This window comes from Pavona decussata, unplaced genomic scaffold (genome assembly GCF_977016875.1).
Source record: "Pavona decussata unplaced genomic scaffold, jaPavDecu1.1 SCAFFOLD_9, whole genome shotgun sequence".
NCBI lineage: Eukaryota > Metazoa > Cnidaria > Anthozoa > Scleractinia > Agariciidae > Pavona > Pavona decussata.
In genome coordinates, this window is record NW_028145432.1 from 1,866,350 (window position 1) to 1,938,438 (window position 72,089).

Sequence of the window (72,089 nt, forward strand, 5' to 3'; positions counted from 1 at the left end):
TAAAACAGTTCTCTTATTGTATGAACCTTTGTCTAAGCAACATCAAAGATTTTTGAATGATGGAATTGGTGGATTATTTCTTCTGGGAGCTGGGATTTTAGTTTCTCGGTCCACAAGATCTGGTTGCTGTCCCTGGGGTGTGCTACTTTTGGTGGAGATTTGTGTTTCATGGCAGGTGTTCTACGCAACACGTTTTACGAAGCTGCAGTGTTCTGGATGTGAGCAACTCTGGAAAATTGTACCAAAAAGTCCCGCTCTAGCTCTTCAGACAACTAAAAAAGCTAAGTCTAAATGGAATACCTATCACTTCAAAGAACTTCAGCATTGGAGATCGCGAACTGGGAGAACATTTCGGAGGAGGCAATTTTCAGAGCTAAATACAATCTACAAAGATTACGAAGTGTAAACATCTCATACAACCTTCAGTTCAGTATCCTGGCCATAGCATGTCTTTGTTGATATCAGGGCCTAATCGCACTAGAGGACAAGCTGTTTTTTGAGGTGTCAAAAAAAATAGAAATCTATCATTGTGACCAAAAACCAGGTGTGATTGCATTTTTTTTCGAGACCAAAATTTGTTTAGCGTCGAACAAAGTTCAAAGGGACTGTCGACTATCTCTGAAGCAGGCCTAGCTGATTCAAATCTTGAAAAACAAAAGACGGATGTCTGTTACCTGACAGGTGACAAACAGCGGTCTCCATGCACGAGGTTTTTCCCTGAAGGGTGACCAGAGGGTTATTTTGCCATGATGACTCCAGGAAAACCTGACGAATATTTGATGCCAAAGTATTCACAATATTACGCACTGCAAGGCTTTTTTGGAATGAGCTATATGTGGGCGCAAGATGGAAGGGCAGCAAGTCCAGCTCCGTCAACCGCAAGCTTTGACTTAAGTCAAATGTATCCCTGTTCATTTGCATCAGCCGTCAAAAATAGTCCCCTGGAATTCTTCTATCGCTATAATGGATTTCAAACCAGGATTCAGCTTGTCGAGGAAGAGTCCAATAATAAGGTGCTCGCTGTCTCCTACGCCGGTTTTGTCGGTGGCAAATTCGCAGCTGAATTTGCAAAGTTTTGGCTCGAACATGCCTCAGCAACATCAGACAGCATACCATCAAGTTTACAATAGCCTGCTGCTGATAAAAAAAAAAAAACAGAAAGAAAGAAATTGCCACTAGAATTCTTCATGGCAACATAATTACGGACACGACTGATCACAAGCAGCGTGGTCTTGTTTACACTTTTTCCCGCGCAATTATGCAAATCCCGCATTTGATATCACACTGATTGGCATATTTTAGTTCATGGTGTGAGTACGTTTTGAGGCAAAGGTTTTGTCTCTGCCTGATTTCACACACAATTTGTCTTGAAAAATCTGTGGAACAAAACTGGAAGATAAAGATACACATGCGCGATCTATTTTTTCTTTTGGCGGACACTTTCTTACCTTTGGCGCGACTCTTTTCCTCGGCGCAACTTTTCTCTCTGGCACTCATTTTGAAGACCGCTACTATCTTTATTGCGGGCTCAGAGTACATACACGTGTGGTGGAGCAGGATGGCCGACCTGGTAGACAACTATTTAGAAGATTTCAAAGAGATCAAAATGCTGCTGCGAGACTTGTCACTAACACTCCTTGCATCTGTCATATCACTCCCATTTTGGAAGATCTTCACTGGTTGCCCATCAAATACAGAATTGAATTCAAAATTGTGCTGCCTACATTCAAGTGCCTCCATGGACTTGCACCACAATATCTGGTCGATCTTATTGCTATCGCTCCCCAGTCAAGATATAATCTTAGGTCCAGGAATGCAACTCTGTTGGCACCAGCCAAAGCGCGGTGCCTACCTACGCTTGGTGACCGAGCCTTTCAGTTGGCTGCTCCGAAACTATGGAACAGTCTTCCAGCGGAGATCAGAAACATTCAGATCCTCACATCTTTTAAACAAGCTCTTAAAACATACTTTTTTAAGATAGCTTTTACTTGATTTACTTATACATTTTTATAATAGCTTTTTAACCGATTTATTAATTCGATCTTATTGCTGTTATGCATATATGAAAATATTTCTATTGTATATGCGCAATATAAGTTTCATATTTATTATTATTAGAAAAGGTTAGTGCTGAATCAAGCCGTATTCATGATTGAATAGAGGGAACGGAATGCAGCTAGGTTTAAGGTTTTAGCCTTTTTTCGGAGTGGCGATGGGCTCTCCCTTAGGCCCCCTTATGGCTAATACTTTTCTTTGTTCCATCGAAGAAAAACTACAAGACGAGAACAAATTGCCAGACTTCTACAAGCGCTATGTGGATGACACACTACCTGCAGTCAAAGATGTACCGACAGCTGAAGCCTTTCTGGTGACTTTGAACAACTGTCACCCCTCCATTTCCTTCACCATGGAGATCGTGACTAATGGTAAGCTGCCATTTGTCGGCATTGAAATTCTTAAGAAATGCTGTAAGCTAGTAACCAGTGTTTACCGGAAACCAACAAACACCGGTCTTCTCCTTCACCATCAGAGTCATGTTGATAACGGCTACAAAAGGTCCCTAGTCAAGACAATGTTAAACCGTGCCTTTCGCTTGTCGTCGACCTGGGATCTATTTACAACAGAATGTGAACGCCTCAAACTGATGTTCTCTAAACTCAAGTACCCAGATTCTCTTATCAACTCTGCCATCGCTCACTTCGTTACTTCTGTGACGTCGCGAGAGATGCTACCGACGCCTCAAGCTGAAAACATTCATCGGATAGTCTTACCATTGAAAGACCAGTGGTCAGCTGACATGGTAAAGAAACATCTTTTTGACTTAAGCAACAAAATTGACCACATTCTTCAGCCAGTTTTCAGTAGCCGTAAACTTAGTGACGATCTTAAAGTGCAGGAGCCTAAGCCACCCTTGATCAATCAACAGTGTGTTGTGTATCACTTTGTATGTGATCTGTGTGATGCAGATTACGTTGGCTATACCAGCCGTCACCTTCACCAACGCATTGATGAACATCGGTTCTCAGCCATTGGGAAACACCTAAAGAATAATCACCAAGTCAACACAATTGGCGACCTGACAAGTAACTTCACAATCTTAAAGAAATGTCAGGGAAAGCTTGATTGTTTAATATTCGAAATGCTTTGGATCAGAAAGAAGAGACCGAGTCTAAACACCCAGTCAGACTCCATTCGTGCAAAACTATTTGTCTAACGGACAAAACTCCCACTTTATGACACCTTCTGAATGAACACCGGACAGTTACTTTTAGTTTTAAATTTAATTTATTCTATTTCACACCTTTACTTTACGTATAAACTATCTTTTCTGTTCCACTCTTTACTTGAAAATGGTGCCAGGATGACACCGAAACATCGTTCCGTTTTTTCGCTCATTTTTATAGTTAATTGTATTTCTAAATTTAATTTTCTGTGTTTACAGTGCAAATTACCCAAAACTATGCTATGCAATTCGATAGCTCGAAAACCACACCAGGCAGGACAAGCGTGACTCTTACTTTATTCCCTGTTTTATTTTATGGCGATGACAAATTTCAATTATAGCAATACTCTGTTATCTAGTCTTCTATTAAGTTAAAAATTAAATAAAAAATCGTTTCAAGTTATAAATGTTATATATGCTAAAACAGGATGAAGATCTTACAAGATCCTTAGCTAAATCTTGTAATGCATCATAAGATCTTAGTAAGATGTTCAACCTTGAGCCAGTTGATTTCTGGTTGCCACACGAATAACAATTGTATAAAAATAGCATTACGAATAGCAGTCTGTTTTACACATTAACAACCTGTATTTGGGTGGCCTATGGTAGGGAATCCTGAATTCTGTTGAAGGCCGACCTCAGATGCATTAGATTCTTTTAGTATAATGTAATATGTAATGTATTTGAAATTCTTGATTCAAGAAGTGTTGTTGATGCATTTACAGGTTTGTAACTTTCTACGAGAGAGGAGTTGAAGAAACTGTAGTTAAGAAGTTTGAGGAGGAAAAGGTTAGCGTTTGGTTGTTTTATACCTGGCACACCTCCAGGTTCTGTGATGTTCGAGGATGCATTGAAACTCTTCCAAAAAAGATGCCACTGTGTTGTCAAAGCTGGACAAAACAAACAACCAGCTAGAGCAGTCCTAAATGCAAATGCTGATGTCCTTAAAGACATGGGGCTTTCAACAGCAGGGGACAGATTAAGCCTTCGCAGTTTTTGTAGCACAGCTCAAGAGACACAACACAACAAAGAAAAGGAATCCAAAAAGCGACGACGGCATTCTTGTCTTCAGAGAAAGATAGGTCCAAGAAGCTTGTGACCTCTTCAGGCAACCAACAGCAAAAGAAAAAGCTTGAAAACGAAAAAAAGAAGTCCAAATGAGTACAATTTGGATGGAAACATTTCCGAGAGGAGGTTGAGGGCTATGTTCTTGTACCACTGTATAAGGGAGATGGCAGTAGGCATGCAAGCATGCCATTATCGAGCAACAGAATAGACGTTATGAAACTTTGTAAATCAATCTTTTTCCCTAATAGAGAGTCATATTATGGGAAAGTAGAAGACATGTTATTTGCTATTGGAAATTTAATAATGACCAGAAGTGAATGGTAGAGAGGTCCCTTTCAATATTGAAAATTGCATGGAGGCTTTTAAACTGAAAGATGTTAGGTTATACTTGTTGTCCAAGAAGGTGACAAGTAGCAGGGATGAAAGTGATGACAGTTTACCACCTATGCTAACGAGTCATGACTCCACTACTTCTGAAAGGGCAAGTACAGTAGTTGGTACATCCACTGAGGACAGACAAGATGACAGTAAAGGCCTGACTGGTACAGCGGAACAAAGGGAACCACTTAAAAGAGAACAAGATATTGAGTATGAACTTTCACTAAAGCAGACAGGCAAAAAGAATTTGGTACTGCAAATTAAGTAACAGTCATCAAAAATTTTCGGACAGAACTTACTAAAATTTCAGACGAATTTTTCAATATGTTTGGAGATGATGCCTGGGCACTTGAGGGACTCAGCTTTTATCGTGAACTAATACATTACTGGCTGACCAATTTTGTGATATGTCCATTAAAAAGTGAGGAACATTTGCCCTTTTAAATAAAAAAAAACTTATTTACAGCACTGAACTTACTTGTACATGTTGTATAAGACTAGTGTGAGAATTCATTGATATTCAGGACTAGCAATCAGCTTTGTATTTAGCATTGTGGGACAACTCCCGAGACAAGGTTAAATACATGTACCTTGCAACTGTTTCATAAAGTCAATATTGTTTAACAATTTCGACTGCTTCGCATGTTTTCATCCAAAACTTGTCCTTGAATGCTGTATGATGCTATGATATTTAAATTCAATTTTCAATTGTCATGTTTGAAGCTCTTCTCAGTGACAAACCTTTGACTGTGCCATTGCAATATGTCTATGATAATGAGCTTAAGTCTTCTCTTGAATCTCTGCATGACTTGGACACCGTAGAGAAGGCAAAGAGATGCACAGTGGAAGGCAACTTATCAACTGTACTTGACTCTGTGACCATTTAGGCACACCACTGCCACCAAGTGGAGAACTAGAGGATAGATGTACCATAGTTATGGCTACTGCTCCACATGCATCATCATTGTCTGAGTCAGATGAGGAAATTCAATCTATGGGATTTGGAGATGCACGCAATAGAAGTAACACGACACTGCCAGACTGTGAGCCAATTGAAGAGGGAACGGAAATGGATACTGACATGTAAGTGACCTAATGTTTCACTTTAGTACTGCAAATTAAGTAACAGTCATCAAAAATTTTCGGACAGAACTTACTAAAATTTCAGACGAATTTTTCAATATGTTTGGAGGTGATGCCCGGGCACTTGAGGGACTCAGCTTTTATCGTGAACTAATACATTACTGGCGACCAATTTTCTGATATGTCCATTAAAAAGTGAGGAACATTTGCCCTTTTAAATAAAAATCTTATTCGTGGCACTGAACTTACTTGTACATGTTGTATAAGACTAGTGTAAGAATTCATTGATGTTCAGGACTAGCAATCAGCTTTGTATTTAGCATTGTGGGACAACTCCTGAGAGAAGGAAATATACATGTACCTTGCAACTGTTTCACAGGGTTCGTACCCTTTTTTGGACTTAAAATTCAAGGACTTTTGAAGGACTTTCAAGGACTCCATGCAGTGTAAAATCAAGCCAATATAATACCAAATCAGCTGCTCATAGTAGGGAATGTCTTCGCTACTTTCAGATGTAGCAGATTTCGAAACTACTGTGGCATCATCACTTGTAGTTGCTGGTTGCTGAGGAGAAATGCCAAAAAAATCTGCTAATGACCTTTTCTGTGATGTCAGTGTTTGATGTTTTTTTCCTTTCAATTAACTTATGAGCGCCGACTCTCCCATGCTCGAAATGTCAACCTCCGTCATGCACACAATGCATCGTGCCTTCTGCTTGTCACCCTTGATTTTTCGTAGCCACTCTTTATGCAGCAGTTTCTGAAGCCATAAATCGCTAAAAACACACTTTCCCATTGTTGTAAATCTATTACTATGAAACAATCCGACCAGGGACACCCACCCAAACAACGAAGCACTCCAAGGTGAAGCACGTGCTCTCCCCAGAAAGAGGGAATAGTACAAAACATTTAATTGGCTCTTAGCAGTGCAGGTATTGAACCAGTCAGAGCAGTGATCATAGCCAAGAAGAGGAATAATCAATAGTTGTGCGCGGGGCACTTGATGGATGTTCGGAGTAGTGCAATGATCATTTTTATTTGGTTTTTACTATTAGGTGTTGCTACTGTTCTGCCAGTAGCATATATTTTCATATCAGGTACTCAAGAATAAAGGTCACATGAAATTAGCTACATAGTTTAAGGACTTTCCAGTACTGACTGCAATTTCAAAGGACTTTTAAGGCCTTGAATTTTTGTTTTCAAATTCCAGGACTTTCAAGGCGCATGCGAACCCTGGTTTCATAAAGTCAATGTTGTTTAACAATTTCAACTGCTTCCCATGTTTTCATCCTAAACTTATCATTGAATGCTGTATGATGCTATGATGTTTAAATTCAATTTTTAATTGACCTATTTGCCACAATCATTACAAAAAAATTGCCTGTACACTAATTAGTGATGTTAGGACCTAATATATAATATATAATAATTATTTCTCGTGTTCTAGCACATACCCCTCATTTCATAACAATTTCTTGTAATGGTATTTGTACTAGGTCAATGACTCCAATACAGTTAGACAACTACTACGCCTCCATTCTAGTAGAGCTGCCTGGAACTAGCAGGGAGAATTATTTGTCTGTCTCTTTTGCCAAGAGAGCAGTTTCTCATTAAACATTCTCACCAGCTAACAAGGTATCCGTTAAATTCACTGATGATAAAGGAACCAGTGAAGGCACCATCGACTGGGGTGGCCCCATGAGAGAGTTCTTTACACCGATACTACAATACATCCATGATTCCCAACTTCTGTGTGGTCCAGAGAACAGCAGATTCCTGCCATACCATGTAAAGTGTTTAGAAGATAATGACTACTTTGTTGCAGGACTCATCATTGCAATGCCCCTCGTGCACGGAGGAGTAGCACCACATTTCCTATCCCCTGTAATGTTTGAAGCTCTTCTCAGTGACAAACCTTTGACTGTGCCATTGCAATATGTCTATGATCATGAGCTAAAGTCATCTCTTGAATCTCTGCATGACTCGGACACTGTATCGAAGGCAAAGAGATGCACAGTGGAAGGCAACTTATCAACTGTACTTGGCCTGGCTGGGACTTTGGCAATGGCAATAGAAACACTAGATGATGTCAATAAAATGGTCGCCACAACTTTACAGTGGTTTGTTCTTGGGCGATGTAAACCAGCCCTTGAAAGCTTCCGAGATGGCCTCTCAGCCCTGGGGGTGTTAGAAGCAGTCCAGACATATTCTGAAAGTTTCAGGCCATTTTCTTGTCATCTACCTGAGAAGCTGACAGCAGAAATAATAGAGAAATTATTCAGGCCTATGACAAGCCCCATTGGCTCTTCAAAAGGGTTGACCGAGACTCTTGTTTTGTCCAGATGGAGTGATTATCTGCAGGACAGAGAAGATGCGGAAGATTCTGACATCACTTTGAGTGATATTTTGTCCTTTACCACTGGCTGCAAAGTGCAACCACAAAGTGCGATACCTGTCACAGTCGAGTTTTTGCACGAACCAGGAAGAGAGCGGATGTCAAGGTTTCCCACAGTAAATACATCTTCAAACATCCTTCGCCTTCTAGTAATACATGGTGATTATGAAAGCTTCAAAGCTGATGTCACCTTTGGATTTCTTAATGCACGGGATTTTGGTACTGCTTGAAATGTAATGCACTCTTGTGGCATTTTGGAACAATTGGATTTGGAAGTTGCTGGGCTGTAGAATGCATATATATTAGGTCATTCGTTTTTTCTTAAAGTAGAATTGGACCTGAAAATTGAAAAATGAAAATGGGCATTCAATTTTCATTTTGCAATTTTTAAGCCAAAAAAATGATAAGTGAGCATAGCTTTTATTAATTTATTTATAAATTTTCATAAAAAGTAAAAATTGAACACAAAGATTTTCATTTTTCAATTTTGAAAAAAGAATTGAACCTTAATTTTCAGTTCACAGAAAAAAGTGCAGACATGTCCAATATAGACAAACTGATACGGTCTGAAAACAATCCGTACGGTCTGTACAGATCGTAAAGGCACTTTTCGGTCCGTATACGGTCCGTAAATTGCATCTCATTAAGGACACTTAGAATATTTTCGCTTCTTATCTGAGAGAGGGGCTTGTACAGTTTGACGATCCGTACGGTCTGTACAGATCGTAAAGGCACTTTTCGGTCCGTATACGGTCCGTAAATTGCATCTCATTAAGGACACTTAGAATATTTTCGCTTCTTATCTCAGAGGGGGGCTTGTACGGTTTGACGATCCGTACGATCTGTACAGATCGTAAAGGCACTTTTCGGTCCGTATACGGTCTGTAAACTGAATGTAAGTTGAAAAGTAAACAAAATATAACCTAGGGGCTGATGCTGTGAAATACAACAAACATATGTTTCTTCGTTCTTTAGTGTGAGAAACTAAATGATGCGTTTCTTACAAAACATTACAATCGGCTGGATCCCGCGTTCTTTAAGAACGCTGTTAAGCGTCAGTAAGTGGGACAAAATGAAAATTGAGTCCATGCAAACCTGCATGTTTACCTCGTTCTATCAACGTGAGCGACCAAATGCATGATGCGTTTCTCGTTGAAACAGAAAAGAAACTAGAAGTAAACAAAAATATCAACTAGGGGCTGACGCTGTAAAATACAACAAATATATGTTTTCTTCGTTCTTTAGTGTGAGAAACTAAATGATGCGTTTCTTACAAAACATTACAATCGGCTGGATCCTGCGTTCTTTATGAACGCCGTTAAGCGTCAGTAAGTGGGACAAAATGAACTTTGGGTCCATGGAAACCTGCATGTTTACCTCGTTCTATCAGCGTGAGCGACCAAATGATGCGTTTCTCGTTGAAACAGAAAATACACTAGAAGTAAACAAAATATAAACTTGGGGCTGATGCTGTAAAATACATCAAATATGTGTTTTCTTTGTTCTTTAGTGTGAGAAACCAAAGATGCGTTTCTTACAAAACAAAACCTTACAATCGGCTGGAATTAGGAAACGTGTTTCCTGACGACTAATGCAGAATACTATATATTACTATTAGTATTTTATGAAACAAGTAGACTGTACGGTAGTATTGATCAATAACTTTAGTGAGATTTGGTGGCTCCTAAAGGAGCCGTTGTGAGAGATCATTTTGCAATGACCCTCTTTTACTTCGGTAACCCATTGAGGTATAGAAGTTTGTTGTAGTCTACGTCAAAGTAGAACCATAGATGGCTTTTCTGCTCGGCATTGTTGAGGACAAAATCGACTTGTCTTGCCCTCTTTTCTGCTTTGACAGGAGTTTCCGCCCAGTGCTGCGCCAGCATTATCCATCTCGTAATAAGCCTTGGTTCACAACCGTTACCGATAAGAAAGAGAACCAACTTGAAGGTATCGGTGTCACCCATTGGTTTTTTCCAGAATATGAGCCGCATTTCCTTTGGCCACGATTTTAATGGAAAGAATGCGTCCCCGTCAATCACTCGGGTCAACTGCCTTCTTTCCTCCACTACTTCTGCTCGTGACAGTAAACGAGTTTCTTCTCGATACAGACGTAACGTTGCCATCATGCGTCCTTTTGAAAAGTGCGTTATGAAAGCTGCAATTCTGCATCATGGTTTAAATACCCTCAATTACAATTTTGTCACCTTCCCTCGACAGAGAGGTTGATTGTTTGGATCAACAATTATTCAATGTAATCGCACTAACTATTGTTGGTAAATTTGCCGCAAACAATCGGCTCAGTTGATTGTTTGGATCAACAATTATTCAATGTAATCGCACTAGCTATTGTTGGTAAATTTGCCGCAAACAATCGGCTCGAGTATGTTCAGCCGGTTTCCATCAACAATATCGTATGTACCAGTCGTTCGGTTTGCTGTTAGGTTGGCATAAGACGGAGTTGTTTTAATCCGTTTTATCAGCGCGCTGGCCGATTTTAAATTCCCATTTCCAAACGAGTTTGATAAAAGATGCCTTATTAAAAAAGAAAACCTCTGAATTTCGATCATTTCTTTTCATTGTTCTTTCCTTTTATTTAATAAACAATGGACTCGCGTTGTCAATAAAAAGTTGTTATAGTTGACATCAAACACCTCCTATGTCTTAAAATGCTTCCTAATGTCATCTCACCTTTCTATTGGTCAAGTTCGATCTCTCCCTGCGTCGGAAACAGGGAGGGCTTCAGTTTTCACTTGTGACCAAACGCGGAACAACAGAAGACAACTTCAATCTTCCAAAATGGCAAATCGACTAAACCGGCTTGATATGGACCTACAGACTTGTTACAAGTACGATTTGGACTGGTCCCTGTTACCAGAAAAGCTCCGCGAGGTATGTTCTGAACTTTAATTTTTTTTTTGGACGTTGGAAAGCTGTGTTGTTGAAGCAATATCTTTAGTTGTTTCTGAGGTAAACAATAAATCGGTGATAGCGGGCATTATGTTATAACTTTAGCTTGGCTTGTGCTTGGTTGTCATTGCCTGGCTTTTGAATTTTTGTAACATGACATGGGTGTTATTTCGACAGATATGTAAGCTCTTTGGAAAAGTCATGAAGCAGCGGGAAACGACTGTCCTACTTGGTTTTCTCATGCTGATATCCTTTTCCTTGGGACACGCCAGTCTTTCTTTGAATGACTTCTGGACTGAGCCAATCATCACGTGGATGGCCATTGTGCTCCCCACAGGTATGGCTTCTTTAACTACTTTGTCGCGGGCCCTGGTCGCCATTTAAGAAACTAGTTTCCTTTAAAGATCGCACCTGGTTCTCGGTCAGTTGGCACGAATCCAAAGATGGGCCAGCCACTGAGATAAACAGGGAAAGTTACCTTCACTCAATTTCGTGCAAAATTAGTTCCTCCAGTTCCCAGGCTCAAGTTAGAAATTACATTTTTTTTCTTTAGTACCGATAACGATTTTTAAAAGTGCCCAAAATAGCGCGCGCTTTACAGATTTAGTTTATGACGCACGGGCTAGGCAACTGACTGAAAAATGGGCAAGCAACTAAAACAAACAGGGGGGATCCACAGGGGGAGGTTACTTTCACTCTATTTCGTACAAAATTCAGTTTCTCAAGTTCCCAGGCTCAAGTCAGAAGTTATTTTATTCTTCTTTACTACAGAACACGATTTTAAAAAGTGCCAAACGTTTTACAGATTTAGTATTTTCACTGACTGACCCAAAACACAAGCCGCATGTATCAATGACTGGGGCGCATTACCGTAGATCGTTTCCCAACAGGCGGCCATAGCAAGCCTGGGGTTAATCGTAATAAGATCCCATGCCGCTTTGTTAGATTTCGTTCGTGTATTAAAATCAACAAAATCGGTTTGCGCCCGTGAATTTAGCCGTTCATTTACAACAAATTTGACTCCTCTGCGCCCTGTGTTTAACGGACTTCATTTATACAGTATTTTCCCATTCATATCAAGTTATGTAGTAATTACATTTAAGTCGTTTAGGCAGATTGAGTCAATTTAGAATAAGTAAATAATATCAGAACTTTTAACAGGTAGTGACCACAAAAAGTCTTCTGTCTTAAACAAAAGAACTTCTACAGAGGTCAGCATGTCTTATTTATTGCTAATTTCGCTACAAACTAAAGGTGCACTATAGCCACAATTTGAGACTAACTTGTTGAATTAATCCCCTTTGCATCTTGTTTGGAGGAAACACTGTCTTGGTCAAAAACTATCTATGACTTTACTAAACTACCAAGTCGAATTACCCTTAAAATGAAAGAAAAATAAAATAAATAACAGAATAATTAGAGCAAGTTATTGTGGGTTCTAAATGAACAACAGGAAAATCACTTTATTAGGACAAAGCCTTACAGCTTTTACCAAAATTACCTATTTCTGTAACTGAATAATCAATTTATATAAGAAAGTACAAGGGCTAAATTACATTCCAAGCGACAACTATACAACAACACAAAAGTGACTTGCACCACAACAAAGAATATCAAAGGCTTTCACAAAAATTACCACACTTGGAGAGCAAGGCACCAAAACTGCAATTCTCTTACGTCAGTTCCAGAAAAAAATGAATAGCACCCCAAGGAAAGTCATGGGAAATTCCTTAGGAGGGGGGTGGGGTTAGGGTGTGTGTACCAGCACTCCAGTTAGTGATTTATAAGGGCCTTATTAGCACTCCTCCCTGGAGTGATACTACCCCAAAAACCACACATTGGCCATAAGTCACATGCCCCATTTAGGCTACTGTCAATCACCAACTCAACCAAAGCGATGTAAACATTTTTTGGGCAGTGTAATGTAACAACAAAGAAATTGCACATCAACATCACTAAATCACAAGGGGTGCGTTGCTGCCTTACTTTCACCTAGCAGCAATTCTTCCTAAGAAAATGAATCAAGAGCATGCAACGTTATTGTACTTCTATTATAACCACTGTATTTTGGACTATAGGACGTTGCAAGAGCACTTTCCATCAGTTCATCCAGGATGTAATGGAAAGGGTTCAGCTAAAAGTGGCCAGTAGTGGCACAGAAACGAAGCCAGTGTTCCTACCACACTGTACATGGGACAAATTTGGTGACATTCTGGCAAATTCAGGTGGACGGACATTCGGCCTGTTTGATGAATTGGTGCCATTCTTCACGACAATGAACAAGTACTTGACCACAAGAATGCAGGTGTCTGACACCAAAGAATACCAGGATCTGTTACAAATGTTTACAGGAAAAACAAAGACAAGAGAGACAAGTAAATATGCATTATAACCCTATATTTACAATAACCTACTACAATAATATCAATAATATTTAATATCATTTTTTAAAATAACTGTTGCTAATTAAGATATTCAAAATACAAGAGTGTCAAAATTAAACAAAAGATAGATCAATTTTGTGTAAAGACATACTGTAACAATAATGTGCAGGTTAAAAATAATTATGGTTGATCAATGTTAAAATAAATGGCTGTGAATATATGTTGTATGCTTAAAAATGATTTCAGTTGTTTCTGTTAGAGTCACGTGCAGATAGGATTTGGCCAAAACTTCCTGATGTCGCCATGACAATCAAAGCCAGATTTAATCCACCGAGCGTGGTTTTCAACCAACCTCTTCAATTCACAATAACTCCTAGGTTAACTTGAAATATGTACTCAACATATCAGTTTTTGGGTTTATTAAGGACAGAGCCTTAAGACACTTAAATACCGAAGTATTTTTGTGCAGTTTATGGCTATGTGGGAACAGCCCATCTTAGCAAGGGCTATTGAACTCTAAAAAGAAAACTGGGTGTAGTGTATGTGTAGTGTAGTTTCACACATAATTAAGCAATAATGTCACTAAAAAAGCACAAATATATAAAGCAATGTATGGGATATCTTTCGTAAATGAAGCTTAATTATCTCTGGAAAATGCATGGTTACCCCCAATTTCTTTTGTAGATACCAAAAGCATTTGCTAAGTTCTGCTTTCTTTGTATAGTTTTAAGCCACGTAATAATATTCCTGTATTAGCAGGCACCACCCATAGGACACCAGAGTATTTTGAGAAGGCAGAACAATAATGTCATACTTTTCAAATTAATATTTATCTTATCACTGCCATTTGTAGTTACAGGGAATGCCAATTACAGGATGAATCAAACCTCTTTTACTTTGATGGGCTTCACTCAACCACAGTCGGCATTACCAATCATACAGGATGATCAGAATAACTCGAAAGGGTTTACGTCACGGCTGCTTTGGTACTTCCCTCAACCTGTCTTCTGCAGACTAAAGGATACAGAATTGACAGCAGATGAAAGCAGACAACTAAAGCAATTTCAAATCAAACTCAGTAAGCAGTCTTCTATTTGCAAAATAAACTCTGTGTATAAATCAGTACCACTCACATTATTAGTTCTACATCTCTTTAAATTTCATGTCAAATTTGCATGTAATGGAGGGTATTTTCTACCATTCATTACACTTATAAATAAGGTTTCTTCATATATTTTTTTAACTTAAAGTTTAATTTTGCCTTGTAAAATTGTATTTTAAATCTTAAGCAGTATTATGGTCAAATTAATCTAGTATAAATGTGGCATTTCATGAAGCTTATGAATAATTCCTCATTAAGTGGCATAGTGTCTTTAGCTTATCAAACCAATACCTTGTGTTACACATTTCTTAATAGTTACCAAAACGCTAGGGAGTTTCCTTGACATTTAAATGCTAACCTTACATTTTTTTTTTGGTTATTCATAAGATACAAGGATGTCAAATTAGAGAAAGTTCTGAATATAAATAAATTAAGCCACACAACCAGACCTCAACCACTATTTATATGGGCTTTTCAAATGTTAAGGTGGCAAATAAAATATATGCAACTTATTGTGGTGGCTTTACTATTTCAGTTGAATTTCTGGCTGTGCTTTATACTGAGGGAGAGACCACATATACAATTGAAGAGGGTGAACGTGTTACCAAGGTCATTGTGGATAGAATCCAGTTTACCTTGTCAGAAGAAGCAAGATCCCAATTTGAAGGGGTCCATGATGAATGGGAACTCTCCATATGTGAGAAATATCCCCATGATGCATTTGTTGGAGGTAGCTTAAAATAATTTACTCTATGTTTATCTTACTTAGGATAGCCTGATGTTTAACAACCCAGTGCAGTATCAACCCAACTGTTACATACCACTTAAAACTAATATAATTACTACATATTTAAGAAAAAAGCCTTTGCTGAAAAAGGTACACACTTTGGCATCCTTTATATAAGGAGTAACAGGGCAATTAAAATAGTATATTATTAAGGTCATTGTTTTACCTGTTTCACATAAAATAATTGCTCTTATGCAATTTAGGCAATTTAGAGAAGGTTAAAGAGCATAATTATTAAATGGTGGATTATTACATGTAAGCAACCCTCTGAAAGCACACAAAAATGTGCCAGGTGTCCTTTCCTTAGCCTGTATATTACATAATTTCTATAACTCAAAAGACATTGAATGTTCTGAAAATTAACTTAGGTTACCACATCTGGGCTGAGCCTTTGAATGCTAAAATGAAACAAACAATAATGGCACCTGACTTCATCAGGTGAATTAAGAATTCAATTCTTCTTACTAATAAAAAGGTTTTTTCTAATTAAAAATAGGACTGTACTCTAGAGGGAAGTCTCAAATGCTGCGTCTTGCAGTACCAGTGCAACTTCTTCTGTCTTTCTGGGAGACTGCAGAAAATGAAGAAGAAACACCAAGTAACAGCAGTGACATTGAAGATGACGTACCATCTACATCCACATCAATTGAAGACGCTGACGAAAATGCTACTCATGAACATGGTTATGTTGAGGAAGATGATTACCAGGGACAAGATGAACACAGACATGTCATAGGAGCACAGGCTATTCAAGTTGCATCCTCCTTAGTTAGCACATGCCTAACACAGTTATGTATGTCAATATTATTTCTTTAAATGATGCTTTAAGATTCTCATGCCCCGATATATTAGGAAGCATTGCCACAAAATTAACAGAAGCACAAATAGAATTACAAATAATAACTGAAGATACTCTTCCTGTCCCTTCATTACCAACCACAAAAGCAAGGTAATGTAATTTAGGTAGTATAATGTCCACTAATGCACCACAACAATACCGATTTTTTACTGCAATGTTCCAGTCATTTTGGAATACCCAACCAGATTCCTGGTAAAATGAAGCTATTCCAAAAAATTAAGGCCAAATTATGTTACCGAGAAAAGCGCTTGGCATTATACATAAATAAACCAAATCTAGCCCCCACACTGTTAAATGATTTACCTTGCAATTACCAATACTTAAAACCAATGATTAATTCAAAGAAATAAATATTTACTTATCTAGGTGCTTTAAATGACAAGATGCATGTTACAAGATGTTTGGAAGGAGGAGATGAAAGTGATACCAATTCCAGCTCACAAGAGGAACATTCAATTAGCATTGCTGATTTTGGAAAGATATACAGTGCTATCCTGTTAATTCATGGAGAAGTTGTGAGCATGTCATTGCTAAACAACAAGGGTGTTTTCCGGAAAAGCTGTGGCGGCCTAACAGGAAAACAACTCATGTCAAAGGTCAGTTTAATTATTATTTAATACAACAGCTTCTCATAATACGATAATTCTACTGGAAGAATATAGCTACAGACAGCCAAAAATCTTCAGTATTGCAAAATATGATGGAAGTACTTTCAAATGTTGTCAAACCCAGATTCCTTTTAAAGAGAGGGGTTCAGGGTTCTGTGCATGACCATGAATCAAAATACTTTTTCGCCTTTGCTCACTATGATCTAAGCCTGTTTAATTTATTTGTAGTTTATGAATCATTGGAAAGAGAATAGGTAACTCAGGTGGTAATTTCTTTCATATGATAGCGTTGTTTGGCCTGAAAATTACTGTAAAAAAACATCACCATGGAATAAACCCTACGGGTTAACACTAAATTAGATATCAACAATATGAGTACAATCTACTATCATCTGTGAATTTTGGTCATCACTCATTTTGCTTGCCTAATGGTCTAATTATAGAATGTGATTATTGAACTACTTGTGAGTGGGACTTTTAAGGCCATATAGTTGATAAGAAAGAGAAAAATGCATTTAGATCCATGCACATGTGCTGAAATGTGAACCTCTCCCATTAATTATAATAAATTTTTGGACTCCAAAATCTTGAACACAAACCAAACGACTTGCATATTTCACCCATTCACCCACCTAATGAACGATCATTTAATAAATAAATGTTTTCTAGTCAATAACAAACATCTTTTATTGTCACCATCCATCCCAATCACTAGCATTCTAGTCTACATATTATAACTTCAACTTCCATTGCTTCTATTAAAGGTTTTAGATGATTTGACATCAGTAGGCATGGGGAAAGTGACAACAATCACAATTCCAGGAAATCAGTTTCAGGTGAGTCATTTATAGCTGTTATAAAAGACAATGTGCAGTAAGTTCCTGAAGAAAAACACACACCAACCCCATAGGAGCTCACCAGTAATGCCTTGGCGAAGGGAATCAATGAAGCAATGTTTAGAAGCAAAGAATACAACCAAACATATTAACCCAATACTAAACTAAATAATCACGTATTAACAACCGATATTGGCTAACATGAATCTCATTTGAACAACCAATGAAATGACTTTCCCTGTTTGTAGGTGCATTACTTCACCAAGACTCCTGTTCCAACTGTGATGCAAGAAATGCCAGCATTTATCCACCTGTTAGCTAAATGTGGAGTTACCTTGGGTGCTTATACAGCTGCATGTGAAGCACAAGATGGGGAAAGGTAGTCCATGCAAACTTTGTAACCAATTAATGTTACTCCATAAACATAAAAGAAAGTTGAAGCCAACACTGTTCAATAATAATTAAAAGAAGTATTCAAGGTAAAATGATATCCACTTCTCAAGGGCTTTATGAAATCTGAAGATCTATTAAAATTATGCAACAAACAGGTTGTTTATCTAAACAAAACCGTCCTTATTGAATTGCTAAAAAAAACCCCAGGTGATTTGATAAATTTGCTGGACATTCCCAGGTAGTTTTAGTTAACTTATTAATTTCAAATGAAATCACCCCTCCAATAATGCCAGTTTAAATTAAAAAAACAATTTTCTTAATTAATTGCTTGGTTTTGTTTCAGGGATAGACATACTGAGGAGTTTGAACGACGACAAGCTAGCACATCTTCACCTGCTGCCAAAAAAACAAAACTTTGAACAATTTATACATCATTGTCAGCCATTATTTATTATAAAGGATGCAAAACATTGCCATGTAAATAATAACAAGTTATTGTTGCTACTCATCAACAAACAAAAGTTGGGTTTAATGCAGTGAACCATAAGCTAAAAATGTGGCAATTATAAATAGAGAACCCGTGTATAAATGAGGCATACCCTAAACTGCACAAGAAACCATAATGTAATGTTATGGAAAATTACAACATAACTAAAACTAAGGTACCAGTGTTAAGATTTGAGCTAAAATTTTTCTGATAAAAACAGCTTATAATAGACTTTGAGCGCAACTTACTACTTGAATTCCAAACTAAAACAGTAGTTGCCTTATAAGTGCCAAACAAACTGCAAATGGCAAACAATGGTTTAGAAGCAATTTGGTTTCAAAACGATACTTTCATACGTTTTACTGACACATTTCATATGTATTAAGTGAAGTATACATTTAATTAAGCTTGCTATACTTTTGTACATTCATACCTAGCTTTTTAAAATGGTCCTTTCTTAAAATAAATGGGAGCATTGCAGTTAGGTCTTATTTGAAGTTCTTTTTTTGTGTTTTGTCCATTGTTATCTTTTTCGTTTATGCAATCTGTACCTACAAAATCTCAGTACGCCTTCTGCAACAGTTTGTCACATGACCTGTTTTTCATAAACACAACGATTCAGGCAGTTTCAACAAATTGTTTTCTCAGAAATGAAAATAGTGGCTTAAAATGTTACCATGCTAATTCACAGACTCATACTGTTTTAGCAGAAGTAGTAACGCATGCCAGAAGTTAGAAGGATTTGTATAGGAGGAAGACAATTTGCCATCAGCTCCAGTGACCTTGCATCAAATCCCTATATTTTTCCAAGTTTCCAAACAGCTGTAAAATTTTCCCTTGCACTCTGCAAAAACAAAAATTATCCATCCTTGTTAATTTATTCTTGCATATTCTACTTCTACAAAGAATAATAATCTACCTTCTTTTTGTAGCGCTTAATTATGGAAAATTCCCTTAGAGGGCAAACACTTCTCACTTAAATAAGAAAGTACTGAATTCTTGAGTTTATAAATGGCCATAACTTTTCTACCACTTGTCTGAAAATTTAGATTCTGTCTAAGTGATCGTGATCTTTCTGCAAGTTTACCAATTATCAATCATACAAGTAACTGTTGCAAAAGGCCTATTGGTATAGCATATATACACATTTATTAACTAGAACTTTAATGATATCAAATGAAAGGTGAATTCGCTGTGACTCCTTAAGGTACCATTCCTGAAAATATCCATTCCCCACCCCCCACCCCAACAAAAAATTGCTTTGTTACCAAACTCCCACCTCTGGCAAATTCCAATTAACCTCTACTGACTACACTCTGCTGCTAAAACTTTGGGTTCAAGACCTCCTCCCAGTGACCTTCCATGGGGTGGGTATAGATTTTTCTGGAATGGTAAATCCCAGTCTAAAAGGGGTTTTACTGCCATTTTGATTACATTACTTTCAATGATTGTCTAAATGCTGCTTAAATGTAACTATTTGGGTTACCTTAACTACCAAACCTGAAAGAAACCACTGTAAAATAAAAGTAATGGCAACATTATAATTTTTGAGGTAGTTATAGTAGAAAATCGCTGTAATGACTGTCATATTGACCACTACATAAAACATATCTTGTGGCTGCATCCTCCTCATTGGGATAAGGACCATTCCCAGTGCCATTTGTTAATTAATTGTTCTATCCTTTTATTTAATAAATTGAGTGAACACCTGCAAATACATATGGATGCCTCATTTATGAAAACCAATAACATTAATTAATTAACTTAAGGCATATTAACTTCAGGATGTTGCCCACATTTCTTACTCTACATATATACCTTATGCGTATCTCAAGAAACTCAGGTTTCCTATGGCTGGTGCCCGTCCAGAGATATAATGTCATCGCAAAACAAAATAGGGGGTAACCATGCATTTTTCAGTGGTAATAAACCTTCCATTTGATATAACAAAAAGCCATCAACAAATTATATATAGGTTACAGTACATAACCTTATATAATTATACATAGCATATATATTGCTTTGTACTTTACTGCCTTTTAAAACGATTGTTGTTTATTATCTCATAAAAATGCGAGGATGGTTACCCCCAATTTTCTTTTTGGATGCAAATAGTCCCTCCTAAGATTTGACTTTCTCGCATAAAAAATCATAAACCGTGCAAAATTACTTCGAAGTTACGAATTACTAGGCAACGTAAAAATCGATAAAGTAACGTTCCATCGAGGAAAACTTTACGATAAAATCATATCAACCAGTCTTTTTGATCAAAGCAAACTCAGAAATGAACACAATATCCTCATGCAGTAAACCTTTTAAAGTGGCCTTAACCTTTATACGTTCCTTCGCCTGCAGTCAGAGAGAAAATCGTTTCTCTGCAACCCATCCAACGATAAAGACGGCACTTTATCTCACAAAAACATCAACTAAAGCAGTACCTTTTTCATCCGACAAGCAGGATTTTCTGTGAAAGACACATACGGTTACATCCACTGGTTAAACAAAAATACTCTCGTCTTTGGCAGCAATTTTGGTTTCTTCTTCTCGAAGCCGCTGAACATAAAGACTGGCCGAATTTCAAAAAAAACACAAAATTGCATGTAGTCTGAAATGTCAGCCGTCTCCTCCCCCTAACCCACAGGGGGCGCGTTAGGGGGAGGAGACGGCTGACATTTCAGACTAAAATTGCAAGGAACAAATGTTCTCTTGTCTGGCAATGGCCATTAGGAACCAAACATAACCCCATCCAAAGCAAACATGGCCTTTCAAATATCCTACTTTTACTACAAAGAGGCCAAACAAAAAAAAAAGAGGCGGAAAAAAAAAAGAAAAAGAAAAGATAAGATAAGAAAGTACTTTTTACAGATGACCTATGTCACATAATGTGGTTTTCAATAGGGCACTGCATTAAAAGATAAAAAAAAAATTATGATTGTAATAACAACAACATGACAAAATTAAAAAAAAATAAAAAATGGATGAACTAAGTAATGCCACACTAAGAAAAAACTTATTGAGATTTAAAATATTTAAGTAATGTAATTTTAAAAGCATCAAAAGGTTAACATGCAATGTCTTCTGCAAGGGAATTCCAGTCTGTCAATGCACTATTAAGTGAGAAGTCCCCAGTTCGCATTTGATCTAATAGATTGGCGCGGTTGTTATGGCTGTGACAGTCTAAGCGTCAAGTAATCATACTGTTTCTTTCACTGTCATTAATAAAATTATGCATAAAAAAAACCCGGTGCAATTGTCCTCTGGTTGATAGATTCATACAGTTCAAAACTAGAAGTGCCTGAGTTGAAGATGAATGCGGCACTCGATTCAGGACTACCTTGGCTGCTTTATTCTGAAGAACTTGCATAGAATCCGTTAAAACTTTGATATTTTAGTCTACCCTACGATACTTCCGTATTCAAGAATAGGAATGGCCATTGTTGACATGATAGATCTTCCTTGCATAAACTGTGAAAAGATGCTTGGAATCAAGAACCCCAAAAATCCTGTCCAGAAGTGACTTATATTATTACACATACTCACTGTATACTAAGTGTCGTGGTTATTGAGGGCTTTTCTTAAAATTAATCCATTAAGCCTGTTTTACTTCCGGGACAGTGTAACAGAAAATACCCTGGAAACGAGGTAGCGCCACAACCGCCTCTGTGACGTCTTTTTTGTCACCATAAAAACAGCGTAACAAAAAAAACGCGGTCAGGTATCGATAGACAAACACTGACAACACTAAACATGCCAGGGTATTTGGAAAATTACGCTGGTTTCTCCAGCCTACTTTTTGTCATAAATGCCATAGGAGATATTTTCGTCAAAGCCATCAATTTAACGTCGGTAGTGAGACAGTTCGTCCATGGCGAAGAAATTTTTACCGAGAGACGAAGACAAAACCGCCGTAGCATGCTTTCGTGCTGAAGCAGAGAGCATGCTTTACATGCAACCGACTCTGTTGTTGCCAGAACAAACCCGCTTTAAACGATTCCACGACTTTACAATAGCCTGTGGACAGCCGATGGCTACAGTTTTGGTTTCCGCTAAGGATCATTGTAGGAACTGCAACAAGAACTTAGTTGTCGAGAACAAAACCCATCCTGTCGTGATATACACTTGGCACAGAGGAACGTACCTTGGCTGTAGAGTGACAAAGCAATGCAGGAAATGCAAAATTTATGAGCATTATGGTTATTGGACAGTAAATGGCGAGAAACATTACGACAACACTGCTTTCGAACTTCAATACCTTCAGTCCTCCGAGGACACAGCGTTCGAAATGAATTTGTTACAAGAATTTAGCAACTTACTTATTATTGGAGCAGTGCCGTTCAAAACATACGCGTCATCTTACAACAGACGATTTGGTTACGTCCAAGCAACCACTAATGGAGAACACGAACAGACAACAAAAAGAATGAAAAGGTAACGAAACCTCCTTTTTTTACATAAGTTATGTAAACTGAAATAAGTGCAATCGACAGTGCAGTCCCTCCAACACCATTCAATAATTTATTACCCCCATTTTGAAATCACTGGTGATCCTTGCAATCGGATTGGCTCTCAACATGGCGATTTATTCCAAATCACACTATTTTTTGCTCTAAATCCATCTTTTTTTAGGCCATCAAAATGAAAATGAAACAGGGTTTCCTGAAGTGGATAAATAAATATTAATATCGACAAAAAAACTGTGAAATTTTAAAATGGGTGGAAGAAAGTGTTATTGAACTTTGTGTTGTGCAATTTTGGTCTGAAATCATACTTGTGGTCTACACAACTGTCTATAAAATATCAAGACTTAACGCAGCTATAAATAATATCCTCAATTTTAAAAGGCCAGACTCTCAAACTTGGCCTTTTTACTAATTTTAAGGTGCCCTTTCCAGCAGTATAATATTTATTAGTTGCCTAATCAGGTCACATAAAAATGATAAATTTCCGTGATAAGGGAGAATTAATAAGACAGCTGTTATGATTACTTTTTATGGTGGTGGCGAAGATATATGAGGCTGTTGGAAACTCCACTTATTTATATTTTACGGGCATCACTGTCATACTAATCATCTTTCTCGAACAACAAATATGAAGAGATTTTTAACCCTCAAAATGTAAACATATTTAATGCATGGAGCTGTGCAGAAAATATACCCCAAAAAATAGCCAAACCTTCAGCCTTCAATGCCTTCATTCTTACATTCTTTTGGCTTTTTAATTATCCTATTTGATAGAGACACACCCAAGCAGGTTAAAGAAATGTTGGAGAAAAGAATGAATCTTGACAGACGCCGCCTAGAAGAAGGATTCCTCCTGTTAGCATGCTTACAGTCAATCAATGCACACAATCTGTGGCACGAACTGTCTATACTTCCGTGTGATCGAAATTGCATGGTTGAGAAGGTTGGCAAAGAACTCAGCAGTGCATTTGTCGCTAAATGGGGAGGTGAGGAATGTAAAGAGTATTACATCAATGACTGCACAATTGATATAAAAATAGAGAAAGGACACTAATGTGAAACTTGTGCCTTTGATACAGAAACCAGATGTTAGTCCCAGGGTAACAGGAGGGGGGGGGGGGGGTACGCTAAGTTAAGTGACAAGTAGCATCATTCTGGGAAAAAAAAATAAAAAATGGTTAAAAGGGCACTGGTCATTGGAGACAAATATTGTTTCTGTGAACAACTCATTTCACGCGAACACCACCCATTAACAAAAGAGACCCATTGTGCAGCTAAAGGGAATTGAAACAGATGCAAGGGTCAAGCTCCGGGGGGGGGGGACACTTATATGAACCAAACAGGAATGTTCGTTGTCTCGTTTAGGGGTGTAAATTTTGGATTTTGGTCTCGTTTAGGGTGTTCCAGGCAAAGCGCCAATATTTTAAGCCGCCAAGGTCTCATTTAGGGTTCCGCAAAGACACACAAAATTACGCAAAGAGAAATAGAAGACTAATTTCCTTTCTAAATTTGCTTAAACCACACCCAGATTGGCCTCCTTTAGGGGTAACAAACAGCTTGAGCCCAACCAGATGGTCTCCTTTAGGGGTTAAATTCAAAATTTCCAAAAAGCATCCCTGTCTGTTCCATATGGGAGTCCTCCCCCCCCCCCCCCCCCTCTTCGGGAGTCAATTAAGTTTTATTTTAAAAGCACAAATTTCATTTATAGGATAATTGTAGCAAACCACTATTTGGCAGTTTAAAAATGCAGCCCACAAATAAACTACAAGAGTACTACTGTATATACTTATAGTCATAAAAGGAAGCAAAATGCATTTTCTATGTGTATTACATTCACTCAGATCACCAGTGTGAAACTCCTGGATGCAAAAATGTCTTGATTTTGGATGGAAACATGAAAAATGCAAGGCAGGTGAGCATATTGAAGAATGTAGGACAGTTACAATTTCAAGGGATAGCTGGTGCAATTGTGGTTGGTAAGATACCATATATCATTAATACCTGCCTCCATTTCCTGTGTCAAAAGGTGTCACATCTTTTTACTGGGAGCAATATCCTGATTTTCAAAGATAACACAACTATACCCAAGGGCTTCCAAAAATAAACTAAATATTATTAAAGTTCGCCAGAAAATAATTATAATATTCCAACTGAACCTTCCATGCTTTGACATTATGTATTACGGGAAAGTGTGTCAGTGAAGACTTAAATAGCGTCCCATATTTTCCAAACAGTCTAAAATTGAGAAGTTGGTCAATAAGGATAAAGATAAGTGCAAGATCAAAGTATATACAACACTGCAAGCATTTTAAGAGTCACACCTAGCGCATGAGAGTTGGATGGTAACATACATGTGTACGCATGTGCCCGTACTTTTGAAGAAGTATGATGGTATTTCTTAATGATTTGTTCAGAGAATTTGTTTATCAATAAGGGCATTTTAGTATTGGTGAGCAAATACCTTTTGCCTTAAATGGTAGAAGTTAATTCAAACATGTACCTTGACAGTCTGCATCTTTGTATTCACCTTTCATTTACCACACCTTAAATACTTAAACTCACTAAAGGTAGTAGGAGTGCAATTTCATTGTCAATAAGTTGATGAACAACCTCAAAAGTAGTTATTGTAAAATGTACATAGCTACAAAGTTCCTACTTTGTTGTAAGACCTCAGTTGAACACATGTATTATATGCAAAGTACACTGAGTAGTCTGACAGATCATTTGCTAAGTTGGCCCAATACATAACCAGTTAATTATGACAACTTCAATGGCATTTTAACTAATTACCAGTTTAGGATTCATCTGGAACTATGCTTTAGGATAAAATTATTGAGATATTTCTCTTAAAATGCTCTTGCATTAATCATTATGCATGCTGCATTTATTCATAGTTTCAATATAATCATCTGTTTCTTCCTAGGATGTCAAAATATACCAGCAAAAACATCAAGGTACTGCTCTGTCCACTCTGACACGGCGATGGTATTTCAAGATGACTTAGTTGACAACCCACCTTCCACTGGGATTCAGAACCATACTAACAGTACACCAGGTTCTCTTATCGTTAAAGTGCTGAATGAAAAAGAAACAAGACAAGGAAAGCATCATATTCCACTTTAAATGACTTCAAAATGTAAAACGACTGTCATCACATTTTGATTTGTGAAATGGTTTTATCACCCATTACCCTTAGTTCATAACGTTAGTTTTCTTTTCTGTTGGCGGGAAGACCAATGTATTCACTGGCATTTCATAAACAACTAAGCAAAATGATACCCATTTCAATTTTCACACACTAAACAACAAAATGCTAATCTCCCAACCCCCCACTGACTTTTTTTTATAATTTAATCGCTAGGTTCTCTGGGCAGATGGACGAGAAAGTTGGCTGAAAGAGTGCAACCTTCCTCCAAGAATTCAAGCCTGTCTGAAGGAAAAGAACTCTTATGAACAGACACTGATCACACTGAATGAATTTGGTGTACAACGGACTGAATTTACACATGCCTCTGCAACCCCCACAAGTGAATCTTGCAATACTCCAATCACAAGGTAACAACCTTAAATGTCACTTCAAATTATCTAAACTTCCCTTTTTCAAAAAGCTATTTATGAAACAAGTTTTTCATTTTACATGCACTTCCCACACATCATTATTATCATTAAAAATTAACCAGATATTATACTTAATATCATTGTCTAGTACTGGTTTTGCTGTTGAAAGTGAAGATGACAAGAGAGTTCCAGAAACAAATGGCCAGCAAAGAAACATGATCTGTGGTACAGAAAAAGATAAACACAAATCTAAGAACCACAGAACTGCAGGTAAAGCTTCCTATGCTTACTCAAAGGTATTAAATAAATCAACCGCAGTCAGTTAAAATTTTATAACAGCTACCTTAAGTCATCAAGATATGATCATGTTTTGTTACACACATTATCCTAAATTTAATAATATTTAGCCTCCGACTTAACTCAAACGTCTTTACTAACCCATATGGGAATAATAAAGGAAGCAACAGTCAAATCAAAGAATCATTATCAAGCCCTTCACTGAAGCTGTTATAATGATTTCTTTTCTCGGCCAAGTATTTTACCAAGCAGTTATTAGTGACCTGAATTTCGACATATATTAATATCAGAATCTACTAGCACTGTTTAAAGTATGTTACTTTCCAATAATTATTATTAGTTCAATAGGGCTAACAGACAAATATACTATACTAATACTAACACAGTCCAATGTTTCAACTCCTTGCTCCTTAGTACCCCCTTTGTTCACCCAAGTGTATTTAACTGGGTACACACCAACATATATGTACTTGACCAGGCCCATAAACATGTATCAGTAAAGGACTACTATCCACCTACCCTTAGTCCTTGATGTTTCAGAAAGGGAATTATGATCCCATAGTTTTACAAGAGTGCTTTCCATGTACATGGACCTTTCAAGTTGAAACTGATTTCCTTTTATCACTTTGAATTAATATTACACCTTAATTCATGATAACTACACCTTTGTTTGAAAATGTTTCAGGTTCTTCAATGAAATATTGAGAACATTATTAATGATCTATCTCCCTTTATGTAATATTACCATATAGGAATACTAGCTGTTGCAAAACCATGTTCAGTGGTAATTGGCATTAAAGAGTTGTTTGGTTCCGAAAGCAAGACGCAAGTGTATGCACACATGCATGACTTGCTACAACACCCATCAATGCAGAACGTAGGTAAGACATGCAATACTGAACCCTTCAATTAAGCCATTTGCCAATAATAAAATATACATATTTAATACAATCTGTCAGTATACTACCCAATCAAGTATTTTAGCTTTAAATTACACTTCTGACAGGCAAATATGTCAATATTTCCCAGTCTGTAATTATATAACTAATTAACTTATTCCCTTTCATTGCACTTGCTTTATCCTTTCAACAGACACCATTTGTTATGACGATGCCTGCCATTTGAAAAAATTTGCACAGAACAGCAAACGAAGCCACCTGACACCCACAGCGAAGAGGATACATGATATGGAAATTGTGTGTGACCGGTTTCATTTTCCAAACCATGTCGATAGATGGTGTAGACAAAACTGCAACCCACACAATGCACCAAATCTACAGGTAATAAACTAGCACAATTCAATTGCCCTATAACAGAGCTACTGTTTGGTACTTTTTGATGTCATAAATCAGTCAAAACAACCAAGTATTTGATATTGTACTGTTCCAATGAAACAAACTGGCTTTTAGCCTATTGATAACAAATAATCAACCCCTCACTCACTTTTTTGTTGTTGTTTTTTTTGTTTGATTGTTTTTTAACCTCTATCTTATATTTTGACAAACACTCTCCCTTTTCGCTTATACATGTAGTTTATTCCAATATTAATATTATTTTAAAAAAAAACAATAACTTTCATAATCATCTCCTTGATTAATGTTTCTATTTCATCAACAGAATGTCAACTCTGAAGTGTGCGAGCAGCTATTCTCTTGGTTGTCAAGATATGCTAAAATAACTAAACATATGAATCGATGGAGATTCAAGTTTTTAATGCTTTTCCTTTTGGATAACCACAACAGTGATGTAGTTCAAAAGAAGACCCAGTGGTGAACACATTTGTAAATTAAACGCTTTATTTCAGTTACTCGGTGTTAATAACAGTATTTATACCCTTAGCTTACGCACTTACAACTGCGAAAATCAATGACACAACTTTCCTTTAATTATTTTAACATTCCAACCGATCATGCTAAACCGAATAAGCCTCTCGCGAAGTATCAAACAGCCGAGGAATGTATACGGACCGAAAAGTGCCTTTACGATCTGTACAGACCGTACGGATCGTCAAACTTTACAATCCCCTCTCTCAGATAAGAAGCGAAAATATTCTAAGTGTCTTTAATGAGATGCAATTTACGGACCGTATACGGACCGAAAAGTGCCTTTACGATCTGTACAGACCGTACGGATCGTCAAACTTTACAATCCCCTCTCTCAGATAAGAAGCGAAAATATTCTAAGTGTCTTTAATGAGATGCAATTTACGGACCGTATACGGACCGAAAAGTGCCTTTACGATCTGTACAGACCGTACGGATCGTCAAACTTTACAAGCCCCTCTCTCGGATAAGACGTGGAAATATTCTAAGTGTCCTTAATGAGATGCAATTTACGGACCGTATACGGACCGAAAAGGGCCTTTACGATCTGTACAGACCGTACGGATCGTCAAACTTTACAAGCCCCTCTCTCAGATAAGAAGCGAAAATATTCTAAGTGTCCTTAATGAGATGCAATTTACGGACCGTATACGGACCGAAAAGTGCCTTTACGATCTGTACAGACCGTACGGATCGTCAAACTTTACAAGCCCCTCTCTGAGATAAGACGTGGAAATATTCTAAGTGTCCTTAATGAGATGCAATTTACGGACCGTATACGGACCGAAAAGTGCCTTTACCATCTGTACAGACCGTACGGATCGTCAAACTTTACAAGCCCCTCTCTCAGATAAGAAGCGAAAATATTCTAAGTGTCCTTGATGAGATGCAATTTACGGACCGTATATGGACCGAAAAGTGCCTTTACCATCTGTACAGACCGTACGGATCGTCAAACTTTACAAGCCCCTCTCTCAGATAAGAAGCGAAAATATTCTAATTGTCCTTAATGAGATGCAATTTACGGACCGTATACGGACCGAAAAGGGCCTTTACGATCTGTACAGACCGTACGGATCGTCAAACTTTACAAGCCCCTCTCTCAGATAAGAAGCGAAAATATTCTAATTGTCCTTAATGAGATGCAATTTACGGACCGTATACGGACCGAAAAGGGCCTTTACGATCTGTACAGACCGTACGGATCGTCAAACTTTACAAGCCCCTCTCTCAGATAAGAAGCGAAAATATTCTAAGTGTCCTTAATGAGATGCAATTTACGGACCGTATACGGACCGAAAAGTGCCTTTACGATCCGTACAGACCGTACGGATCGTCAAACTTTACAAGCCCCTCTCTGAGATAAGACGTGGAAATATTCTAAGTGTCCTTAATGAGATGCAATTTACGGACCGTATACGGACCGAAAAGCGCCTTTACGATCTGTACAGACCGTACGGATCGTCAAACATTACAATCCCCTCTCTCAGATAAGAAGCGAAAATATTCTAATTGTCCTTAATGAGATGCAATTTACGGACCGTATACGGACCGAAAAGTGCCTTTACGATCCGTACAGACCGTACGGATCATCAAACTTTACAAGCCCCTCTCTCAGATAAGAAGCGAAAATATTCTAAGTGTCTTTAATGAGATGCAATTTACGGACCGAAAAGTGCCTTTACGATCTGTACAGACCGTACGGATCGTCAAACTTTACAAGCCCCTCTCTGAGATAACACGTGGAAATATTCTAAGTGTCCTTAATGAGATGCAATTTACGGACCGTATACGGACCGAAAAGCGCCTTTACGATCTGTACAGACCGTACGGATCGTCAAACTTTACAAGCCCCTCACTCACATAAGACGTGGAAATATTCCAAGTGTCCTTAATGAGATGCAATTTACGGACCGAAAAGTGTCTTTACGGTCTGTACAAACCGTACGGATCGTAAGGCCGTTTTTTCAGACCGTATCAGTTTGTCTATATTGGACAACCCTCAAAAAGTGAACGACCTCATATACGCGCATTCTGTATATTTCCTTGTTCCCACTTTTAGATGGAACCATGCACAGCATAACCATTTCACCGGCAAAAAAAAAAAATCCCGTAAGCTACAATTTAAATGGCTGAACATCACCACCTTTTTTTGGTGCAGGCTTACAAAAAGTTATCCAGTTGGCATCACTGCAAAAGGTTATTGTTTAAGTTAAATGTGAATGCATTCAGTGAACACTGATATTGATAATCCACCAAGTCTTGTGTTCATTTTGACATCAGTCAAGAAGCAGTTAATGTTTATATAAATGCCACTTCCCAGTGGCATATCTTTTAATAAATATTTGCTGTTTTTAACATAACATAACATAACATAAGATAACATTTTATTCAGGAGGCTATAACACAATACAAAAAAACATCCTGAAAAGGGAAATCGTGAGGTTAACCCTGTACAAAGCAATTTCCCTAACTAAAAACTTCAAAAATATTTTAAAATTTCTAGAACTTGATAAAATTCGATGGCTACTGATCAATAAATATTCAAATAAATTTTAAGTCTACTCTTAAAAACAAATAATGATTCGGCATGTACAACATATCCTGGCAAGTCATTCCATTTCCTTACAATGCGAATAAAGAAAGAATATTTGTAGCAATTACAAACCGCTCTTCTCAAATAAAGTTTATAGTCGTCGTTAGTTCTTGTACGAGTACTTTTGGCAAACTCAAAGAAATCTGGGAAAGAGAGGTGGTCAATGCCAAAAACTATCTTATAACATTGAACCAGAGATAAAAATTCTTCGCTTCTCTAGTGTTTGCCATTTCAGTAAGCTACAACGATGTTCATAACTCATTTCACCACGTTTCTGCCTTAAAGCAAGTCGCGAAGCTTTTCTTTGAACCTTTTCCAGCGCCACAATATCTTTAATCAAGTACGGGCTCCAAACAGGAGCCGCATACTCAAGTATAGGCCGGACCATTGACTTGTAGAGCTGCGAAAACACATCCCGGTTATTTGTTCCAATGGACCGCTTTATGATACCCAATACTATATTTGCCTTATCACCGTTGCAAACACATGCTTGCCCCAGGACAGGTCAGAAGAGATGGTTACCCCGAGGTCCTTGGTGTTCTCTACCGACCCAAATTGCCCTCCCAGCGAATAAATAGGTTTGGTTTTATCCTTTCTATGTGTAATACGCATCACCTCGCATTTATCCGGATTAAAGTTCATCTGCCATTTATTTGCCCATACGCCTAATCGATCTAGGTCACACTGCAGGGCAGGGATATCAACATCTGGTGAGCCAATTGTGCGGTAGATTTTAGTGTCGTCTGCATAAATCTTGACAGTGGATGTCAAATCTGTCGAGATGTCGTTTATATAGATGATAAACAAAATAGGGCCAAGAATTGTTCCTTGGGGCACCCCAGACGTTACTGACGACCAATCTGAACACTTGCCTCTGATAACAACGTGTTGCATTCTGTTTGTCAAAAAAATATCTAAACCACCGCAGTAAGGGCCCGTCTATGCTGTGCCTATTCAGTTTCAGCAATAAACGTTCATGTGGCACACGATTAAAAGCTTTGGACAGATCTAGTAAGATCACGTCAGCAGGTTTAGAACAATTTCTAGCTTTAGCTCAGTCGTCGTAGCACTCCAGTAACTGCAGAAGAGTGGATTTACCCTCAAATGTCCAATAGTGACTTTTTACAGATTTACCCTGGCTAATACCAGACTATGAGTTCACGAATGCTAATAAAGTTGATGTTTATTTGTTAATGCTTTTGCTATTGTTATAATAGTATCTAACACTGGAGAAGGTGGGATTTAGCATTGAACTGATAATATACAAATGAATCGATTCCATGTGTACACACCAGCGAGACCGCTACAATTATTATTACCTATCCACCTCCTTTCCACACGCCCACACACACACCCCAAAACAAAGATTTTCTTGGGACTAGGAGCACCACAGGGCTTTCTTCTTAAGGCTATAAAAATTTTCAGTTTCGAATATTCCACACATTTCAGTTAGACCATTCTCATGAATTTGAAGCTATATTAATTTCTCTATCTCGTTCATAAGAGTCAAATAAAGATCCCGTGCCTCATTGGCATTTTCTGGCATTCTAAGACCTTCGTCAGTCATGATTAGCTCAGCAATTTCAATAAACTCAGGTGATGAATACATAGGAAGGTCATAACAACACGTCTCTAGCAACATCTAAGTCGTCAATGTCAACATCATGCTTGCCATCTTCAGCCCCTGTCATTTCAGGATGATGGTACAAGAGACAAGTCCAACCGTGGGGAGAACTGTTGTTCCTTGTTGAGGGTCGAATCTAACGCAGGTTGCACAGTCGAGCCACTCTTTGGAGTTCCTTATGAAAACGTGCCATCTAACAAAACAGTAGACATTCCACATGTACAGAATTGGCATCACAGTATACTCCCCTGTCCCTCAATTCTTTAAAATGAGCAATCCACTATGAAGCTGTTTTCCTATCAAAAAAGATATTAGGTGTGCATTGTTAATTATTACATTAGAAGATCCAATTGTTAATCATTGTAATGACATCATTGCATCTTTTCATTCGCCAATTATTGAAAAGTTGCACACCCAATGTCGACTTATACATCTAATGTTGTCTTGCACACCTAATGATCACCTGCACACCCAACATCTTGTTGCACACCTAGCGATCACCTGCACACCAAATGTGTTGTTGCACACCTGATGTCCAAAAAACTCTTGAGCATGAAGTTAAAACTTATTTTCTCATCGTTTTAATATTGAATTCAATAAGGATAAACACGATTATAATACTAGATGTAAAAATAATATCCGTAAGAGTGCATCTAGTAGGAACTGGGGGCATTGGACATCGACAAATTTTGCCTCAAACGATTGGAATAAATTAGACCTTTCAATCAGACAAAGCCCATCATTAGCTAGTTTTAAAAGAGTGGTAAGAAAAGTAAATAGTCTTTAGTCTAATTTTTATATATTCATATATTAGTCTTTATTTTTCTTTATTATTATTATTATTATTATCATTTTTTTTTTATTCTTTTTAATTTTAGAGGACTCTTTTGTAAATCACTTATTAGTGACATTGATTTCCTCAATAAAGATTATTAAAAAAAAAAAAAAAAAATTAAAAAAAAAAAATAAAATACGTAACCGCTGACCAGTACTGATCAACCGTCACAAACTGTCATATGGGTTATCGGTCGCCCTAAGAGGAAACATGGCGGACTCGGAATTGTCGTCCTAAAACAGCAATGGAAGTCAGTTTGATCGAGCACTCAATCTCATCAACCAATCTGTTGGGATGTTGCGGGGAGGCAATACATCAGAAAGAGAAGGAATCACCAATGAAACTAATAATCTACCAACCATAAGCACTTCGACTAATCCAGGTACTGTTAGAATGCCGACTGAACTCTCTCGTCTTTTTCCCGGTTTCATGGACCATCTTCAGTGAACTCTCAATGGAGCCAAAATTCATGGAAACCAAAACAGAGGGCGATGCCGTTTCAATGTTTCAAACCTAAGGACTCATGGACTCATATATTTGTTTGTTTATCCAAAAAAGATCACAGTTACGTGCCATCGCAAGATGAAACAGGGAAATTAGAGGCAGCAGGCCTGGGAGAGAAAACGATTGCTTTCAGTAACAGGAATGGTTCACTTGAGCACGTAAGAAGTACACTAAAGAATCAGTTTCCGAAGCTTAAAGATCTTCAAGGTGGTCTTGAAATACTCCGTGCAGCTAATGCTAGAAGAAACTTAGAGGTAATTGCCATTGCGCTTTTCAGATATACAGTTCCCTCCTTTTGGGAAGCCCTGGGGCAGGCGATAGCTTACGTGAGGCCAGTCCAGCAGTTTTTTAGACATAACTACCATCACGCAGGTAAGTCCATAACTTTACATAGTAGGGTTCAAATGCTGGGATGAAGTTTGTCAACTGAATTAGTCACCCAATTCTGTTCCTACCTGCAGGGATGCCTACATTGAAAACCAACCCATTTATGTTTGTCTATGTTTAGTTTTATCAGCAGAGTTAATAGCTTAAGGTAAATTGTTCCCTGCCTCTGACTTGATCTGCCTCAAATTTTCAATTTCTGTTTACAAAGAATGTGATGGGTGTCACAACCTTTTGCAAGCTTTGAACTTTTTAGAAGTAAGAATATTAGTGCCATTAATGCCATGTTTGACTTTTTGTATAGCCTTTAAGAACAGTTGATCTGAGTCAGGGGCCATCAGTACCATGTTTTAACAAGTTCAGTGGCTGAGGGTGCACAGAAAGTTAGTTTCCATCTGTTTTTTGTCCTAACATAGTCATGTTCCACCTTCTGACGATCAAACATTCCATCAAGAATTGTCTCAGAAATTAAAGCACAGCCTATGAAAGAACGCGAACAATTGCCAAACTGTTGTCAGTAACAAGAACTCTACCCAGTTTTCCCAAGTGCTACGGTAACTATGGACAGATGGTCCATTAATAACTCACTGGTTTCTTTATTGTTCATACAGAAATTTGTATGACTTTCTAAGATCAATTCAGGCCATGATATTTATGCACATGTATACATGAAAGTGTTGGAACATTCTGGAAACCATTGCAAGCCACCTTATTTTTTTTTTTCACATTAAAATGTAAAATAATATATCTTGATTTTGTAAATAACATTCATCCAGTGGAACAACAACATTTCAAATATGTATTTGTGCATATGTATTCTAAACAGCATTGTTTTTTATTGTGCAGGAAAGTTTATGCAATGTGGCAAAACTGAAAGAATTGTTTCCTAGCGAGAAGGATTCTGTACTTCAAGCCACATTGTCAAGCTGTGGTGATGATCTGAACAAGGCTGCTTCCCAGCTGGCAGGCTGTCAAGAAGGTAAGGATCATTTTGTGAGAAAATTTTGGTTTCATGTTTGTTACTATCATAGTAATAAAGCAAGTCTAATGTCAAAGTGTACTTTTGTGCTCTTCCAGATGATGATTTGGGAGAGCTCACACCTACATTTGTGGTAGAGGCTTTAGGGAGATCAAAGACAATTCTATTTCTTAGTTAATACTTCTTTGTTTAATTACATGAAAAGGTTCCGTATTAAAACTGTTTAGACCAAAAATGTTGATCAAGTGGAAATGTAAATTGGCGGGCCTGCAATACCTTAGGCAGGGAATTATAGACGATTAAAGGAATATGGTAAAATGTAAGCTTAAGCTTACTTATATACCTTTGTGGTTACTTATAGGAAAGGAAGGTCGAATTTTTCTCAAACAAATTTTTTTAGATAATTGTTGAAACAAGAAAGGGATGCAAAGTTTTGTGAAAACAGCCGTTAGAAATCTTAAAAAAAACGCGAGCTATCTGAAAAACAAAGTTTTGTAGGAAAAGCGGTGAGCGAGTGAAGTTGTCATAATCCAATTTATGCTGGGACTGTGTTGAGATATTACATGGCAAAATTTACCCGCGATCTCGAATTACCGGAAAATTTGCATATTTTTGTCTACATTGTGTTCATCGCATGTCACGGCGTTGTATGTAAAATGTTACTGTGAAACAGCGTTCCATTTTGGATTCAAGCATTGCGTAAAAGGTTGTTATGAAGAAAGCGAAACTAGAAAAGTCACCTTGGGTGACAGTTACGAAAAAACCGGGCCCAAAGAAGGTCAAAAAATTATTTGACGAAGCCAAAAAACTTCAGCTGGCGGAGAGCGACAAGGGTTCTTGGTACAACCAGTCAGATTTTCTACAACTGCCTTGGCAGCAGAGAAATTCGAGGACGAGAAATCGGATAGTGGAGAGTCGAACATCAGTTCGGGGTCCGAAATCGAAGATGCCGGCGACAATCCAGCCACTTTCGCCGTTGTTGACCGCCTGAAAATAAGCAGCCAACCTCAGCGAGCAGCCTCGTGTACTGATAGCGGTCAGAAGTGCGTGTCTCGTGTCAACTCCGCTGGGGCTGCCAGTTTCATGTTCTGCGTCTATCTGCCGTTTTCTTCTTTGTTTTGGTTTCGCCGGTGGCTATTCTCGCGCCAGACTTAACTTTTCCCATAAAAAATCGCTTTACAATATTACAGTAACACTGAATGCTTACAGAACTCCCCAGGGAATGCTTCTTTGTGTTTGATTGGCCGGCAGCGTGAGCGCGTTGACAAGTATTTTAATGAAGTGCGAAAACTCGGAAAATGTTTCAAGACCAAAAATACGGCTTTTGTTTTCGCGCGAATTCCCCATCTTAAAATGAATTAATAGGGTATGTAGATTTACCAGATTTCAACGAACTTTGGCCAAAATAGTCATCAGATATTAATGCATCAAAGTGTGTCAGGCTTTTACTAAATTCAAAATATTTTTCCCATGACGTGTTAACATCTGACGGGACTACAAAAAGTTTATATTGTCCATCTTGCGGATGGGTTTTCTCGCAAACCAATAGGAATAAAGAAAAAGCCTGACACACTTTGTTAGCCTATTATCTCCTGATAGATATTGTGCAGTCTGTTTGGTTGTGCGCCTTGACGTGAGAGTGGGTAATTCAGTTAAGTACACGTCGCTAGTATTGAGTTTGCAGGCCTCTGAGCGCTTATGTATCCAACAAAATAAAAAAACGTTGATATTTTCGCAAACTTCAATTTATCAGCTTTAATGTGATATATAGTTTTCCGTGCTTTTATCGAAAGCAGCGCGCCTACACTAGATTTCCCTGAAGGCACCGGCGAAACATGGCTGTAACCTTAAAAGGTGTTTGTTTTCTAATTGCGAACCTTTTTTTTTTCCAGGATAAGGGATAAAAATCTTTTTGTCTAATCCTTTTGGATAAGTAAATAAACTTGACTCAAAGTTCACATCAACCCAGGGGGAAAAATGCCAAATTGGGAAATATGGTTCACAAATTACACTGAACTCTTTTCTATCTGTAACTTTTCATGCCAAATAATTATTTTGAGTTGTGTAGGACTAACTGGCTGTGTGACTATAGTACTTTAGCCTGCATGCAGTTCTTTTCAGCTAGGATTTTCAAACAGCTTTCAGGTGTACTTTATTAATCAATGTGCTCAGAGTTGTTAGTGAAATACCAAGTTCATATCAAGGAGTGCGTGGAATAAAGCCCCAACTGATTTTTTAAGTAAGGTCAAATTCTCCTCTTGTTTCACAAGCGAGTACAAGGCAATTTGGAAGGAGAATCTATTTATTTATCAGAAGTCACTTAGGGCTTTTTTCCAGGGACCCCTCCATTTAATCTTCCATTAATTATATTTACTGGTGGGTTTCCCTTTCACTAAATATGGCTGAATGTGTTTAACTCCAATTCTGCTTTGTTGAGTGTAGCTGATATTCATTTCTTATCAACAGCAGTTCAGCCCAAAATCATGTGGACGTAAACATGGATGTTTAGGAAGCTTCAGATGTACCGGAGGATGTCCGTAAACGTGTTATAAAAGTGCACCGGCTAAATGTAAAAAGGGATTTGATAGATATATTTAAAGACAAATCTGTTATGGGAAATGACCTTGAAGTTGTGGTCATCGACTTTAGAGGCAGACAAGAAATTGGCAAAGGAGTTGGAGTGCTAAGAGACATACTAAGTCTGTTTTGGAAAGAGGCATACGATTCTCTTTTCATAGGAGAAAACTAAAGAGTGCCCTTTGTAAGGCATGATTATCAAAGAGAAGAATGGGCAGCTATCGGCAGAATATTGGTGAAAGGTTATCAAAGCTGCGGGTACTTGCCACTGCTAATGTCTCAAGCATTCTTTGCCTATCTCTTGTTTGGGGAATCTGCCGTCACTGGCCCAATGTTGATTCAATCATTTCAAAATTATGTTTCGGCTGATGAGAAAACTTTCATCATCAAATCTATTGCCGGTGAAATTGAGTATGAGGGTGATGATGATACTGACCTTTTGGAAATGTTGAGCAACTATGATTGTCGTCGTAAGGTCAACTCAGAAAATATTGTTGCTGTTATTGAAGAAATTGCTCATAAAGAGTTGATTCAAAAGCCTCAATATATCCCAGACTGTTGGAAGTCCATAATTAGCCCTCTTATACCAATCTTTACTAACGTGACGACTTTGACTAAGAAATATGAATCTTTGCTTCCACCTATAAGCAAAATTTTGAGTTGTCTTGAGGCAAATCCAGGCAATGATCCAGAAAGGGAAAATCTCAAGTTTCTCAAAAAGTTCATTAAAGGTCTAGACACTTCGCAAAGGTTATCAAACTTTGTGAGGTTCGTTAGTGGGTCTGAGCTAATGCTGTTTGCTGCAATTCAAATAGAGTTTAGGGATTTATCAGGGTTGGGCTGCAGGCCAGTTGCACATACATGCAATACTGTTTTACAGTTACCGTCAACTTATCAATCCTTTCCAGAATTGAGAGAGGAGTTGAGCAGCATCCTCTCGTTGGATAATTGGGAGATGGACGTAGCGTAACGAGCAGCGTAAAATGATGAGTGAACTATGTTTACTTTGTGACAAAAGTTTCGTTAAGTCCCAGTTTTACTATGGTCCTTTTGACTGTTACAATTCATTGATTAGAAAGCTACTGAAGGCCAATGGTTCTACCAACTATTTCTTCAGTTTAGTCAGCTTGGGTTATAGTGAAAACGTGACAAATTATTGTATCTTGTCTTTGAGTAGATACTGATCTTTATGATGCACATTTGCTTGTGTTAGAAGTGGAATAATAAACTGTACTAGTTCTTTTTCTATTTTTATTGGCATACATGTTTTAAATATTCACTACGCCCCATGAACAAAAAACGGAACAGTGGTATATCTTTTCACAGTTTGGGCGATGTTTCAAACATGAAAATGTCATTTCCTCAGTCAGGGAAATCCGAAACTGAACGGTCACCAAAGCCAACACAACCAAGCACCAATTTTCTTGACGGACACCAGTCAGAACAAGTGAACATATCAAACATTCTTGAGTTTTTGAGCCTTTCATCTTCTTTTATTCCACTTTTATCCCTGAAACTGTATGTGTATCTGTTGCATTTCATGGCTGATTAATCTGAAGTAAATTTTCAGCCTTTTTTAGTATCTTGTTGTTAAACTGTTTGTTTGATATGCAGTCGTAAGGTGGATAAATACTATGAGGGACGTCTCGTGTTAATAAATTGTTTTAACTGATGTTTAAGTCTCTGTTTGCCTTCCTTTATTTTCTCCTTCCTTCCCTTCATTTTGTCCTTCTGTCTCTTTTTAAATAATCCCCTTCCCTTCTCTACTTTTACTACAAAGTGAACAGTCCACCAATGAAATCGTTCATTTTTAATTAAGTGGACATAAAAAACCAGAACCGAAGTACTTACTTGACTAATCTCAACAGACGAAGAAAATCAAATAAAACAATCAGATTTTGTAGCAGTTACATGTAGCCGCCGCCCAGCGTGGGAAACGCATGCGTGCAAACCAGAACAATTCCTTTTGTTTTTGCTTCTGATTGGTTGAGAAAGTGGCGCTAGATTTTAGTCAATCATCTTGCAAAACCTAAGCAATCACAATTACTATCTAAACGCAACTGTTTACCCTTTGTTATAAGTTGATTAACTGACACCTATTTTCAGAAAACGATCCTGCAACTAAAAGAAGTTATTAAAAAGGAATAACTGTCATCAAACACTACAACTAAACCGTAATTGGATGTTGGGTGATTGTACAAGGAGATGTACAAAAATCTTTCCCAGTCATTTCTGCAGTGGAATCCGGTTTCACTCATTGCCCTATGATAACTGGTAGTTTTATAGCAAAATACTGAAATACTTAATATAAAGTTATTATCAAGAACTTGCATGACAGTGAAATTCAAAACGTGAATGGTCATGAGCTAGCCTCAAAAGAGTCACTAAAGGCTTTTTTCCATGTACCCTCTTGAGTCAATACTGCATTTCAGTTAACGTTGTCAACCTAAAGTAAACCTCTAACGCATCTTCCAGTCTGTTGGGTTTTGTAAAGCACTCCTTTGCATAATGTAGTCCAAATATTCTTCAAAATCTCTGTTTCCACAACAAGAACCCTTACCGCTGGTATAAGCCTCTGCCATTTGTAACATTACACTTGTTACTTGGTATTTCATGTCAATACCATCTGCAGAGAAAAAAGAATGTTCTCAAACAATCCGAATGTCAGACCAAGCAATCTGTCTGGATGAATTACTTAATAGTATTTGTAATAAGTCAATAACACCCATTTTAGTTCTTGAGCTTTGATCCTCAATTCTGCAATGAGCCAATGACTTCAAGTTTGTATTAAATTATGAATTCAAATAAATCTGGTAAAGCTTACAGTTTGGCTTCTAATCCTTGTGTTCCACTAACAGGTTTTATCGAGCAAACAGAGCTCAGCCTAACACTTTACTACAGTATTTTTTTAATTACCAGAATTCTGAGGGCAAAAATACATCTCGTCAGGTATGCCTGAAGGACATTCTGCCATTCTACAAGGCCTAATGATATGACTGTTCCACAGCTCTGCCACTTTATCAAGATCCTTTTGAATCAGGTCCATGAAACAGTATTGTAGGCAAAACATATGTTTCTGGTTACCACTCTGAAATCTTTAAAAAGACTGATCCACCACTCACTTCTAAATCTCCGTAAGATGGACCACCAAGCTTCTCTCCGTTGGTTTGACATTCAGGTCCCATATCTATGGCTTCTAAGTCCAGAAAACTGGTCTTTGTCTTGGCTACCGAAAACTGATTGCAAACTGGCAATAATGCCATTTTCAGTTCCACCGTCTGTCTGTACTAGCCTTGGGCATCCTCCAACTTCTTTTACACACTTCAGGAAGTATCCAGCTATTATTTTGGGGTCATTGTTACTGGAAGCAACTTCTAAAAACATGATTCTTCTTAAATAACCGTCAACACACCCACTGACACAAAATCCAAACGGTTTCATTTTGCCATAGCTATCAATATGCCACGTTCCATTGGGGCTTGGGCATCTGTAGATACGCCAAGATAACTGCCTTTTTTGATGAGATGCACTTCACTTCAGGATCACACTCTCTTAATAATATCATGACCTGATCTCTAGATACTCTAAGATGATACTTCTGCCGTAAAACCGTTGTCATAAAACGATATCCTGCTAATTTTTCTGGCCCATTGAGTTCACGTCTTATGGCATGGCGAATTAGCTAGTCAGGAGAGGCATTCCCTCACCTGTATACGCCATATACTTTGTTGAGTAAGTATCTCAATGATATGACTGTCATAAACACTCCATAGACTGATCCCAAGAAAAACGCTATCTTTTTGTAAGTATAACCTGCTTTGAAGTAACTAAGAATGCATTCTTGAAGTGTGTTATAATCATTCAACATTGGACTTCTTGGCAATGAAATTGCCAGATTTGACTGTAATCCCAACAACAAACACATGCACATCAAAATGGACACCATGGTTAGGTCACTCGAGACTATAATCTGTTTGGAAAAAAATACAGAGCATTAAACACAACAATCTACTGCTGGTCATCCCATATATTAAATACTTAATGTTAGGGATTGGACTGAGATCACAATCAAAGAGAAACAGTTATAGACTCTTAATTAGTTCCACACTCTTTGTTTACGAGGTAGGATTTCGGATTTTCCATTTCTGTACTGATAAAGAACCATCAGTGTTTGGTTAGCTACGCAGAATGCATTTCCTGCAGGCACTAGAATACAACTTTTATAGCACTGGATGTCCCCACCGTCAATTAACATTTTCATTCCATCAACGTTTTCGGTCGAAACAGCTTAAAATATGTGACCTTTTCATGTAATTAAACCAATTGGAGTATAAACTAAGAAACAGAATTGTTCTTGATCTCTCTAAAGTCATAGATATGCTAGAAATAGGCGAAAATAATAAAACAGAAAACTTAATACTGACCTTTTGTTCCCGAGTTGATAGTATTCAGCAACCTGGCCTCCTTTGTACGGTTTAATAGCCATTCAGAAAAGTTTGGTTTGCGCGCATTTATTAAAGTTAAGTCGCACTTTTTTTTCAAGTTAGTTAGTTTTGCTTTACAAAATTTGCCTGTAATTTTTTAAGTTTGCTTGCGTACATTTTACAAAGTTTGTAGGCACTTTTTTAAGTTTGTAACCTCTGCATTTTTAAAGATTTGGACCAATTTTATTAAGTTTGCGTACTTGTTTTAAAATTTGTTAAGTTGTGTGAACTTGCATGCGATTTATAAAATTTGCATGTAATTTATAAAATTTGTGTGCAATTTTTTAAGTTTGCGCACACTCACACTTTTTTTTCAAGTTGGTTAGTTTTGCATCGAATTAACTTTGTAGACATTTTACTAAGCTTGCGTATGTTTTACAAAATTTGCCTGTAATTTTTTAAGTTTGCTTGCGTACATTTTACAAAGTTTGTAAGCACTTTTTTAAGTTTGTCACCTCTGCATTTTTAAAAATTTGGACCAATTTTATTAAGTTTCGTACTCGTTTTAAAATTCGTTAAGTTGTGTGAGCTTGCATGCAATTTATAAAATTTGCATGTAATTTGTAAAATTTGTGTGCAATTTTTTAAGTTTGCGCACACTTTTTGAAACTTGCATGCTCTATTTCAAGTTTGCGTGTATTAAATTAAGTTTGTAAGTTTAGTATTTTATTACGTTTGTAATCATTTTATTAAGTTTGTATGTCATTTATAAAATTTGCATGCACTTTTTAGAGTTTGCATGCATTTTATTAAGTTTGCTCGCACTTTTTTAAGTTTGCGTGAGTTTTACTAAGTTTGCAGGCATTTTATTAAGTTTGCGGGTGTTTTGTCCATACCGCCCACCGTAGAGAACAGCTCTCACTCAACAAGCAAGTGAAACATATTTTAGTTACATTATGTAAATAAACAGTTGCCACATTCCTATTCAGTTACAGAAACACAAGTTTAAGTTTAAGAGAAGAAGAAATGCTGTTGTAAGACAGGCTGAAGCAGAGTGCTTCCACAGATTTTGAAGCTCTTCTAAATCTAGCTTTTGAGTGTTAATAAATATGGAGAAAACTAATGTCTTTACCTTTTAGAAAGTACATGTACCACAGGAGAAGGGAGTAAAATCACTGGTCTATTCTGGTTATCAAAAGGCAAATTTTCTTACTGTGCCTTGTGCATGCACATGTCAACATGCACCAACACAAGTAATGCATACATTTGTTGTGTTGATGTACATTGTATAGCTAGAGCGGCACAATTTTCAGGAAATTTATTAGACTGTGCTGATGTTCTACAATTTACCATTTTAATAAGATTTCTCCTTTGTATGGACAGAATGTCAATCAACCACCATCAACGAGCAGTTTGATGAAAATTCGGTTGGTGATGTGATGAGACTGTACAAGAGCAAGAGACAACAAGGAACAGAATTCCTAGAAGTCAACAGAATGCAGCTGTCACTCCTTCGACAGATAATGAGGATCTATAAAAACCCTCAGTTTCAGCTAACAAAAGCCCCAGATGTTACCTTTTACAATGAGCAGTGTGCTGACTTGGGTGGGCCAACCAAGGAATTCTTCAATGAAGCAACAGCATGTTTCACAAAGGTCGATCCTGCCTTCAATATCCAGCTGTTTTGAGGCCTAAAGGGCCATCTCATTCCCTTTTATGGGGTTGATGCTGTTGCTCCAGGTTGCTTTGAAATTGCTAGTAAAGTTGTTGCCCACAGCATTCTTCATGATGGTCTAGGCTTTGTAGGCCTTGCCCCCTGCCTTGGAGAGTATCTGGGCACTGGGTGTGTAGATGAAGTCAAAGGACTTGCAAGTCTGGACGACTTATCTGACTTAGACCTTAAACATATCCTGGAAGAAGAAGTGAGTGTTAATGTTTTTCTTTGTAGCAATTTCAGACATTGCAGGTAGTGATTCCACCAGTAGTAACATAAACGTAACAAGATTGTTCCTTTGTCCATTAAAATTTGTCAGGGTCAGTTATTGCACACTAGCATGATCAAGGTTTTACTTCTGGACTCCATTTTTTTTAACAAACCTTTATTAGTCAAATGGATCAGTTGTTGTTCTCAACGGCAATTTTCTTTTAAATACTTTTCAGTTTGAAGGAACCAAGTATTTTTACTTACCTGCTGATGCAAGTCTCAGCTTTGTTTTGATGTATTTGCTTTGCTATGTGCATATACGGTATAACAAGATGTGATTCTTCACTGACAAACGTGTGTATTACTTGTACTTTGCTAACTCCCTTCTTTTCTTCAAACAAAACATTCTACTATAAAAACCTTCATTTATTTTATATGTTCACTGTATACTGATACACTGTAGAAAACTTTTAAATGTAATAAATATTTTTTTCTTTGCTGCCCAAGATTTTACAGAAAGAGGTAAAGGACAATGATGCGTCTGCAAAGCACAGAATGGAGGATCTGATGGTTAGACATGGCCTTACAGATATTCCAATTACAGATATGAACAAAGAAAAAGCCGTTAATGAGTTGCTAGTTGCTGAAGTCCTTATCACACGCAGACTTGCCCTCGACAGGTTCTTCAGAGGCCTCAACTGTCTTGGCCTTGGTGATCTACTGCACAAATATCCTGTCATTATAAGCTGTATCTTCCCATCACCAGATGAGACCAATGTTGATCCTGACACACTAAAAAGGAAGCTCCAGCAGGCTACAGATGAGGGAAGCACTGAACAGTCCTGGAACTGGTTTCTCCAGTTTGTAGATAAAGCTGGGAGTTGTGAAGGTGCCAATTCTTTGAAATATCGTAGTTCCACTGGATAAATTTTGTTTACAATACCAAGAACAAGTATTTTAATGTGGAAAAAAATAAGGTGGCCCACAGTGGTTTCCACAATGTTCCAACATTAACATGTACATGGATACTTTTATTGGATTGAGGCTTCCACTCTTTGTGGGTATCGAAAAAATCATTGGTGAAAAGTTAAGGTCACTTTTTCAACACAATGAATTATCATAGAAACACCATAACCTGCTTAAACCATCCTTAATTGTTGCTTTAACTGATTGTAATTAAAAAAACCAGCTTGATGACCTTCATGCTGATAAAGTTCCCATAATTCAAGTTGGGGGTATGGAGGGGGAGGGGTGGTAAAATGAAAGGGGGTGCCACTCAGCCACAAATCAGCATCCGCATTACTAACATAACTTTATTTCCTCCAAAATTCAGATGAAAGTACTGGGCGGTCCCTGATTACCTCCTTGGTACTGTTTGTAACTGGAAGTACCACAATCGACCCTCAAGAAAGTTTTGAAGTCTCATTCCACACCAGCACTGCGAAGAAGTTGCTTGAGGCTGATACTTGTTTTAATAGAGTGATTATTCCAACTTCTCATTAAAGTTATGAAGAATTTTCAAGGGCTTGGAAACTGTCTGTGACAGCAGGTGCAACAGGCTATGGGAGGTTCTAGATCATTTTCATGGCATGTATTCCTAGCAAATCTTCTTCTTCACTGTTGTGCTGCTATTTCTTGCAAAAAAACATTCAAATTGTATTGTTGACATTGCTTTAAGGCTTGAAATGATTTACAAGGCGTTGTTAAAAGATTGTCACACTGCCACAGTAGCTGTTGTGATTGGAACTAAATCTGGAAACTTTTAATTCTAGCTATGAACGGCTGGGAGCATAACTGACCTTAGTGCATTTAAGATCGTATTTTGTTGTTTAAGCTCCGATTCACTGGCGTTTTTTCATGTGGCCTTGAATTCCTTCAGAAAATGTTGCTTCAATGTTTTATCTGCAGTTTTGCACCCCTCAATAAAAAAACCTATGATCATGGCCAAGATTACGGTGGCCCACAAGTGCACATCAAATTCTAGAAGTCACATCAAATTCTAGAATGTCACATCGAATTCTAGAATGTCACACCGAATTCTAGAATGTTACACCGAATTCTAGAAGTCACACCGAATTCTCTAGAAGTCACACCGAATTCTAAAAAGTCACACTGAATTCCAAAAAGTCACACCGAATTCTAGAAAGTCACACCGAATTCTAAAAAGTCACACTGAATTCCAAAAAGTCACACCGAATTCTAGAAAGTCACACCGAATTCGAATAAACTCACACCGAATCGTACAATTTCGTAACGAGCGACACATGGGTACGAGCAGTCAGGTGACCGCAAGGCATCCTGGTACCAATCCCGGTATCCTCTTGGGTTTTTCTTCCTGCCATTCGTCCCGCCATGTTTTGTTCAAATTGTGGATGGGCCGTGGAAGATGGGGCAAATTTTTGCCCCAAGTGTGGTACAGGTAAGTGCATATAAGCCTTTCGTACTGTAATTTACGGACTTAAACATCTATACATATACAGCGGTGATTCTTCGCCTGCGGTTGGCTCGCTTTGACGTTTTGGTGACGTCCACACGTGTGTGCCGGTGGACAACGCGACGGCTCGTTGAAATTGGGAAGAAATATAATGAAAGAAATGTAACCTTACGTAATGTTTATAATAGAGGATTACACTGATTACAATTTCATATGCATTTACGCAGATATTGCAAATATTTGTGGCGTGCATTCTGTTCCTGTCAGCACCCGATTTTTATATTATATTGAGCATACACAGTAACACAGAGTGCTTTTATCAGGTTTGCTAGATTTATGGCCTCATTTTGCAGACTCTCGTGTTGACAATAATAATTCCGGCCTCTGGGTACATGGATTTATGGACAATGAAGCAGTAAACAAAGAGCCTAATAATACTGTAGTTGTGTGATGTTATGCCAAAAAAAAGTACGAGCCTTTTAGAGCTTTGTCCTATTCCTTCAATGGACTATAATTTACGTTTTTAGTAATTGTTTGTTTAAAATCATTCTAGGTCGGTGCATCACTGCCACATCTTCAGTAAACAACTCAGGTACAGTTGCAGTAACACTGTGTGATTACTGCTTTTATTCTAATTGATTGCTGATTTGAATTCATATTTGATGTATATGATTGTCTATTTTTTAATCATACCTAAACTTTTAGACTTAATATTTTCTTAATTTTTTGTTCACTAGCTCATTCCTCCAAAGAGCAATCGGGTGAATGTATAGCAGGTAAGTTATTGATAATGTTCATAATTAGCCATTGCATAATACAACACTGATTGTGATAACCCGCTGTGAATAAAATACACCCATAATTTATCGGTCAGTATAAAATGCAGACTGCAGATTGCAGACTGCAGACTGGCATGGGTATAAAATGCAGACTGAGACCAAAACCGCCTCTTCGTCAAATACAGGATACATTTTGAATTTTTCAACTTAACTTACCCTAGTGTCATACAATCGTCTTTCGAGATCATTTCCCATGAAATTGACATTATTATATTCTTTTCGAAATGCGTCAACCTTGAAATAAACAACCCCAAAGCATGAGGTAAGCAATAACACGGACACATGACCTTTACTTCGCACGTGGTTTGGTAGGATCAGATAAAAATCAAAAGACTGTTAAAAGATTAAAATGAGACAAATAACAACCAGTACTTGTTTTGTAAAATAATGCATTGAAATAGCACAACATCACAATAAAGTGGTTAGCAACATTTTGGACTTACAGACATTTATTCTATTAAGAGACATGGCGGTGAATCAATATATGTTTACCCAGATTTTTTCTTAGTGCCCAGAACATAGGGTTTTTACCCTCCCCCTTTTTTGGCTTTGCGTGACACGAGAATTCAGGATACCATGACAGTTGCACGTGAGAGTAGCATGACGTTCCACATGTTGAGCGAAACAAGAGCATAGCATATTTGAGACCATGCCACATACTTGTTTAAAATTTTTCATTGTGTAATTTTTATTCATGCTGAACATAAACCTGCTGGTTATCTCTACAATAGAATAGAATAGAATAGAATAGAAACTTTATACCACACCTTTTAGAACTCCACTTAATTGTAGAAATGGGTAATGGTTAGCGTTAAAGGTGAAAGGGATCAAATGTACTGTTGTTGGTGTTGGTCGACACTCGATCGACAGTCGGTTAACGATCGACCGGGTGATGACTGACTGTCGACCGAGGATCGGTTGATACATCGGTAGCTACATCGACTGACGCCAACTATGGTACACTTGATCCGGGTAAACCTAACAAAATGCTGGGTGGTATTGTTGCTAAGTATAACTATGAATCATCAGATGTTGTAACCAGATAAAATCGGCACAAGTATGAATTTTAGAGAACCAGGGGATTCTATGTTTTAAAAATTGTGAATATTATTTCATTGTTTTTCATTGTATTACATTTGTTACATCCCATTGATCACTTTAGGAGGTAATGGCTATTGATTTCTTTACTCGTGTGCCATTCTTCCACACCCTCTTCCTCAACTTCTGAAGTTAAGTCTTTCAGCATGTTCAAAAAACTGAAAGGCCATCAGTGGAAATCAATTGTAAGCAAGAAGACTGCAAGTGAGAAAGAGATTGATGTCCAAATCAACATTGGACTCATGGCTTGGAATGAGAAACAAATGGGCATCAAACCAAAGAGAGGCAAGCGTCTTGCTTTGAAAGTGTCCAACAAAGCCCCTTACAAAGTCATCTTGCAAAAAGCTGAGGAAAAGTGGAAAGCATTTCACAGTGACCTTTATGATGAGACGGAACAGTACGTTCTTGTGTTTGAAAGTGGTAACGAAGCACAGTTTCTTCCAGGTACATCTGCCATCGGAAGCGACCACCATCTTGTATGTACAGTAGTCAAGTTGAGATTGAGTAAACAAACAGCAGGGAAGAAAAGATGTAGAGTCAAGTACGATACAGCAAGGTTGAGGAATGAAGAGGTGTTACGGCGGTTTAACGTTGCCTTGCAAAATAGGTACCAAGTCCTGGAGAACGAGGAAACAGCAGTTGAAGAAAGCGAAGAAGTGGAACAAGACTTTGAGGTGATGAAGAAGGCATATACAGAGGTGGCGGAATCAGTCTTAGGTAGACCTCGGAAGAAGAAGAAGCCGTGGATAAGTGAGGAGTCATGGAGCCTCATAGACCAAAGAGAGGAAATTAATAGGAAGATCCTGGGAACACGGTCAGAAAGGGTTAAGAAGCAGCTTAGGGCCAAGTATGCAGAAAAGAACAGGGAAGTGAAGAGAAGCATAAAGACAGACAGAAAGAAATGGATGGAGAAGATCACTTGTGAGGCGGAGGAGGCTGCAGGAAACCAACACATGAAGACACTATACGGGCTCACCAAGATATTATGCAATGAAAAACCTAAGCAAAGCACAGCAGTGTTTGACAAAAAATGGAAACCTTCTCAATAAAAAAGGCGAAGTACAGGCACGATGGACGGAGCACTTTAAAGAAGTACTCAATAGAGACCAACCAGAAAACCCAGTCTTAAGTGATGAGGTATATGAATTAGAACTAAATGACGTCATTGAAGAGATCTCAATCAGTGAACCAACTTTAGGTGAAGTCAAACAAGCTATAAAAAGATTGAAGAATGGGAAAGCGCCAGGAACTGACTCTATCACGGCCGAACTATTGAAAGCAAACATAGAGTTTTCAGCAACAAAAATCCATCAGTTGTTGGGAAAAGTATGGACGTTTGAGAAGATCCCCCAACCCTGGAAGCAAGGGCTAATTATCAAGTTGCCGAAGAAAGGGAATCTCAAAGAATGCAAAAATTCGAGAGGAATAACCTTACTGTCCGTTGTGGCGAAGGTACTCGGTAGAATCATCATAGAGCGAGTGAGAAATGGAGTGGATAGAAGGCTGAGGAAGGAACAGGCAGGTTATAGAAAGGGGAGGGGTACAACAGACCAGATCTTCATCCTGCGGAACATTATTGAGCAGGTCAGCGAATGGCAGGCAACCCTGTACCTGAACTTCGTAGACTTTGAGAAGGCTTTTGATTCTATCCACCGAGAAAGCCTGTGGGTAATAATGGCTAAGTATGGAATCCCGGAGAAGATCGTGAAAATGGTAAGAGTATTTTATGACGACTTCAAGTGTGCTGTAGAAGATCAGGGGGAAACATGTGAGTGGTTTGACATAAAAACTGGGGTAAAACAAGGATGCAATATGTCGGGATTCTTGTTCTTGATTGTTATGGATTGGGTAATGCGAAGAACGGTTGGCAGTGGTGAAAACGGTATTAGGTGGAAGTTTACTTCAAAACTGGACGACTTGGACTTTGCGGACGATATAGCTCTGCTTTCATCTACCAAGCAGCAGATTCAGGATAAAACGACAAGGCTGGACGAAGAGGCCAGACGGGTGGGACTCAAAATCAACGGAGAAAAGACAAAAACGATGAGGATCAATGCAAGGAACCAAGAAAACATCATAATAAATGGGCAGGATATTGAAGATGTCGAAGAGTTTGTGTACTTGGGGGCGAAAGTTTGTAAAGAGGGAGGCGGTATGAAGGACTTGAAGAACAGGTTATCGAAAGCCAGAGGTGCCTTTAACAAACTAAAGAAGATCTGGATCTCTAATAACATCTCGAGGAAAACAAAACTGAGGCTGTATAAAACACTGGTAGTACCAGTGTTACTCTATGGATCTGAGACATGGAAGATGAACAAAGGAGATGATAAAGCAGTGAATGTGTTCCATAATAGATGCCTACGTAAGATCTTCCGAATCCGATGGCAAGACCATGTCAGTACCAAAGAGCTACTGGAAAGAGCAAGCATGAAGCCACTGAGTGTGGAAGTGATGTCTCGAAGATGGAAAATGATTGGCCATATTCTTAGGAAAGATCGCAATGATGATTGCAATGTTGCCATGAGCTGGGCACCAGAAGGTAAAAGGAGAAGGGGAAGACCAAAAACCACCTGGAGACGGACAGTAGAGAAAGAAAGGCAAGAAGCAGGTTGGAGATCGTGGGAGGAGGTGCGGACCGCAGCAACCAATAGAGAGGAGTGGAGAAGCTCTGTGAAGGCCCTATGTGCCACGAGGCACGAAAAGGATATATGATATATATGATATGACATCTGCCAGTAAAGAGTTCTTTTCCCTCAAACGGTACAAAGAAGAAACCGGAAAGGACTACAATAAAATTGTGTTGTACCTCTGCACGCTAAGTGACTTTAACTTTGACCCAGATACTAGTCAATCAGATAAAGATATTGAGGAGCTGGTCGAGGAGCCCGAGACGAAGCGTCTGAAAAACACAACAGATGAAAATCCCGAGGTATCCGATGTGGTGATTAGTGATGAGAAATTTGCGATTGAATTGCAAAGGGAGTTGGACAATGAGTTAAACGTCGACCTAAGCCTAATTAAAGCTGTTGAGAACATGGAGGACAGAAAAGATGACATGTCAATGAGTACCACCCATCAAGACACCCCCAGTTTGATTAAGTGCCTATCTGAGAAGGTTGATCAAGATGGTCAGTTTTTTATTGTGACCAGGAGAGGGTCTCCATTTCCAAGAGTTTTGTCCCTGTGGCAAAGAGAAGCCAGCAGATCATCTCCTGAAAAGGTTCTAAGGGTGCATTATAGTGGAGAGAATGGTGTAGACAGTGGTGCATTATCCCAAGAATTCCTGGCACAGACGATCACTGATATGGGGCTAGCAATGTTTCCAGATGGAGCACCCAAAAATTCATTGTTCAATGTTCATAACAAGAATTTCAAAACCTGTGGGGAAATCATTGCAGTGTCTTTGGCTCAAGGAGGACCAGCACCACCTTTATTGGATGAGAGTGTGTACCAGTTGATGTTAGACCCTGAAGTGGACATCAGCAACCTAGATATTGACAGACATTTTACTGAAAAGGACAAAGAGCTTTTCAATGCAGTAAGGGCTTGTGATACATTTGATGATGCTTTGTGTGATGTTATTTTAGAACATGGTTACACTGGCGTCATTGGTAACGATCACAAAGAGGATATTATTGGAACAATGCAAATTAGCATTATCACCAAGCGTTTGCTGTACTTGAAAGAATTTTGTGAAGGTCTGAAGCTATATGGTGCCCATGATGCCATTAGGTGCAATGTTTCTTTATGCAAGCCTCTCTTTGTGAGAGGTTTAAATCAGGTCATAGATGCCAATTACGTCTTCTCTCTTGTCAATCCAAGCTACTCGGAACAAGGCTCATCAAAAAGGCCACTTGAAGAGGCAGTCATCGACAACCTTCAAGATTTCCTAATATCATTAGAAGATGAAAACATAACTGGCTATTCTGAGCCAGTAGCATGGAAGGACTTTAATGAAAGAGACACTGACAGTAGTGACGACTTGTCAGTGGAGCGATTCCAGTCTATTGAAACAACACCAATCGGGTGTACTGGGGTGGTTGACAGGCCAAAAACACCACCCCTTAAATGGAGAGCGGTTGGATGTCACTGCCCACTTCGACCATGATTGCTTTACAAGAAATCCTAATCACACAATCTGCTTTCCCCGTGTGGCAGCCTGCAGCAAGGAAATCACATTTCCGGTCACCCACATGACGACCCCGGAACAGTTTAAACATGTCTTTCTGCTTGCCATGTGCAAAGGAAATGCATTTGGAAATGCATAGACTCTGAACAAAGTGGGTACAAGATGATTTTGACTTGAGTCTCTCAAATAATTTGTACTGACCGCATGTTGTTATCTGAGGAATTTTAAGAATATACATTTTAGAATAACAAGTTTCAAAAAGGCATGTGGTTCGCAGTTGATTTTTTAAGGACTGGAAAGTCATAAACCTGTCATATGCAACAAAAGTTAGTGAGATAACGAAAATTATCTACTGTTCACAAGCATTGTTTTTACAGTTCTTGGGACAAGTTTTAATTTCCAGCCTATGTACAAATTTTGATGACGTTAGTTCATGTTACATGTAGTTCTTTTTTACCGTTTCTGTTGGTATCACATTGGTGCTTGTGAAAGACTTCTTACAAGCAGTATGTTTTAAAGTGAGTTTACTCAATCCATGAACATAATAGTCTTGTACGCACTATCAGACAGAGTGCCGTTGTTTTCTTTTGTCTACTTTTTGGTATTACACACTATTGTTCTGCAGTATTTCAAGGATTGTGTAAAGCCACTATAGTTCCAGTTTAAGTTTCAATAAGTAAGCTGACATTGGTGTGATAAGCAGTAATCCTTACTAATGAATTAGTTGATTATAATGCTACCAAGCTCTTGAGATTTTTTAACCAGTGAGTCATGTCACCAGGGGAAGAAAAACATATGCCTTATATAATCTAGCACAGGCTACAAGGTCATTGTGTTTGTTACAGTTGTTTGCACATAACTTTACCATGCCGAAGAACAATTTTCAGAAGATTGCCAAGTATTTTCTGAAGATTTCTTGTCTGAAGACCATCGAAAGGTCATACGAACGTTTTGAAACTTTTTCGAAAATTCCAAAGATTGCATATACCAAAGGCATCTGACTTCTTCAACATAAGAATGGTTAAAAATGCCAGTAGTTATGACATCATTGATTTTCTCATTAGTAAGGATATGGGAAATACGCCACTCAGGACGGTACAGCTTCATGTGAATTTTATGAGTGGTACATATTTCTCAGAAGAACATTCCTCTCTATCAAATTATAAAAATAAGTCTACTTTCACTTCCTGCGTATAAGTAGAATTGTAATTCAAGCCAGAGACTCTTGCAATGCAGTTCACTTTGTGTAATTGGAAACTTAAGGGACAAGTTTGGAATCTAGTTCCCAATGAACTTTGCAACCTGACACGGTAAAGTAACATGAAAACAACTGTAGGCATAAAAATCTTGGTACCGACCACTCATCTTCACACAGCCTCTTATAAAACATGAACAAAAACAAATGGTTATAAGCTGCTACCACTGAGTATGCATTTTAGTATTTGGATAAAATATAAGAAGTCATTGAACATAACCCACAACCGCATTATTCTTGGAAGTTGAATTGTTCTTTGGTATGTTGGGCAAGAACTCAAAACCAAAAAAGGCCCTTTATTTCCAAGTGTCATTTGCATATAGACAAAAGTAACACAACTGTTTATAGGGTAAAGTTCATCAACCATCAAAACGACCCTGCCAAAATACTTCTATCGCAAAAGGCAACACTAAAAGTAAAATCCTCTCAAATGAAAGTGAATAAAGTACTCAAGTTCAACACTGTTGTAATCATCCCTTAGGGAAGTCAAGAAGACGACTGTAGAGATTCAGCCCTTCCCTCCAGTCGTGGGGAGGTGCTAAATCGGCGCTATCAAGAACATATTCAAAGTACTCTTGGTACTCATTTCCACATTCCTCCATACCAAGATGGTTCTCCAAAATATGCTGGCATTGTTCCTCTGTAACAGGCTGCTTATAATCTTGAGCAGAATGCAATTCGGGCAAAAAGAATAGCTCATCTGGTCTACCAGGGACTGTTTCATGCCGTGATCTACTGATGAAATGGGTATTCCAGTGATCCTTCACCGTATTTAGGTCACGTTGGATCAGACTGGAGAAACAAAACCACAGACATTCCATTTCGAGGTCGTTTCCAGGAGTAAAGATTGACCGCTCCATTAAGTCTTTGAAAAAGTTTATCCACCAACTGGCTCTACTCCATCGGTAAAATGACCACCATGCTTCAATTCTTTGATTATGAGGAGAGGTGCCATAAATGTGACTCTCCACATCATCCATTAAGAAGCATTGTGCAGCTGCTAATAAACCGTTTTCAGTTCCACAATCAGACCTAACTTTGGTAGGATACCCTCCGTGTTCTCCAACCACTTCCAAGTATGATCTTGCAACAATCACAGGATTGTTATTGGACCTTGCAAGCTTCAACTAAAGTATTTTTCGGCTAAAACCGTCAATACACGCGTGTATTGGAAGCCCATAAGGTTTCAACTTGTCATATCCATCTATGTGCCAGCAGTAGTTTGGACCTGGGTTCACATAGACTCGCCTCTGCAGTCGATGTCTACGTCTCATCTCACAACCTTCGGGATCCATTTCTTTTAATAATGTCTGCACTACACGTCTGGGAATCGCATAGCCCTCTCTTCTCAATGTGTGCCACATGCTTCTCTAACCAGACAAACAACCAGGCCCATCTATCTCCTGTTGCATCCTTTGTCTAACTTCTACTTCGTCAAATTCTGCAGCTTTGCGCTGAAGGCCTAGTGACCTGAATCTATTCTTTAGAGTCCTAAGACTCATTTCAATGCCATGGAACTTGGAGAGGAACATAAGAATCACATCGTATTGGTACCCCTGCCTGAAATAATATTTTAATGCCAGTTCCTCAATGTTAAGACTTGTGCCACAGGAAGAGCAGAAATTATGGTTGAACGACACAGTCGCCTGGCAAGACTCGCACTTTAGTTCACTTTGGCTCGTCGCCATTTCTAACCTTTCTGGGACACAGATTGCTATAAAAGAGCAATATTATTGTGAGAAATAGAATTCTTATAGATGAACAGAAATTTCATGAAATACATTGAGGGAAACAAAGAAAGGCTTGCCCTCCACTCAAGGCCATTGGGAGAATAGAGCATTTTTTTATGCAATAGCCCACCAAAATGATCACTGTTTAATTAAAATTGTGATTTATAAACAACACATCTTCATGTAAACAGTAAAGCAAAGTAAAGGTAAGAGCACATTTCATTCTCATTTTAAATGAATTAAGAGGCGACGAAATAGTGTGCAACCGTTCAAGTCCATACATTACGGCATGAAAGGAAGGCTTGTATGCACTTACCTGTACTCAATTGAAGCACAAATTTGTAAAAAACATGGCGGGTAGAGGCAGAAGCCAAGAGGATACCGGGATTGGTACCACGATGCCTTGCGGTCATCTGACTGCTCGTACCCATGCGTCGCTCGTTACGAAATTGTACGATTGGGTGCGAGTTTATTCGAATTCAGTGTGAGTTTATTCGAATTCGGTGTGAGTTTATTCGAGTTCGGTGTGACTTTTTGGAATTCAGTGTGACTTTTTAGGATTCGGTGTGACTTCTTAAGAATTCGGTGTGACATTCTAGAATTCGGTGTGACTTTCTAGAATTCGGTGTGACTTTTTTGGAATTCAGTGTGACTTTTTAGAATTCGGTGTGACTTTCTAGAATTCGGAGTGACTTTTTGGAATTCAGTGTGACTTTTTAGAATTTGGTGTGACTTCTAGAGAATTCGGTGTGACTTCTAGAATTCGGTGTAACATTCTAGAATTCGGTGTGACATTCTAGAATTCGATGTGACATTCTAGAATTCGATGTGACTTCTAGAATTCGGTGTGCACTTGTGGGCCACCGTACAAGATTTCTGTTTTTGTCACAAACGAAGCACAAAACAGTGGATAACACATTGCAGCAATGTTTCCTGAAGGAATTCAAGGCCACATGCAAAAAAAACCCCAGTAAATCTGGGCTAAAACAACAAAATTCAATCTGAACCACACCTAGGACTTTCAATAATCAAACTATGGTTCCTTTTTGAATTTGACATGCATGTTCATACTTCCTGTCCACCCTACAGACAATGTGCCCAAAATAAAATTAAAAGGGTATTTGTTCACGAAGACTGGTTGTTATGCATTCCATCAAAGCTTAAGGACACTTCAAGGGCTCGTTCATAAAGGTCAATGCCATGATTGGGAGATTCTCTCAATGGGTCAATGAGATGACTCACCACCATGTTTAAATTATGAGGGGATGGTACAGTAACTTCAGGAACACTAATTTCTCCTCTGTCAGACTCCAGTAAACTTCCCCATTCCAATGAAGGAGCTGGACCATTCCAGCCTATTCCAAATGACATCAGCTCATCCTGTAGAACATAACGAAATTAGACTTATTGAACACATTGAAATCCAGGAATGGGTAGATTTAGAAATTTCGGTAAAACGTTCTGAGGCCCTGTTCAGACCGAGCCCAAATATTATTACCTGTGGAGGTAGTTCCTGTACCAAGTGCCAAGACTTTTGTTGGTCTGTGCCTGAGGACCAGACCTGGGCGCCTTGTCATAATGGGAAATTAGATTGCCATCTATAGACTTTATTATATTTGAGTTGTGATTACCTTGTTTAAAAGGAAATCCATATTGTAAATCCATATTAGGGTCACAAACAGTTAAGATACACCGTTAGTTGCAAGTGTTTATTTGTAATAATCATGGATCACTATAAAGTTGCACAGCAGGATCTCACTGGCTCTATTTCATTACTCTTATCTGTATTAAGTAATATTTTTGGAGTACCAGTCAAATCAAAAGGCGGTATCCTATCTGGTGTTTATCATTACATGTTATCAATAATAATAGTGAAATAAAGATTTCCTGTCTAAACAGCAGATTATTGTTGTGTGTTGTGTGTGAGGTGAAAGAAATAAACACAATATAAGAATCACAGAAAATTGTTTAGTTAAGTTGAAACTATAACGAGTGTACATTTTTTGTGTGAACATTTTTTTGTGAAAAGGAGTGAGACCTTTGTTTGTGGATAGCAGGCAGACAGGTCAGGGGTGGAAGGTGTCCAGGCAGTTTTATTACATACAACAATACCTAGTATTGAACTTACAGACTCACTTCGGTTTTTGGCACCCAAATCTCTGTTGCCACTCTGACTGCTGTTAGCCATCTCATACATTCCCCAAGTCCATAGCTGTAAGGGAGTCTTCTTCCTCACAGTTGAGAGACCATGGTTATTCCACCCCTGAGCAAAGTCAGAAAGATGTCTTCTGATGTGTGGGATGTAAGCAAAGTGTAGACAAAACAGGTGAACCTCATCTGTTGCATCAAGAATTTGGATGTCCTCCATATCTCAGAATAACCAATAACACTTGTATGTACATGCATAGTACAAGTCTCTCCATAACCGTTCAATTCTTTGGTTAAGCACACTTCTACCTGTTATGTGACTTCCACGATTTCCTCCCCTTTGAGAGTGACTCAACATAAATCTGGCAATATCAACATTCTCAACTCCTTGATCTGTTCTTACACGACTTGGAAGACCAAACTTGTCAACAGCCTCAAGAAATTCCCCTAAGGCAGTATTAGCTTGATTGTTATTGTGGCAATTTAGGTAAACTATGGAACGGGAATAGCCATCCAGTCCGCCATGTATGACTAGTCTCCACCTAATATTTGAATATAAAGAGAGAAAACATTGATGAGAAAATTACAACTTACAGTAAATGGATTCTTACATTGCAAGTATAAAAATTAATTACAGGAGGACAGGAAGATTTTTCGAAAAAGGTCATCAGTACCTTGCTGCAAATTGTCAATTTTAACTTCTTTGACCATATATCATTGACATTCGGCCATAAAACTGAGATAGCTCTACTCCATTCTTTAAAGGTGTTGCTACAGCTGTACTGCATTCATATTAACATTTATGCTGCTCAATTTCAGCCCTGCTAGTAACAGCAGTAAAATATTTGTTTCGTTCAGAGGTTGACTAATCATCAACGCAGTTGGCAGAGATGTGCTGATAAAACAAGACGAGAAGGGGGATATTTTATATGCTTTTGATCAGGCCATTGAAACACTAAAAAACGTTTAAAATATGTTAATGCATAATTATACACATTTTTTTTCACCTTAGCCTGATAACATTTAAACTTAGCTTGGAGGACACCTTTGACACGGAAACACCTCGTCCCAGGGTTGAAGAGATAAATGAAAACAAGCGGGAAGCAAATGAGTTTTAATAGGAAATAAATGTCTTACCTTATAAGTTTATGGTTCGTATCAATATCCCACAAGGCATTAGGCCCATAAACTCTGTACTCTCTCCAGTGAATGATCCTCAATTGCAAGGAGCCCAGAATTACTCCTTCAACGTGCACCCTTCTGTGACTCTTCATAACCCAGCGCTCTGGAATGCGGTATCCTTTTGAACGTAAAATGCCAAGTACCATCCTCTAACCACTCTGATGATAGTCTTTCTTAATTTCTTTTATGACTTTGTCAAGTTCCTCATCAGACAGAGGCGTGTAACTATCTGACATGGACATCTCATACTCTTGCAGTCTCCTTCTCACTGTAGCCTCACTGACACCAAGCATGATAGCCATTTCTACTGCCTTGAAGCCAAACTGCTTAAAATACTCCAACTGCTACCTTGCTATATTGTAATGAGGTCGTCCGCGATCTCCAGTAAATATTTTGTCAGCCTGAAAACCTTGAGATGTATCTGGTAGTTCACTGCCAGGTAGATACTTGGCCTTGGAAAGGAGCGAAAATATTTCAGCTTCTATGGACAATACTTGTGCGCTAAGCGCCAGAATATGTTCTACTCAATTGATTATAAAGTAGACATTATCTCTTTCGTCCAAATGTAAGTTACCAGAAGTTAGTTTCCGACTTATTTCCTGAAGCATGCTACATAAACTGTGTTTTACCGCACTTGCCGCCATGCTAAAAATAAAACCGCGTCTACTGGTCAGCGGTTAGGTATTTTAACTTCATGTTCAGAAGTTTTTTCGACTTAGGTGTGCAACATGACGTTGGGTGTGCAAGAGAACATTAGGTGTGCAACAAGACGTTGGGTGTGTAAGTGATCATTAGGTGTGCAACTTTTCAATAATTGCCGAATGAAAAGATGCAATAATGTCATACTTTCTGTTCCCATGTCTCCACGAATTACACAGGCAGTGCCCCCAACATTTTGCACACAGCTAATAAAATAGCTTGCCACAACACCAGGATGGTTATTCATACGCCCACCTTAAAGCCACATGATTTGTCTCGAATATCCGTCAATACAACCGAGTATACAAAAACTATAAGGTTTAGCTTTGTCATATCCGTCCAGGTGCCAAATAAAATTAGGGCCCTTTGCATGATATTGCCGCCTTTGGAGTCTATGTCTAGAGCGCCTTTGTACCCCTTCAGGGTCCATTATTTTCAATGCATTCTGAACCAATTCCTTGCTAACAGACAATTTATGGTCAACCACTAATCTCTGCCACATAGTTCTGTAACCGACAATGCTTCCACTTCCTTTTAATTCCTCATCTATGGTGTCTGCTATCTCATCAAGGCTGCTGAAGCGTCGTTCTGTGAAATTATTTTCCTAAGATTCTTTTAAGCTGTCGTAAACTTAAGTGTATTTCATCATTTAAAAAGAGGGAATCAATGATTTCCTTGTAATTGAGGCCCACATGAAAATATTCCTAAATTACATGATTAAAACGCTCGTTATCCGCCATGATGATTTACTTGAGTGATCGGTGATTTAAGACAGCGGTTACTTCTAGGTTTAAAACACCTAGCCAAAAAATGGGTTGAAACTTGGTTACAGATTTTGAAGACGATTTAAAAGAAAATAGAATTTCTATAATTGAAATATGTCATAGGTGTAAAATAATGTAAGAATCACGCTTGTCCTGCCTGGTGTGGTTCCCGAGGTATCGAATTACATAGCATGGTTTTGTGTAATTTACACTGTTCACGAATACGGCAGGATTCAGCACTACATATTTAATACTTGCCTACGCTAAATCATTATGTAAATTTTCACGCTGTAGTTGAATTGTAAACGTTTGAAATTTTCGCAAAACCATTTGAATTTCGCACTAATATTGTTTTATCCAATGGGGTAACTAAATATAACCTAATTAACACGCTTAATCTTGCCGGCCAGTAACGGTTCCAGTTGCCGCGGGCCTATTGTTCTTGCTATTGCTTGTAGCCGGAGCTTTACCTAAAAACTTGAATAAATAATTTGGTAATTGATACAATTCAAATGTTACAGCTGTTTTGGGGAGTGACCAGTCATTCTTACTGGCACTTATGGCTCATGTTCTCCTTGATTTTCAAGCAATTCAAAACTTTGGAAGTATCTGCATTACACCTTCTTTAAAGCAAATTGTGGCATATGTTCCATACTACATTGACAAGGCCCTTGCTGATGAAAAGATGGTTGGTCTTCCCATTACTTGGGGCAAACGTCAGTGATGCTACCATGGAAACAGCACATAAACAAAACAAATGGGATGCCAAGATCTCAGTACCAAGCGAAGGTCATCAGGCAACAGTTTCAAAATGAGGTCTTTAAAACAACCAGCCGAGAGAGCACGCCACAAAAATCGTCTTCAAGGAAAGCTAAAAAAAAGCAGAAAAAAATTGTTGAGAAAGAAAACGGGATGAAACGAGTGGTAATTAAACCTATATCATGAATAACATTTCATTAAATGCAAATATTTACAAACAGCTACCTTTTGTTAGGCATTGAAATTAATAAAAGTATTGGAATTTTTGCGTTTATATGGGAAATTAATTGACAACAACCTAGAACAATTTTTTTTATGGTTGGTTTCTTCCTTCCCCTCACATTTTTGCCAGTCAAAATATGGTTGTGATAATCAAGCAAATATTTTTCAGTGCCAAAATCTAATAATAGAAACTCTTGAATGTAGCTTAACAAAATTTGTAAGTACATCAATGCCTAAAGAATTAATAAGAATTTACAAGAATTAATAGCTTCCATGGTTAGTAACTCAATCTACTCTAAATTTAATTGTATTGTTTTTAATTCTGTAAAGCACTTGCCCTTTGCTGTCCACAAACTAGAAGACAACATGTAGTCTAGTGGCCAATTCTAAAAATAGCCTTATTTTTAGAGTTGGCTGCACCCCCCCTCTGGCAAGCTGTTCTTGGTATCATTTTAAAGCTTAGAAAATGCTGATTTCGAATCTTCCTGTTAACACGCGTAAAACGTGTCCAAAGGCCTTGGTAACCTGGCCTAAACTACCCACACTCCTTTGCACCATATTTTCATCTAGAGCCCATTTTCATCCTTTTTCCTGAGATTTTACTGAAACACCGCAAACAACTAGCTTATTTTAGTACGTATGCTTTTTTACGCTATTTAAATGCAAAAACACACACAAATGTCTGAAATTTTGCTTATTTGCTTCATTTTATGCTAATTAGTCACCTTGTCAACCAAAATGAACCTACAAAGTTCAAAAGACATGTATCAAAACCGCGACTGGTACGTTTTATCCTTACCTATTTACAATCGTATACCTTGTCTAACTGCTTGATAAGATAACAACCTCAAAATATCAAAACAATTGCCATTAAGCAGTGAAAACAAAGTAATTTATCAACCAGAAGTGGCTTAAATTTGACTTCCGGTTTAACGTTTTTAGCTAATTATGGCCACGTCCACAAAGATATTAATCATAAACTTACAAATACTTCATAAATTTAACATGTCTGACATAAAAAAGGTTTCCTAGTTATGCCACTCAAACTGTGACGTCATCATCAGGTGCATGACGTCATCGCTATGGAAAATATATTAGCTGCGTTTAAAAGTTTTTGTTTCATTATACAACACCTTCTAATTGACTAAGGTTTGAAGACATAATTTTGAACTATCTTTATTGACAAACTAAAATATAACAGCCAAAATTCTGAACAGACTATGAGACAGCTGATGAGCTAGAGTGAGTTTCTTTGGGCCATATATGAAGAGAGGTTGCATCTTTGCAGCAGGCAGTCAGAAAAATAAATCTTCATGTGTACACATATATGTCTGTTAAACTTTATTTAGTTATGGACTTAATTGATCAAAGCAAAATAAAAAAATTAATCGTTGATGGGTGCATTGTAAAAATCAAAAGCTTACATCAGTGGGTTCCCTGTGCTTCCTCAGCTACATTATGGTCAGCGGAATATAAATTCAAGATGGCGGCTCCACGAGCAGCATTTATTTCGCCTTTCACAACTACGATTACTGTAAGTATACGTTTTATTTGCCACTTTCTTTCCAAATTATAAGAAAAAAAGTTACGAAGGACGTTTTAACCCCTATATGAAGCTTAATTTTATTATTCTTGCACAAAACAGCCAGGTTTCGATCGAGAGAACAGCATCAAGTTAATACCAACAGAAGTTAAAACCAACTATTACCATAATGAGATTTTTAATAGTTATGTTTGTAAAGGAATAAACGTGATGGAATATATTTTGTGTAATTTGTAAAATGATATGGAATGTAGGTAGTTTATTTCTTAATGTTCCTAGTGTCATTTCATGTTTCTTCTTTTATCTTTTACATACAAATTATTTCTTTCAATTTAACTTTTTGCTTTATATTTTTAACTTTTAATTTTTTTGTTCAGTCAGTGGACTGCTCAAAAACTAAATTGTAAAGCTAAATGTGTGACTACTTTAAATTTTTGTTTGAATAATTGTGTGTTTTATTGTAACTACAGCTTTTTTTTACAAATTTAGCTGTAATATAAATGATGGCCACATTGAGTCCACGACCTTCGTCCTCATCGGTCTCTACAAAAGGTTGTCTATGTCACAGAGGTGACGTGAAAGGTCCATTGACAGAATTTACAAGTGTTAGCTGGAAGACTTTTAAAGAAGCTACCATAGTGAGAAAAGATGATGTTTCGAAACATATGGAAGGAAAATGGGAAAGTGGGCCATTTGGAGGATATCACCGTACTTGCTACCAGATGTACACTGGAAAGCAACATCTAGAGCGCATTGTAAAGAAGCGAAAGATAGACGGAACATTGGTGGAAGACGGTGCTGAATCAATTGAGATGGAGGCTGAGGTCCCGTTAACGCGTTCTTGTTTGCAATCAACTGATATCAAACAATGCATTATATGCCAGAAAGAGAAGACTGACAGCAAGGACAGAAGAAGGAAAGAAAAGCTTACTTTATGCCAGACCATGATGGCTGGAGCATCATTAATAGAAGCGGCTAAAGTCCGGGATACCAGAGCCTTGTGTTGATGCTTAGCGATGAAGATCCAATTGCTTTAGAAGTTTGCTACCACAGGTCCTGTTATTGTTCGTATACATGTATAAAATCGTTGGTAGGCCAAAAGAACGAGATAGACCCTGAAATGCAGATGTATGATGAAGCATTCCTAATGCTTAAAGGTGAGATGGAGCCAAAACTGATTGAAGGAGATGTGTTACGAATGTCCGACTTACGTGCACGATATATACAACTTCTTTCTGAGAAGGGAGTACAAAACCCCCTTTACCGGGGAGAAAAGCTTAAGGCTCGGATACAAAAAGCATTCTCTAGTAGAGTAAGTTTCTGGCATCCAAAGCATCGATCAGAGGCCGAGATTTTGTATTATGACAAGATACCAAAAGTTCAGGTTGTCGAGGCTTGCTTCATTCGAAGTCTTGAAGACGAGTTTTGTGATGAATATGAGCCTATGGAAGATGATAGTTACATCTATCATACTGCAAAGACCGTGCGAACAGCACTACTAAACCATCATTTCGACATGCCATGGCCTCCATATGCGTCTGACCTTAAGGAAGACAACATCTCACTTCCCGTTGTTGTTTACAATCTACTTGCTTGGATTCTGACCAACGACAGTGAAAGTCAGGAAATTCCAAGGGAAGAGAAACTTGATGTAAAGGAGCCTTCAATCCACCGACTGATCCTGTCATTAGGCCAGGACCTTGCGTACAATGTCGCAAAGGGAAGACAAAAAACACCAAAACATGTAGCTCTTCCAATGACCGTAAAAAACCTCACAGGTTGCAAAGAGGTCATAACTTTACTTAATCGCTTTGGACATGGCATCTCATACGAGCAAGTTCTTGAAATCGAAACAAGGCTCGCAGAGAAACAGATAGAGAGAGACGAACATGGTATAATACTACCAAGAAATGTTCAGCCTAATGTATTTAGTACGTTCTGTTGGGACAACATTGATCTACTTGAGGACACTTTATCTGGCAAAGGAACAACAGATTGCACAAATGGAATCTTGATCCAAAAAGAGGTTGCTGGTTGTGACCGACCGCCACAGGAAGTACGATTAGACAGGAGCTCCTGGAGGCGCACTTTAAATGCAGTTCCCAGTCAGGTTTGTAAGAGGGGCCCAGGCGTTTTTATATTTTTGCTAAGAAGAAGGGCTTTCCGGCTTAACTATTGTTTTGGAAATTCTCATATACTTGATACCCCAGGGGATAAAGGTTTTGAAAAGGAAGAGTATTATATGGAAGTGGCACAGAAGGCGGCTTCAGGCAAATTAAGCCCATACTGGTTAATGATTTGGTCACTAAGGGATGGAAAGGAAAATAGCCCTGTTGCCTAAAATCACTGGTTTTGTCACCTAAATAGATTTGCTGATAAAGTTGCAAATTCACATCTAAGATTTTTATTATAATAATTTTTAGATTCACCAGTACAACGCTGGCAGACGATGTGGTCCTGGGAGGTATGGAGATGCTGTTAGCCAGAGAACGCATGATATTCACCACAGCAGTGCAAAGGTTAAAGACTTTGCGTGGTTCCTCTCTCGTCTCCCAGACACCCTTGAGGAGACAGCAGAGATTCGTCAATCTGTCCCATCCTGGAGTGGATTTAATTCGGTAGCCAACGCGCAAGAAGTTCCTCCTAAGAGTGTCGTTGGCTATTGCCAGCTAATTGATGCCTCTCCAACTGAGCTTTCTACAGTTTATACCCTGCTCAAACGATCGGTTGCAATGGCTACTAATCTCGGTTTAGATGACACTGTTGTCGTTTTAGATCAAGCTATCTATGCGAAGGCTTGGAAGTTGCATGGAAACACCAAGAAGAGTTCAGAAGCGTTGTCTTACGAATGGGAGCATTTCACATCGCATGTGTCTTTGTTGCCGTAATTGGGAAATGGTTTGCTGATATAGGTCTTCGAGATCTTCTGCTGGAGTCACGCATAATTGGAAGCAGTTCAGTAAATGGTGTTTTAGAAGGTAAACACTACAATAGAGCAGTGCGGGTACACAAGATTGTTCTTGAAGCCTTACCACGGCGGGCTCCTGGCTAGCCACAATCGGCCACCACGCGAAATAGGCGCCTGCGTGGTTATCAGCGGTATTGCGTCAAATTCAAAATGGCGAAGCTTATCGTCAGTGTTCACGAGCTCGTGAAAAATTACATCGATACGGCTGATGATCGGTCTTTGGCCATAGAAATTAGTGATGAACTGTTGCAGCTGACCAGGGCGGTAATCAAAAAGCATACCTTGCCTGGAGAAAAAACGTTCAAATATCACCTTTACCAGCCAGCGAGAATGTTGTCCCGTACAGTGGTTCACTGGCACAAAATCACCTTACGGAGAACGAAGAAGAAAACAACTGCTTCTCGTCCATGGACAGTGTCTTTCACCTGGAATTTGCCTCAAGAAATATTTGAGACCTTAAAATGTTGTATGTTATGCGAAGAAAATGGCGGAGCTGTCGTCAAGAATACTCGATGTGTTGTAGAATTACAGATCACAAATCGTGACAAATTTCGCCATTTATTTACTTCACTTGCAAACAAGTACAAGCCGTCGCTACCTGTAGCTGATGTGCTCGTTAGGAAGGAAAAGGATGGTTCGTACAGCACAATCATTGTTGAGGAAGACCACCCAGCTTATTTCCACTACTCTAAGACCTTAGAAAAAATTACTTTTAAGGCAAGATATGGTTACTTCAACAGGAATGGCATCCCTCAGCACACACTTGTTTAACTGAAAGCAAAGCAACACGAGAAATTAACTATGTTGTGAATGCATTTAACCTGTTCAGCTCTAGAGTTTGTAAGTGTTAAATAAGGCCATTAAGGGCCTTTATTGATGCTAGGTTGTAAAGGATAATAGCCCTTTAACTAATGGCTTGATCGATCCTAAGCCCATCCACCCCACACCCCCAGGCATTTGTCGGGCATTTTGTCACTTCTCTTTCCCCACAGTGGGGCATTTCCCTAAGGTCAGCCCGGGGCGGGGGGGGGGGGGGGGGGGGAAATCAAAAGACAAATGCCCAACAAATGCCTGGGGAGTGGGGGATGATCGCGCTTGGAATTGTTCGAGCCATAACTCCAAGATCTAGTGATTACCATGTAACTTCTCCTCACAATGTCCATACATTGTCCAGTAGGCAGGTGATGAGAATAGATAAACTTATCAGCCAGAAGGCATAATCTTGAGAACCCCACATTCCTTAACTAATGTACAGTAAAATATATAGCAGCTACAAGGGAGAATTTGTAATCAGATCCTGGGAGTGAGAGTTACAGGGTTTGAGAGTTAAAATAATATACAAATACAAGTCCCAGTTAAATTGTCAAAGTTTATTCCACTGAACTACCTGTAACAGATGAAACCTTTGAACGTTTATAACAATATTGTTGCAACAATAATAGTGCCACAAATTGCAGGAGGGAAATTTGTTAAATTTCTACAAATGCCAAGCAACACTGAACAGCAGGCACCAGATTAGTAAATTAACTATCACAATATGTTAATATATTATTTAAACCTTGTTTTCTTCAAGAGGTAACAGTGGAAACTAGAAAAAATTTACCTTAAGCTACCAAGTCACTGTGGGTGGCATGGCGAATCCATGATTAAAAAAGTCTCAATAGGCTGTCACACTAGCAAGACTGCATATTTCTCTTGCCAAGACCCCAGTTTCTGCAGAATTCTTAACTGCCTTGTAGAGATTTGAGGAACAGAACTGACAAAGTTCCTCGTCATCATGTTTAACAAACCCACAGTAGCAAAACCCTTCAGAGTTAAAATCAGGTGGAATATAGTGTTCCTTACTTTTTACATAAGACACATTAAGTGGATCCTCTTTACCCATCCACACACAGACTATAAAGTCGTGACGGAGAACTAGTCTCCAACGTGTAGAGAGTGTGGAATGTTTTGCATACTGACTCAGCTTAACATGCTTTGCTTCTCTCCCTTGCATGCTGTTAAGGCCCAAGCCCAAACCATATTTTTCATACAGAATCTGGACATGATATGGAATTGCGTACCCGATAGTCCAAACAGTGGGGGAAACTCGAAGGAGCAAAGAGTTGGCATTAAAGAAATTCTGGCAAGCAATCCTTAGTTTAGCTACTTCGCTCCCTGTAATTTCAACCCTAGAAAACAAGGATACAGCATCTCTAAGCTGTAGGCCGCAGTAGGCCAAGGTAGCTATCTTAAGTTTGGTTTCTGGTGGGTCACTTTCCCTACTAACACTGTCAAGCAAGAGCATGAACTTGTGGCACATTTTCTTTGTCTCTTTGCCTGTAAATCTGAAGTCAAAAGATTTTTTCCTCCCCTCTGTGAACCACTTTTTCACCTTTTTTACAAGGCGAGTGAGTCCAAAATTATTTCTAAGGCAACTTAAATAACAAATGAAAGGGGAATCAGCTGGTAATTTGTCAAGCTCATTGCAACCCCCAGGCAAACGAGATTTGCCTAAAGCCAGCTCAAGAATCAAACTGTGCCAGAATTGCCATCCATTGTTGCCATTGTGTAAAGGTTCTGCATAACCGACATCAATCAAGGGACCAACGAGAGGCTCAAACTCTTGCCTGGATTTCTGATCTCTGATAAAATCCAACACCTTTTTTCGTTTAGTGGACTTAGCATAGTTTTTTTCCTGCAATTGCTGCTTTAAATTTGAAACTTTTGCAGCTATCTCAAGGCGCTTGTTATAAGGCCATGGCTGCCAAGTGTTTTGGCCACCCTTACCCAGGGTCCCATTGACAGTAGATTTTGTGTCATCATTAACATTCCCAAAAGGGGAGAAGTAAAATGCTGCATTGGACAATTCTCCCCCCATGAATGCCAGCCACTTCATGTCTGAGGGGAGAAGTTCAAACGAAACCTTAACATCAAAATCCATGACTTTGTAACTTTTGCTTGTCATGCTGTTCATATCATTCACTAATTTCCTAGCATACCTTTGCATGCACACATGAGTTTCGCTACAATTTGCACCAGCAATAAGAAAATTTTGATTTGGACTTGCAATGTGGCTAGCCACATTTAAACAAGAAATTAACCATGCCGTTGCCTCGTCATCTTTGCCAAAAGGGGCCCAATCTGCCCCTATGGCAAGCTTAAAGTGATATTTGTCACTTCCCAAGTGGTTAAAGAATGACTTTGACCCAAGAGCTTGATCAACCACTATAAACATTTCAGCAAGTTTTAAAACAAATTCCTCTAGTTCCCGATAGGCTCCATTCACTTCTTCACTGTTAGGTAAACCCGAGCAAAATTCAGGAGCCATGTCAATAATGTTCTCATTGAAGTCGATTGTTTTAATGTAGTTTATCAGCTTATCATAAGGCACCAACTTTGGCAAGGAAACACTAGGCATAATTTTGATACTGCATTTTCCTTTCACTGCAGTACTGCTATTTGTCATAGTCAAATTTGTTTTGATGGATTGATACTTCTCCTTACTGAGTAATCCCCCACTATATAATACCTTAATACTTCTGTTTAAGTTATCTTTGCTTTTTTTCAAACTGATTGATCTCCTTCTTAACTACAATAGGTAACACCTTCTTTTTTGCCTTAGCAGAATGTGAAATATAGCTAGCTAACCTAAGTGGTGAACTGGCATTTATCAATGTAGCCCACATGCCATCAAAGGCAGGACTTTGATCAGTATCAGTTGCACCATGCAATTCACCACATATTTCTAGAGTCTCTTGCTTTCTTCTACTAGCAGACCTTTTTGCTTGGGGCACTTCAAATTGTTCAGAGTTTTCTTTCTGAAGCCTTGAACTGCTTCTTCGTCTTTTAAGCTTCTTCCTCTTTCTTGCAATTAGTTCCTTTGAACTCTGCTCACTATCTTCTGACTTCCTTTTTCTTTGTAAACTATCTAACTTTTCCTGACTGACTACAATATGGTCTTCTGCCCTCTTAACCTATTCATTTACAAAAAAAGCACCAAATTAATCTTCATCTAGCTAAAACAAAACTTCTGGAAGCAGCAGTTTTATGTTGATCTTTTTTCAAGGCAGCTCTATCCATGAACTTACTGAAATAGACATAACATATTATGCTAATTAAGATGACATATCCAAACCACCATCACGGTTCTGATTTCCATTGTTTTAACTTGATGATTTATTTGTAAGTTTGAGCAAGAACAATAAAAAATACCATATATACTAACATCAGCAAACATCATCCAACATGTCTTGGTGGCCAGTGGGGTTTAAAAGGTTTAGACCCCAATGATCAAATTTTAAAATCTTCCTAATAATGTATTTCACATGATATGTAATCACAATTCATGATCAAAGGATAAAGATTAAACAGCGTCTTTCAACAACAGTCCTTTACGTGCGTCACCCTTTGTTCGCCGCCATTTTTGGTAATACCAAAATTGGCAATCTTCTCTTGTGGTAACAAATCTGCCGTTTATCCTCTCCATCTCAACTAAACCAAGGCTCTATTTAGTTTTTATATCAAGATATAGAGGCGAAGGCCGGCTACGCATGCGACTGAAGACCACTGAAAGGCAGGAAGACAATAACACAAGCACGCAAAGGGCTGTGGTTGAAAGAGACTCTAACAATCACCTTCTTTTTTACACAGTTTAACCTCCTTTGAGTTTCTTGAAATTTCGAATACACTTCTTTCAAGTCCTTCTTGTTTTTTGCGTGCTGTCCAATGGGAAAGTAAGCCTTGGATATTGCTTTCTTGCTCCGTCCCTTTCTGGGCATGTAACTAAAGCATCAGCTACAGCTGGTGGCAGTTTGTACTTGTTCTCAAGTGAAGTAAAAAAAAAAAATCGATGAGTAATATGAAATTCTCCCACACTTGACCAGCTCAGTACATCGACTTTACACGCCAAGAGTACTAGAAAGGCAATAACCCTAAAATCAAAAGAAGAACTCATTTGAGTGAGATGTTTAACGGTAGGAACTATTAAATTAATGAACAGCATGTTTCATTATAATTTCATAAATGATTTTCAAAAATCAACTAGTCATGCAATAGTAAATTCATGAACAGTATGTTTCACTTATTCACTATGATTTCTCAGATGCTTTTCAAAATCAACTTTAAAGATCTTCCGATTAAGCAGTCAGGTAGCAATTAATGGTTAGGTTTCCTGGAAAACTAGGATTGGGGATTAAGCATCAGGGGAAAATAAATCAAAATAAAATAAGGTTATAAGGTTATAAGTGAGATGTTTAACAGTAGGAACTATTAAATTAATGAACAGCATGTTTCATTATAATTTCATAAATGATTTTCAAAAATCAACTACTCGTGCAATAGTAAATTCATGAACAGTATGTTTCACTTATTCACTATGATTTCTCAGATGCTTTTCAAAATCAACTTTAAGGATCTTCCGATTAAGCAGTCAGGTAGCAATTAATGGTTAGGTTTCCTGGAAAACTAGGATTGGGGATTAAGCATCAGGGGAAAATAAATCAAAATAAAATAAGGCTATATATTTAAAGGATGAAATCTTTAAAATAAATGAAATATAAAGCTTACAGTTCAACCAACAAAAAATGAGTTAAACATTGACCTCGTTGGCTATGGACTACTTAATGGCTGTCCCAGTGGGACTTGACCGCCGAAACGTGGGTACATTTTTTAGGTGAAAAAAGCCAAGTTTCACACGAATTTTTAAGCATTTTGGGACCTCCATGCTACTCGCTAGGTTTCTGCCGTTTTTGATTTTGTTTGCCACGACCAGATCACAATTTATTTCTATAGGAAAGAACATGAAACATCAATAGAGTAGGCCCGACATCCTAAGGAAAAAT

The 72,089-nt window shown here is 38.2% G+C and overlaps 4 protein-coding genes and 5 pseudogenes across 4 annotated transcripts; 8 read left to right on the forward strand and 1 right to left on the reverse strand.

Moving 5' to 3' along the window:
- Positions 1-2,209: 2,209 nt before the first annotated feature.
- On the forward strand, positions 2,210-3,256 carry LOC146488513 (uncharacterized). The gene has a single exon (XM_085116469.1). It carries the CDS (start codon positions 2,213-2,215, stop codon positions 3,212-3,214), a length of 1,002 nt encoding a protein of 333 aa, XP_084972595.1. The 5' UTR covers positions 2,210-2,212; the 3' UTR covers positions 3,215-3,256.
- A 683-nt stretch (positions 3,257-3,939) lies between these two features.
- Positions 3,940-8,376, forward strand: LOC146488514 (uncharacterized; annotated as a pseudogene).
- A 13,812-nt stretch (positions 8,377-22,188) lies between these two features.
- LOC146488515 (uncharacterized) lies at positions 22,189-28,618 on the forward strand. Its single transcript, XM_085115931.1, has 10 exons — positions 22,189-22,940; positions 23,747-23,958; positions 24,814-24,948; positions 25,896-26,076; positions 26,205-26,220; positions 26,334-26,527; positions 26,679-26,800; positions 27,580-27,708; positions 27,920-28,107; positions 28,445-28,618. Exons 1-10 carry the CDS (start codon positions 22,378-22,380, stop codon positions 28,598-28,600), a joined length of 1,896 nt encoding a protein of 631 aa, XP_084972057.1. The 5' UTR covers positions 22,189-22,377; the 3' UTR covers positions 28,601-28,618.
- Positions 28,619-33,931: 5,313 nt separating this feature from the next.
- LOC146488516 (uncharacterized) lies at positions 33,932-40,943 on the forward strand. Its single transcript, XM_085116501.1, has 3 exons — positions 33,932-34,581; positions 35,440-35,572; positions 38,039-40,943. The coding sequence occupies exons 1-2, from the start codon at positions 34,197-34,199 to the stop codon at positions 35,481-35,483; spliced, it is 429 nt and encodes a 142-aa protein (XP_084972627.1). The 5' UTR covers positions 33,932-34,196; the 3' UTR covers positions 35,484-35,572; positions 38,039-40,943.
- LOC146488517 (uncharacterized) lies at positions 40,565-41,768 on the reverse strand (annotated as a pseudogene).
- A 2,205-nt stretch (positions 41,769-43,973) lies between these two features.
- Positions 43,974-46,072, forward strand: LOC146488518 (uncharacterized; annotated as a pseudogene).
- Positions 46,073-48,970: 2,898 nt separating this feature from the next.
- On the forward strand, positions 48,971-53,787 carry LOC146488519 (uncharacterized; annotated as a pseudogene).
- Positions 53,788-62,466: 8,679 nt separating this feature from the next.
- LOC146488520 (uncharacterized) lies at positions 62,467-66,329 on the forward strand. The gene is made up of 2 exons (XM_085118000.1): positions 62,467-65,409; positions 65,723-66,329. The coding sequence occupies exons 1-2, from the start codon at positions 64,306-64,308 to the stop codon at positions 66,185-66,187; spliced, it is 1,569 nt and encodes a 522-aa protein (XP_084974126.1). The 5' UTR covers positions 62,467-64,305; the 3' UTR covers positions 66,188-66,329.
- Positions 66,330-71,186: 4,857 nt separating this feature from the next.
- The window catches only part of LOC146488521 (uncharacterized), a 2,501-nt pseudogene continuing 1,598 nt past the window's right edge, over positions 71,187-72,089 (forward strand).

Bases quoted from the DNA above. Each gene is read 5' to 3' on its own strand.
- LOC146488516 (XM_085116501.1), top strand. From the start codon at position 34,197: ATGCCGTTTCAATGTTTCAAACCTAAGGACTCATGGACTCATATATTT. The intron at 34,582-35,439 runs GTAAGTCCATAA...TTTATTGTGCAG, and splicing joins ACATAACTACCATCACGCAG to GAAAGTTTATGCAATGTGGC.
- LOC146488520 (XM_085118000.1), top strand. From the start codon at position 64,306: ATGCTTAGCGATGAAGATCCAATTGCTTTAGAAGTTTGCTACCACAGG. The intron at 65,410-65,722 runs GTTTGTAAGAGG...AATAATTTTTAG, and splicing joins TAAATGCAGTTCCCAGTCAG to ATTCACCAGTACAACGCTGG.
- LOC146488515 (XM_085115931.1), top strand. From the start codon at position 22,378: ATGGCGAAGAAATTTTTACCGAGAGACGAAGACAAAACCGCCGTAGCA. The intron at 26,528-26,678 runs GTAACAACCTTA...ATCATTGTCTAG, and splicing joins TGCAATACTCCAATCACAAG to TACTGGTTTTGCTGTTGAAA. The intron at 26,801-27,579 runs GTAAAGCTTCCT...ATTACCATATAG, and splicing joins TAAGAACCACAGAACTGCAG to GAATACTAGCTGTTGCAAAA.
- LOC146488513 (XM_085116469.1), top strand. From the start codon at position 2,213: ATGGGCTCTCCCTTAGGCCCCCTTATGGCTAATACTTTTCTTTGTTCC.